The 68,801-nt window shown below is 38.2% G+C and overlaps 8 protein-coding genes and 1 long non-coding RNA gene across 14 annotated transcripts; 5 read left to right on the forward strand and 4 right to left on the reverse strand.

The window, feature by feature from the left end:
* Positions 1-2,205: 2,205 nt before the first annotated feature.
* LOC126600476 (WD repeat-containing protein LWD2-like) lies at positions 2,206-6,827 on the reverse strand. 3 transcript variants are annotated; one of them, XM_050267037.1, is made up of 4 exons: positions 6,661-6,806; positions 4,692-5,005; positions 3,419-4,050; positions 2,206-2,850 (listed from the first exon to the last, which is right to left on the reverse strand). In XM_050267037.1, the coding sequence occupies exons 3-4, from the start codon at positions 4,012-4,014 to the stop codon at positions 2,436-2,438; spliced, it is 1,011 nt and encodes a 336-aa protein (XP_050122994.1). In that variant the 5' UTR covers positions 4,015-4,050; positions 4,692-5,005; positions 6,661-6,806; the 3' UTR covers positions 2,206-2,435. The 3 variants fall into 3 exon arrangements, with proteins under 3 accessions (XP_050122994.1, XP_050122995.1, XP_050122992.1); XM_050267038.1 differs by having other exon boundaries at positions 4,692-4,892; positions 6,661-6,791; XM_050267035.1 differs by lacking the exon at positions 4,692-5,005 and having other exon boundaries at positions 6,661-6,827.
* A 7,602-nt stretch (positions 6,828-14,429) lies between these two features.
* LOC126599610 (probable UDP-N-acetylglucosamine--peptide N-acetylglucosaminyltransferase SPINDLY) lies at positions 14,430-24,201 on the forward strand. Its single transcript, XM_050265997.1, has 18 exons — positions 14,430-14,787; positions 15,260-15,714; positions 15,862-16,023; positions 16,118-16,293; positions 16,832-16,907; positions 17,914-18,042; positions 18,144-18,263; positions 18,361-18,429; positions 18,515-18,596; positions 18,761-18,855; positions 19,924-19,988; positions 20,313-20,511; positions 20,955-21,149; positions 21,566-21,660; positions 21,783-21,918; positions 22,080-22,297; positions 22,820-22,947; positions 23,333-24,201. Exons 2-18 carry the CDS (start codon positions 15,304-15,306, stop codon positions 23,728-23,730), a joined length of 2,754 nt encoding a protein of 917 aa, XP_050121954.1. The 5' UTR covers positions 14,430-14,787; positions 15,260-15,303; the 3' UTR covers positions 23,731-24,201.
* Positions 24,202-24,544: 343 nt separating this feature from the next.
* LOC126599612 (peptidyl-prolyl cis-trans isomerase CYP18-2-like) lies at positions 24,545-27,550 on the reverse strand. The gene is made up of 6 exons (XM_050265998.1): positions 27,396-27,550; positions 27,171-27,266; positions 26,951-27,012; positions 26,692-26,825; positions 26,094-26,178; positions 24,545-24,892 (listed from the first exon to the last, which is right to left on the reverse strand). The coding sequence occupies exons 1-6, from the start codon at positions 27,465-27,467 to the stop codon at positions 24,847-24,849; spliced, it is 495 nt and encodes a 164-aa protein (XP_050121955.1). The 5' UTR covers positions 27,468-27,550; the 3' UTR covers positions 24,545-24,846.
* Positions 27,551-28,738: 1,188 nt separating this feature from the next.
* LOC126598526 (mitochondrial fission protein ELM1-like) lies at positions 28,739-32,186 on the forward strand. Of its 4 annotated transcripts, none has more exons than XM_050264889.1 (10): positions 28,739-29,000; positions 29,176-29,278; positions 29,465-29,534; positions 29,749-29,845; positions 30,465-30,614; positions 30,712-30,838; positions 31,131-31,307; positions 31,391-31,484; positions 31,605-31,713; positions 31,824-32,186. In XM_050264889.1, exons 1-10 carry the CDS (start codon positions 28,857-28,859, stop codon positions 31,926-31,928), a joined length of 1,176 nt encoding a protein of 391 aa, XP_050120846.1. In that variant the 5' UTR covers positions 28,739-28,856; the 3' UTR covers positions 31,929-32,186. The 4 variants fall into 4 exon arrangements, with proteins under 4 accessions (XP_050120846.1, XP_050120848.1, XP_050120849.1 ...); XM_050264891.1 differs by having other exon boundaries at positions 31,170-31,307; XM_050264892.1 differs by having other exon boundaries at positions 31,173-31,307.
* Positions 32,187-32,768: 582 nt separating this feature from the next.
* Positions 32,769-34,156, forward strand: LOC126600372 (casparian strip membrane protein 1). The gene is made up of 3 exons (XM_050266960.1): positions 32,769-33,138; positions 33,441-33,564; positions 33,682-34,156. The coding sequence occupies exons 1-3, from the start codon at positions 32,864-32,866 to the stop codon at positions 33,898-33,900; spliced, it is 618 nt and encodes a 205-aa protein (XP_050122917.1). The 5' UTR covers positions 32,769-32,863; the 3' UTR covers positions 33,901-34,156.
* Positions 34,157-34,949: 793 nt separating this feature from the next.
* On the forward strand, positions 34,950-42,964 carry LOC126599914 (mRNA-decapping enzyme-like protein). The gene is made up of 8 exons (XM_050266384.1): positions 34,950-35,270; positions 35,401-35,441; positions 35,580-35,629; positions 36,497-36,641; positions 37,100-37,156; positions 37,538-37,658; positions 41,612-42,094; positions 42,451-42,964. Exons 1-8 carry the CDS (start codon positions 35,112-35,114, stop codon positions 42,505-42,507), a joined length of 1,113 nt encoding a protein of 370 aa, XP_050122341.1. The 5' UTR covers positions 34,950-35,111; the 3' UTR covers positions 42,508-42,964.
* Positions 42,965-43,819: 855 nt separating this feature from the next.
* LOC126599915 (small RNA-binding protein 11, chloroplastic-like) lies at positions 43,820-45,816 on the forward strand. Its single transcript, XM_050266386.1, has 4 exons — positions 43,820-44,045; positions 45,029-45,097; positions 45,193-45,299; positions 45,387-45,816. Exons 1-4 carry the CDS (start codon positions 43,925-43,927, stop codon positions 45,492-45,494), a joined length of 405 nt encoding a protein of 134 aa, XP_050122343.1. The 5' UTR covers positions 43,820-43,924; the 3' UTR covers positions 45,495-45,816.
* Positions 45,538-47,827, reverse strand: LOC126599916 (uncharacterized). The gene is made up of 2 exons (XR_007615302.1): positions 47,681-47,827; positions 45,538-45,675 (listed from the first exon to the last, which is right to left on the reverse strand). It is a non-coding gene; the product is annotated as an uncharacterized LOC126599916 (long non-coding RNA).
* Positions 47,828-50,097: 2,270 nt separating this feature from the next.
* Positions 50,098-51,362, reverse strand: LOC126598345 (probable F-box protein At2g36090). Its single transcript, XM_050264698.1, has one exon. The coding sequence runs from the start codon at positions 51,305-51,307 to the stop codon at positions 50,243-50,245; it is 1,065 nt and encodes a 354-aa protein (XP_050120655.1). The 5' UTR covers positions 51,308-51,362; the 3' UTR covers positions 50,098-50,242.
* Positions 51,363-68,801: the final 17,439 nt, after the last annotated feature.

Raw genomic sequence — 68,801 nt, forward strand, 5'->3', positions numbered from 1 at the left:
TCACTATTGTTTTTCGTCAATAGTACTTGTTTAACATTTTTATAAAAAAGCAGTGTGTTGTTTGGCAACATTTAAATAGCTACTTGGAGAATTTATCCCATTATTATCGCTATTCGTTGGAAAGCTAGTCTGTTTCGTTCAATCACTTAGAAACTTGGAAGTGGTCTTCGAGATCTCTCAATCGAGTAGTCTATTCTGATGCAGCTTTAACCAATTTGAGGGTGCGCTTTATGAGTTGGGCAACCATGCCTCCTCCCTCAAGGGTGATGGTCCTCTCTCTTGACGGACTACCATGTCCTCCAAGTTTGTAATTTTTAAGAGAGAGGTGTTTCCTCGTCTCTCCTCTCTTTTTTGGCATGCATATAGGGTATTTTGGTGGTGTGTGCCTCTTCTTTCTAGGTTCTTGATGCTCCTTGTGTGATTAGGCAACACTTTTCCTCCCCGTTGCGGTACTAGGAGTCGTAGCACGACTACGACTCCTCTTCCATCGTACTAGATATGTATGAAGTTCACCTCAAATCATAATGATATGCATTGTTCGTTTGAAAATCAAGAGAAAGGTTGGTTAATTCTTTCAAGGTTTCTGATTTAGTTTGCAAATTTTGTAACTTGACCGTGTTTGAGCACCAACCTCCAGCAGAAAACTAACACATCAAATGAAGAAACAAAAAGCAACGAATCCAAATATTTATTCCCTCTTCTAAATTTTCCAAGTTAGCACATGTAGTCATAGAGAGCGTATGTCCTCCAATATGAGAATATTTTTTTTCTACAATACTCATCTCTTAATGACATGGTTACGGTTGGGCATGGGCCTGGGCCGGGCCAGACCTAATTTTGAAAGGACCGGATTGGACCCGGTTTAAAATAAAAATGATCGGTTCAAGACGAGTACAACAGATTTTAATTTAGTAACCTGACCTAACTCGGCCCGTTTGAACACAGTAGCTGCACAGACTGAACACATGGGAAAACCATTGCGGGTGGGAAATCAAAAGCCTAAATACACGATTAAATGCAATTTAATACACAATTACACGATAAATGAATAAAAACTTCACTTCTCAACTGGGTTCAATTCAAAACAGAATTTAAATGCAGCTCACATGAAATTACATTGCTTGCAAAGCATTTAAATTATAAACAAAAATGCATAGAGATAAAAAAATAAAAAATAAAAAAAGGAAATGGCTGTACCGGCGCATGATTTGATAATGTGGATCTTGAGGAGCAAGACGAGGACGTTGGCCAGTTGGGTCATGTCGCCCGCTAATCTGAATATATTCATTTTTGCTGGATCCGAGTTACCCATTTGTCTTCGGATCTCTCTGGTTCAGCTTGTGAAATGAAATGGGTTTACTGCTTGCTTCTCTGCCAATCGGTGTCGAAAGGCACAGAGAGATACAGCAGCTGCGTTCAATCTTTTCCTCTGGGTTTTTTTGAGCTTCTGGTTTCAGTGACGAAATCTCAGTAGGTAGATCTGTTTACACGAGTTCATTTCAAGGTTGCTGGGCCGTCGTGGTGGTCGCCAGGGCCCAGAATCGCGACGGCGGTGATGTTGGGGTGGTGGAGGAGATGACTGACGGAGAGTAACGGAGTGTGGGTGGAACCGTGGAGGAGAGGATGGGCGGTGCCGTCATGTTGGTCGCGACGACGGAGGAGAAGACGATTGAGAGTTGGAGTCGAGGGAGTCAAGGGACGGACGGCGTGGAGTGACTGATTCTGGAATCTGGAGTGGACTCGGGAGGAAGGATGACTAGGGTAGAAACCCGGGAGGAAGGTGGACTCGTCCGTCCATTCCAATTACAAACAGGCCGGTCCGGGCCCCTTTTTCTATACATCTGGAATGCCCCGACCCGCGTTCTTATACCCGTTTGCCCACCCTTAGACATGGTTGCATCTTGCATGATGTGTGTTGCAGACAATATATATTTGGTAACTTTAACGAAAAGCACTCGGTACTGTTCATTTTAACGAAAAACCACATTTTTACACTAAAAAATCAATCCTGGTACTATTCACTTTACCCTTTATTTTGTCCTTATCATTAAAACTCAAAGTTTTCAAGCCCTTTTCATTAGTTTTCTTACAATTCGGGAACATACACTTTTGACACTCATTTTGTAGAGTCAACTTCCTGTGTGTTTCAACCATTCGAACCTTCTATATTTAAATACATTATTCATAAATCATTTTTGCAAAACATTAGACAAATTCAATACCATTAAGATTTATTTGTAGTGAAGAAATTTGACGAACAAATAAATACTGAATTTAATCCAACAATCATATAACTTTGGATTTTGGTGATTTTTGGTAGATACGATCTTCGGGGGTAAGATATCCCCATTCCCTTTTCTCTTAATTACAGAACTCTACATTTAGCATATGGAATTGCAAGTGATACCCTAAATATATTTCCATAAATATTCTAATTAAACCTTCAAGAGCTGCAACTTGTTCAAAAAGCCAATACCAATCCAGTTCATTTCTAGAGCAGACCAACGCACTTGATTAATCTGAGCTGTCGTTCCATACCACATCTCCGGCTCCGCATCGCCGCCGCCATTGGACTGAAATCCAGGTCTCACCACATCCCAAATTAGAGCCCTTGAATCATCACTCACCGAACATAATTGGTGTCCTTTCCCTGGAGACCATGAAATGGCATTCACACTGGCACCATGTTTTTTGAGCTCCATCAGAGGTAATGTGGGAAATCTGATGTCCAATATCACCACTTTGTTGCTGTCCATTCCAACTGTGGCAATGAATCTTGGGTCATGTTTGTTCCATTCTAGCCTCAACAAAGATCTTTCTTGAGTAGGGTTTTCATAAACTATGGTAGACCTGTTGAAGATGAGTTAAGAAAATATGCCTTGGGTCACAAGATACATGAAGCATAAGTATCTTGAGCTACCAAATGCTAAAGGGAAATGATCTCAAATGACACTATAAATCAGTCTATTACTGCAACAATATTAACCATATCTCTCGAAATTTTGTCGATACTATCAATGTTAACAAATAATTAGATTGTCTTGATATAACATAAATAAAGTACCAATGTCGATATTGTCGATTTACTATAATAATAATGCAATTTGAGAAGATTGCTATAGTGATATTGTTTTATTTTAAAACTTTTCTAATTATTAGTTTTTTAAAAGTTTGGCTACTCCGTATGCAATCGAAAGGAAAATATGTTGAACTTGCTCGAAGAAACGGAAGAAAATGATCTCTCTAAAGAACACAAGACTATAAAGAATAGACTTGTTATTAGCACTAAAAAAAAGTTCATCTACGCTCATCCATTCCTTATTATTTTACTACGGACAAGTGTGCATGATGATTTTTTTTTCTTGAAGTGCCAATAGCAACTCCCATAAAAAATTAAAAGGTGAAAATTAACCCTTACCTCTCTTTGTTTCTCAAATCAAACACCCTGACAGTGCCATCACCAGAAGCTGAAGCAAACACATTGAAGCCACCCCAAGAAATGTCATACACTTCTTTGTCATGAGCCACCAACTGAGTGTCCACAACTTCCCTCTCAATATCCCAAATTGTGCATGTAGTGTCCACACTCGACGTAGCCACTCGCCTAGTGTCAAACTCAGCCCAGTCAAAAGACGTTATGGCCGAATTAAACTCACTGCTCATGTTGCTATTCAGCAGAGACTTGAGCTCAATCCTATCATCATGGATCTCCCATAGCCTTAAGTAGTCACCGGACGTGGCGATTAGATCAGGATTCGCGGTGTCCTCAGAGGGGAAGAACATGAGGTTGGTTGGTGCGTAAGGGTGGTCGAAAATGAGGCGGCTATCGGTGGCGAAGTCGGATGTGTCACGGTTGAACTGGACTAGTTCAACCTTGTTGCTGTAGTCCTCAATGAAGCTGCCAATGGCTAGGCGTGAAGGTTTGTCATGGCGGACTGACCAGGCTAAGGAGGAGATTGGCCATTGACTTACGTAGGTGTGGACGCCTGCTTTTTTCTCTGCTGGACTTTGCATGTTTGGAGTTGGAATTTGATTTTTAATTCTCTATAGCTGCATGGGAGTTAAATCCAAATTTTAGAGTTAATTAAAGTACGACATTGAACAAGTATTAATTTAATTATTTGAAGCCCTGAATGCATGTTAAAGCTTTGAATTATTGTCACGCTTGTTGCCTAACAAAGCCAAGAAAGCTGCCAATAATATTGCCTGTGTCTAGTATATATTACTCCTAAATCATCTAGCTTTAACCTGGTATACTACAAGTCGATTTAATTAATTTAATGTAGCCCTGAGATTTAAAGATTTAACTTCAACACTTACATCTATTTTATGTAGCATTGAGATTTAAAAATTTCTTCAATTTAACGAAAAGGTTTTTACAGAATAATCAAAATAATTGATGGTGAACAATTTTAATAACCAATTTCATTAATTTTAAACTTTAGAGACCACAGTGATGAGTTATACTAATCTCACTAATCATTTTGACTAAAAAGTTAAAATAATATTTTAGTATATCCCCATTGTAACCATTTTTCTTTACGGAATTATATTCTCTTCAGATCTCCTCATTGGAGATCCGAGTGATCAATTAATACTAATTATTTATTAAAAATTTTGCGATCACAATTAAATACTTTTTATATTTTTCAAAAGTAAAGTAAACTCAATTTGTGTGAAAAAAAAAATACCCTTCCTTTCTCTTCGACCCAACAGACACTACCACACCATCACCCAATCTCCGGCAACGGCGACAAACACCCACCTCGCCACCGCACCGCCGCCACAACCCTCTGTTACTTTGCACCTTTCTTCGTTCGCTTCGTCCAGAATCTTGATGAAGCCATGACCCGTACGCAGACGTAACGAGATGCCGCCGTAGCTAATGCCATCTGTATCAACCCCGGGTCCATTGTTGCGTTTCAGAGCTCCAACACTTGCGGACAGAGAAATAGATTGGGCAAGAGAGAGGGAGAGTGGGACAAGGCTCTCAACATCTATCTTTCTGGTATCCGTTCAATATACATCGTAATAATTATTTTTTATTTTTTATTTTTTTTATTTAATTTTAAATATTTTATTTCTAATCACTGTATGATAAATAAATATTATTTATGGTTTCTAAAAATTATCATAAAGATAATATAACGAAAATCCATATTGACGAATAAAAAAAAAGTAAAAAGACAAGCAAGACCTCGTTTTGCGTAAAGAATCAAAGAAATTTAAAAAGTGCAAAAGTAAAACAAAAAGTTAACTATAATTAAGTCATGACACACGTGGCAAATTTCTGAGAGAGAGGTGTGCATTAAAAATGAGAGATTTTTCAATTTGACTAGAACACGATGTGATACATTATATGTTATTATATAAATGATGAGATACGTATTAAAAAATTAATAACTTAAAAAATATAATTTTTCACCATTTATATAAAAATACGTAATATACTACCAATGTCTCAATCACAAAAAAAAACTCTCTCATTAAAGAGGTCTATAAATAGCACAACAATATATTCTAAACAAATTTACGTTTGCTTGGTAACCAATCCAAAAGTAAGTCAACCACTATCTAGTCAAAAAAGTTGTCAAACTTAGGATTTAATTAAAAAAATTTTAACGAAAAATTTTCAATACTGTTCATTTTAATGAAAAATTATATTTTTACACTAAAAAGTTAATCTTGGTATTATTTACTTTACTTTTTATTTTGTCTTTATCATTAAAACTCAAAATTTTCAAATATTTTTCATTAAATTTCCTTTTAATTAAATCTTCGCAATTAAATTCTATTTTTCTATAACCATGAGTTTCTACTACTTATTAAAGTATGAAATGAAGTGGAAGTACATCCTTAACTAAAGAGTGTTTCCTTTGCAACGATATTTTTGTTAATTACCGTAACTCACTAACTACTCTACAGATTGCATCTAACTATATATATTATATATGCTCACTCGTGAATGGATATGAATATGTATATATATATATATATATATATATGTGAATTATTCATTAAATATGTAAATAAAAATACATGTGTAGAAAAAAAAGAAAACTAATGAAAATGACTTAAAAATTTTGAGTTTTAACGATAAGGACAAAATAAAGAGTAAAGTAAATAGTATCAAGATTGACTTTTTAGTGTAAAAATATGGTTTTTTGTTAAAGTAAACAGTACCAGGAGCTTTTTATTAAAGTTCCCTAAAAAATGAAAAAATGTTGCTAATTCTTAAGCTAGTATAATCAGCTAAGGGTTATTAAAAATTGAAAAAAAGAATAAGAAAAAGAAGGTGGTCTTTCTCTACCTAATCAACAGATCTTCTCTACCTAATCATATATAGTTGATTATAAAAATCTCTAAAATATAGTAAGCTAATTTGCTGGCCTCATCGAACCCTTCGTTTCTGGGTAGCTTCATGTACTCACTGCATGAACTAATGAACTTCTAACTACAACGGTTAACCACTATATTGCACAAAAACGGAGTTTTATAAGTACTCTTTGACTCCAAACTGAAATCCCCTACATATATACCATGCATCTCACTTGATGAATATGATGAGAATTCTTCCTCTTCATAAGATGGTAGAGAGAGAGAGAGAGAGAGAGAGATAGAGAGAGAGAGAGAGAGAGAGAGAGAAAGAGAGAGACTTACATTGCTCAATAGAAGTTTCAGTAGCAGTTTTGGGAAACTGCTTGTTGTCCAGAGCAAGACATGCACATATAAGAGGAAAGTTAACTAGATAGGGAGACGGGGGATTGAGCTGTATGGGGTGTTGCTATATGGAAGTTGAGAGATATTTATATATGGCAAATAGTTTCTTTTCTTTTAAGTCGTGGGAGATAGATAGATAGCATGCAGTAAACAAAACAAGAGAATGGAAGGTGAGGGCGTGAAGCTAACAGTCAATCGGCACGGCCACAAGCATAGAAGGTTCGTTTTCATTAACTCTTCCTAACCTTTTAATATAACATATATATTTTCATATACTACCCCCAACTACTTAATTGCAACATTTTCAAGCACGTGTTATTGTTTGGCTCCTTACATGACGATGTGACTTCATTTTATTGTATTAAACGTCATAATTCAACCTGTTTATTTTCTTCATCATCAACTAAAAATCAACACTAGACTACTTCATTTGATTTGAAGACCGTTTAGTCACTCATATGAATCAAACAAGTTGGCCGTTAATCATAAAAATACTACTTGTTATCATAATCATAGATTTGTTTGGCACATATGAATAACTAAGCTATCTCCAAATTAAATAAAAATTTCTAAAGATCATCATTAGATGAGAGAATGAGTTTGCATTATAACGTTTGTACGGTAAAAATGATCTCACCTCACCATGTAAGAAACAATAACTCCTTAGCCATGCACTCCAAATCTGTATTCGATTAATACATCCTCCTCCATTAACTTGTATTAAAAAAGGGAGACTTTGGATGCGGTCTTTAACTATGAATATTCTTTGATTGAAACCTTGTTGGTTTTTAATTTTTGATTGAGGTCCCTGAAATTAATGTGATAATTTATTTCTATGTATGTGACTATATTTTTTAAATTAAAAATTTAGAAATTTTAGAAATTTAGAAATTTAGAAATTAATGTGAAATTAATGTGCCTTCGCCCATGAGCGGTAGGTCTCGGGTTCGAGACTTGGGAGCAGCCTCTCCATAAATGGGGGTAAGGCTAGCCGACATTCACCTCTCCCAGACCCTGCGTACAGCGGGAGCCTTGTGTACTGGGTACGACCTTTTTAGTTGTTTATATAAATGAGATTTTAAATAAAAAATCATGATTTGTGGGATTAAAAATATTAAAATATAAATATAGTATAGTGTGTGTGTGTGTGTGTAAACATGGGTACATTCATCAAAATTAACCAAAAAAATTATTGTATCAAAATCACAAATATATACATAAACATGGGTACATTCTTCAAATCACAAATATATATATATTAGGCTTAATAACATTAGTAAATTTCTTCAATTAAACTTGACATGGATACATTTTAAAATCAAAGAAAAAATAATGTACCCATATAAGTTTAAAAATGGATTAGAAAAAAATTGAATAGATTTTATATAAAAAAATGGTACATTTTACATATAACAAATTGGTATATTTAAGAATAAGTACATTTTAAGATTAAAAAGTTTTACACGAATGGGTACATATAATTAGCATTGGGTACATTTAGCAAAATAAAAAGTACAAATAAAAAAACAATATATGGGTACAAATACAAATAAACTTTAAAAAATATGGGCACAAAAAGAAATTAATATATGGGTACAAATTAAAACTTAAAGGAAAATTGGTGCAAATTGAAAAAGCATTACAAATTAAAAACTAAAACTAAAAATATATGATAAAAAATTTAGTCATAAAAATAAATATATTAATTGTAACATTTTTAACATTAAATGAATATATTTAGAAATAAAAAAATATTTTATTATTGAAATAATTAATGATGTCATTAATACCCAGGAACCTTGATCAAAAATTGAAAAGAAATAAAATTTTAATCAATTGAGTAGCAAAAAGAATGATGAGAACCTAATTTCTTCATTAAAAAAATACTAGTGTTGCTTAAGCCCCATTGACTATTAATACAATAAATTTCATTTTTGTTATAGAACAACGATAGTCATATGCTATACAGTGCAAAATTGTTCGATAAAAAAATATTGTAGATACTTTTTAGGTTGCCCTAATTGTTTGTATATGCTTTAGCTGTTTCCAGAGCTACGCTGTTGGAAGCTAGTGCTTTTGTGTTTCTCTGGGGTCTTTCCTTTGGCATGGGTTCCTTAGAGCAGCTCCAGCGGGAGCTCCTGCTCGAGGGACAGGCTCTGGAACAGGGCTTGATTGCCCGAGGGAGGAAGTCCAGCGTTGGCTGGCGAGGGAGCCCGAGCACCCCCGAGCGCCAGGCCCGTCGATTCTCGCCGGCCCGAGAGCCTGAGGTGGGTCTGACGTTAGCTGACGTCAGACGCCTGTTTTAATGTTTTTTTTTCTGTCGAGCCTCGAACTCCTCCAACATCTTGCCGATCTCGTCCACTATCCCATCCTCTCCAGCTCCAGCGGTGGTCACGGTGGAGGAGGAGAAGGAGCTGACGGAAGATTCGGAGCATGCGATTTCGGCACCAAAATTGTGATCTGATGATGCATGCAAGAGAATGAGAGAGATTAAAGAGAGAGAGAGGTTTCAGAAATGAGGGGGGTTGCGTCGTAGAGAGAGAGAGAGAGAAAGGAGAGACAGAGGGCTAGGAAACATGAAGAGTGTTCTGGAAAAAAATGAGAGAATGGTTGTCGGTTGAGTTTGGAAAAATGAAATGGAAAAGGAATAGGAAAAAAGAAAAAGGAAAACAATTAAAAATGATTTTGTATTATTTTATAAATAAAAAAAATACTAATATTTTATTGCCAATTGCCCCGGCTATTCAGTGCAGGGGTGGAGATGCAAAAGACAATTGCCAGGGGAATGCACTATTTATTAAATGCGATTACTGTTCATTGGGTGGATTAAATAGTGAATAGCCTGGGGGGAGGGCTCCTACACTGGAGTTGCTCTTAGTGCCAGTCTGCCAGACACATAAAAAGGAGAAAGGACTAGTGGTTAGATTTTTTTAAGGTGCCAGAAATGCCAGATACACCATTGTTTATTGCAATTTGCAAAAGCTCCATGATCATTTGGCTCTAGATTATGGAATGATTACTAGACGCTAGCACCAGTTTCTGTTTTTTTTTTTTAATAAAAAAATTGTAAGTTTAAAAGTAATCTCGTTAACGACAGTTGTTGGTAAAATAAAAATAAAAAAACTTAAATAAGGCATTTTTGCTACATGAAATAATAATTATTATTTTTTTCATAATAATGGTGTCTATAATCTTACCAACAAATTACAACTTATATTAATTTTTAGCACTTCTAAGTATTGAAGCCTTCATGATAAAATTTTGGATAATATTTGCGTTCCTCCATAGACATTCCCACTTAGTTTGAATATCGTATATTATTATTTAAATTTCTTAATCAGAATTGTTCAATTTCTTAATCTTCATTTGAAATCATCTATGTAAAAACTCATTCGAATCGGATATCGTTTAATCATCCAAATATATAGAATAAATTGACGGTGTAAGTATCAAGTAACATATTTAAGATGAATCGTCAATTTATTTTATACATTTAAATGACTAAATGATATATGATTTGAATAATTTTTTATAGAAATGGTATTCAAATGAAGATTAAGAAGATGAATGGGTTTGATTATGAAATTTATACGACTAAGATACGTTATTTGTGAAAGGTAGGTAAGTGCATAATGCATTCCCCCACAAGGTAACGCAAGTATTATTCGAAATTATTTCACGAAAGTGTATACTATTAAGGAATCTAAGTCGTTGATTTTCCTACTCATAAGTCAACAGATGAAGTTAGTTAATTAGGCTTATTGTAATAGTACTGCTGGTTGGTCGGTGAGATATTTATCTCTCTTACACATATTCATGTAATATAAATAGTAAACTCACGTAACTCATTAATTATTGAACAATGATAAGATTCACAATTTTTTTAAACCAACACCTATTGAATTGTAAAAGTGATTTGAGTTAAAAACTATATCAGTATGATTAATAGGAGACCACTAACTCGTCACTTTAAAACATTAACATGATATCAAACCAGGTTGTATACATAAACTCTAATTATTGAGTCATAGTAAGTGGTATTAAGTATTCACAAATTATCTTATATTAAATAGTTCACTTCTAATTACATCGAAACGTTTTATTTGAGGACAGTAACACTGTAATTAACGGTGCACCACTGACCGTCTTTGTAAAATCATTACAAATAGAATTGTATATTCTCTAGGCAATATATACAAGTCCATTTTGCTCATCCAAAGCAGTCCAGAAAATTAGGAAGCAAGGTTATGACGACATAAAAAAATAAGGGTCCGTATGCCTCTCGGACCCCTTTTTTGTGCGGCTCTTTTGTTTTGGCTTGACCCCCGGTTCACCCAATTTGTAGTGTCTTGTTCCATGAATAATGTGAGCCTATTGGTTCTTCCATGAATCACAGATTTCAAATTCTCAATCCCATTTAGCTCAAGCTTGGAACATATGGAGACTCATATTTGTTTGTAAGTGCTTTTAAAATAACTGAAATCGTTTTTAGCGAAAATATTTTTTAGTTCAAAAATCACTTGAAATACATTTTGGAAGAATCACCAGTTATGTGCTTTTTACAGTCATTTTAAAAGTACTTGAAGTTTATTTGCATTTTTACTTGAAATTGGTTCCAAAAATATTTTCATCAAAAGTACTTTTAATCCTTTTAAAAGCACTTCAAACTAGTAGTCTAAGACCTAGTTTGGGAGTGAGGTGCTTAAAAAAAAAGCACCTATGAAAAAAAGCTGTGAGGGTTTTAGGTGTTTGGTAAACTGAAAAAAAATGGCTTATTTTGGAAGCTGCTGTGAGAATAAGCTGAAATCAAAGGAAAAAGTTGAAGTTGCTATTTGCAGCTTTGGAAAACTGGCTTTTTTTCAAAGCACATAGAGCTACAGTGCTCCTTTAATGAAAAGACCCACTATCAGACTGCTTTTCTTTCCAAAAACACTTTTACAAAAAAGTTTACCAAACGCTCTGCTGATTTATTTCACAACCGCTTATTCTCACAGCACAGCCGCTTATTCTCACAGCAGCTTTTTTTCAAAGCACAGCAATACCAAACCAGCCCTAAGTGACTATTTCATACTTTTTATAACTTAGGTATTAAAGAATGATAAAAGCAATCTCTTGTGTGCTACTGCACAAACACAATTCTTATTATTTAATCCCTCCAACTTCCAATTAAATGGCTTCCTTTGTCTTATCTCTCTTCTTTTTGGGGTGTGTCTCTATTATATCATTTTCCTACTTCCCAAATCAAATGGTTCTATACAACATGCCCACTAATGTGAAATCATTAGGGGTGAAGAGGACCTGGTGGGCCTCGAGTACCACATTCATGCATGTTTTCTTTTCCTCAGCACCCAACATTTAACATTAATATTGATGAATTTGACTGCTGACCACTGTTTGATATTGACACACATTGATATTGTATGACCCAGCAACATATGGGCAATCATCCCCCTTGATCCGAAACTCCTAAAAAACATATCCAATAATTAACCTTTTTTTATTGGGAAGTTAGTCCTTTCTGATCATTCTAGATGGAAAGAAAGTAACTTATTTTTGTAGTTAACAGCTAAATTTCGGGTCTTGATTCTTTTTTACCGGTTTGTGCGTGTTAGAGAGTAAAGCTACTTTTGTGGTTCGATAACCAGGCTTGAGATTAATTTGACTCGCCTAATTATTCATCATTCTCATTTATATAACAAAAAAAAAATTGACATTCTAGATGAATTTTTAAAAGTGAGATCAAACATATATTTAACGAATTAGGCACATGCTTATGTAAAATGACGAAGTTTTGAAAGAGTTGTCTTAGCGACAACTGATTGCACACGCTTAGCGTTTCTTAATGCTTAACGATAACGACTTGTCAATGCGACAATATTAATGCATTAAGCCTGATTAGCAAGGCAACGTTTTCTAATCAACTGATTTCGACCAGATGTAGATTGTAGGTGCATAATCACATGATTTCCACCAAAAGTAGTGTTTTTACTTGCACCTCCTCGGCTATCAATTCTATCATTCCAAAGGCAATTGATTACGGCAAAAATAGCGACTGAACCAATATAATTGCATGTGAAAATTTTAGAAGATTTGTTTCTTTCTTTCTTCCAATAAACCATTCAAACCTTTATTCGTGCATCACATTATCAGTCACGTTACTAATACAAGTATGACTCATTTATACACTCATATTGTGCTTTTGTTACAATTGTAATTCAGTGTCTCGCAGACAAATGTAATATGCATACGCTAGTGTTTCATTCTTTTTAGCAGATTTTGCTTCTTTTTAAGATAAAATAGAAGATGAGCATATACTTTGTGTGTGAACAATTTCATTTTCTTTTTTGTTTTTGATTAAGGAGTGTGATTAGTTTTTAAATTTTTAAAAAAGAGTATGAGACAATGATGATGGGATCTCTTAATAAGGATATATTTTTCTTAATATTACATAATTACCTTTGTGCCCTCTTTATGTAAATATTGTGTATCAAAAGTGAGGATAAAATAGGAAAAATAGGGATATGATTATCATTTTGTCAAAATATACAAAATTACTATTTTTCCCTCCTTATGTAAATATTATGTATCAAAAGTGAGGGTAAAATAGGAAAAATAGGGATATGATTGTCATTTTGTCAAAATGTATAAAATTACAATTTTGCCCTCCTCATGTCAATATTATGTATTCAAAAGTGAGGGATAAAATTGGAAAAATTGGGCAAAAAGGTTGACAAGGTGGGTTTTCTTAATAATATAGATATAGATATAGATAATATAGATGTGTGAGCGACACTCTGTGTCACGTTAAATTTCTTTCACACACACATAACAATTGTTTTCCTTGTTCGCTTAGATTTCCTTTTCTTCTTCTCTTTACAATAATATTTGGAGCAAATGGAGAAATTACCAATTATACCATACACCTAGAGTACATTGATCACAATGATAGATTATTGTAGCAAATGGAGAAATTACCAATTATACCATACACCTAGAGTACATTGATCACAAGGATAGTGCTATTCACACACTCATTTTTACCTCTCTCACACCTTTGTTAACTTTTGACCATTGATCTTTGTCAATTCATTAGATCCGACAGTCAGAAATTCAAAAAAGTGTGTGAGAAGTAAAAATAGATATATATAAAACACTAACCCTGATCACAATGGAGAAGAGTAGCCAAGCTTACTCAATCTAACAAGATTTTGAAGACTTCTCTTTTTCTTTACTTTTTTTTTTCAAACAAAACTATTCAGATCCTAATTTGTGCATTACATTACCAATCACGTTATTAATACAACAAAGTCTCGACGGTTTGACACATAAATACGATACTTATCAAGGTTATTTTGGTGAATTTTTCTTTTTTATTAAAGATAAATACGTGATTTACGATTTCTATGATGTAACATAACCTTCTTTTGTTTTCTTTATCCGTCCAAGTTTTCTTTTTTCTTTATAGATAAATATTCGTCAGAATTAATGTGCAAAATACTAATTATGCCCATAGAGCTTGTTCACATTAGCCACAATGGAAGAAGACAACCAAAAGCTCGCACTCCGTCCAGGGCTTTTTTGGGGCTAACCGACGATGACACTCCCCGTAATTCACACACCGAGTTGCCGAGTCATTTGCGTTTTGCGCAGCCTCAAGACTCACCTTTTAGCGCAGTGGTATAAAAGCAAATACCGACCAAAAACAGGGTTCAAGATAAAGACACACACAAACGTTAACGGGACACACACTCCTCTCTCCTCTCTCTCTCTCTCTCTCTCTCTCTCTCTACCCCTCGTCTCCTTCTTCTGGGTTTTCTGGGACACATTCAATTCGAGCTGTGTGTCCGAAGAGAGCCCGAGAGGCCGACGCAGGGTTTCTCTACTTTTTACCCTCGTAACACCATAAAACGGTAAAACCCCTCTCCCTCCTCCCCCCTCTCTGTCTAGCTAAAAGTGGTAATTTACCATGGAGCTCTGAGTGCTTTGGCCGGACGCCATAGCCGTGGCCTAATCTCAACCGTTGATCTCTCGCCTGTCGGCACAGCGGGAGCTCCTCCGCCTCCAACCGTACGCTTCAAAATTCCCAATTTCTCATCTTTTTATTTGTTTTTCCCACTCTTTTACTTCTTCTTTAATCCCCTGTTTTCAGTTTGTTATCGTGTTTTTGTTATCGAAAATCGCGTCTTGTTATCGGTATGTGATCCCGCTGTATTAGGGTTTGGTTGATTGCTTAATGATCGGTTGGTTTCAGTAGAGTGGCTTTACTGTGATCGCCCTAATGTAATTAGGGTTTGGAATTGTGATTAATGGAGGCGTTTAGGATAGTTAATTAGGTTTAGCAGGGACTTGTTTCGATAGTAATGCTGCTACACGGCTATCTAACTTAGTTGCGAAACTCGATTCTCGAGCCTCTGTCCAAGTCAGCATTGTACTGATTTTTCAATGTCTTGGATTTTGGATTGGCTTATGTTAAATTTTTATGTGTGCTGAATTTCAAGTTTGTTGTTAGAACCAAAATTTATGTCGAATTTGTTTGTAGGTTGGTTTTGCTCCATAAAAGAGGGAGCTTTTATCGATACGCAAATGGCATGGACGGAGAAAGATGTTGGTAATGTGAGAAATGGAGAGCCGGCTGGAGAGAATGGATTCTTGAATGATTCGCAGCCTTCGCCCAGTACCAGTGGTTCTATGGTTGCCGGAACTCCGGCAGGGAAGATGTTTGAAGTGAAAGATGCTCTTTCTTATGCCAACATTCTTCGTTCGAGGAACAAGTTTGCTGATGCTCTGAGTCTTTACGGGACTGTGTTGGAGAAAGATCCTGGAAATGTGGAAGCTCATATTGGAAAAGGAATATGCTTGCAGATGAAGAATATGGGAAGGCTCGCTTTTGACAGTTTCGCAGAAGCCATCAGGTTGGACCCACAGAATGCATGCGCTCACACGCATTGTGGAATTTTGTACAAAGAAGAGGGCCGTCTAAGGGAGGCTGCTGAGGTCTGATCCTGTTACTTAACTTTCTATTTCTATGGAAAATAAAAGATACAATATGTTTTCTACTACTTTTTTGTGCTTTGATGATTGATTAATCATGATTAAAATTTTGAAATTTTACCAGTTACTATTCACTTTTTCGTGGAACAGTCTTATCAAAAAGCTCTGAAAGCAGACCAATTCTACAAACCCGCTGCGGAATGCTTGGCCATTGTGTTAACTGATCTTGGAACCAGCTTAAAGCTTGCCGGAAATACTCAAGAGGGACTGCAGAAGTATTATGAAGCTTTGAAGACAGATCCGCACTATGCTGTAATTTAATATTCTCCTTTCCCTTTTGTAACCTTTATTATTCTTGTTTACTGTTCTTACAAATTTGTATACTTACCTCACTCTGGAAATGCAGCCTGCATATTATAACCTTGGCGTTGTCTACTCTGAAATGATGCAATTTGACATGGCCCTTACTTGCTACGAGAAGGCTGCATTGGAGAGGCCGATGTATGCTGAAGCATATTGCAACATGGGTGTCATTTACAAAAATCGTGGTGATTTGGAATCTGCTATTGCTTGCTACGAGAGGTAGTCTACTATTTGCATTCTACTTGTCAGTCTAAACTGGGGCTTAAGTATACGGTTTAGGATCTGGGATGCACGTTTTGGACATGCCTTTTGACACACGTTTTTGTGGGACCCACTCCATAATGTATTTAAACAATTCGAACCGTCTATATTTAAATACATCATTCATAGATCATCCTTGCAAAAAATTAGACAAATCCAAAACCATTAAGACATTCATTTGTAGTGAAGAAATTGGATGAATACTGTTCTACAAAGAAACAATACATTTTATCCACCGGTCATATGGTTTCGGTTTTGGGTGGTTTTTGGTAGACATGATCTTCGAGGGAAGACCTAAAAGATAGACTGTTCGGATCGTTGAAATACATTATGGAGTGGGCCCCACAAAAATGTATGTCAAAAGCGTGTCCCTGGTCCCTGGATCTTAACTCATAATATATATATATATTTATTTATTTATTTATTTATTTATATAGCTGTAAATTCGTTTGATGATCTATGCTGATGTTTTTCTTTGGTTGCTATGCTATACCAGGTGTCTTGCTGTTTCGCCAAACTTTGAGATTGCAAAGAATAATATGGCAATAGCATTAACAGATTTAGGAACAAAGGTGATGTTCGTTCTGTTTTCATTTTGGATTCTTCCCTTTTTGATATTTTGTCTAGTTGTAATCGACTATGTAACTCTTACGTGTTTTATTCTAGAACTTCCGTTTTGGTTTTGCTACCTAATTTTTTCTCTGTGTTCATCATTGTTTTGTCGGGTTTATTTGCTAATGATTGGTTTGGTTAAGAAGTGGACGATTTTTATTGTGCCAAGGTCCGACGAGAATTTGTGTCCTAGAGGGCGGTGTTGAATTTATTACACTTACCTTGTCACTAGTGTAGGTGCTCCCGACATTTTTGTGCTAAGATTACACCAAAAGAAATGTTCACCAAAATGAATTTAATCAATCCTCAATGATAAAACTGTTCGGTAAGACAAATAAGTTTGCCAATCCCAAGATATACTCACACATAGGTTGTAAACTTTTAACTATGCATATTGTTGTTTCAATGAGTACTAATTATGTGTATTTGACAATGATATAAGAGATATTAGATGTTGAAAATCATTGAAGCATTTGGTACACTGTATAGAAGTCCTAACATTTTGGTGTTTCTATTTAACGAAAATGTTGTTGAAAATGCAGAAATGCTTTATTTGTTGGTCATAAATTTCATTTACCCATGTTTGTGGTTGCTAAATTTCCACAACTAAAAAGGGTGTCTATACTCTGGCAATCTCATCATATATTTGCTTCCAACATTTTTGACCGACTCTTTTTTACTAAATTAACTTAATCAGTAACATCCATGACAAAATCTTTGTGGTCAAACCTGAGTATTGTATTTATTTGAGTGAGATAAACATGATATGGTAAGTATTAACTGCAATGAGCCCAAATGTTTTTCTTCTCTAGAATCTTTCATCATCTGTTCGGTCTATCTATTTTCGTTTTGTGTAGACGAAAAGACTTCTAGCTCATGTTCTTGCAATTTTTATATTTCTGTTTTCTCATTATGTATTTCCAGTTTTCTACATCTGATTTTGGATTCAGTAACATGTCTGTTTAGGTTAAATTGGAAGGAGACATTGATCAAGGCATATCCTATTACAAAAAGGCTTTGTATTATAACTGGCATTATGCCGATGCTATGTACAATCTTGGGGTTGCTTATGGTGAAATGCTTAAGTTTGACATGGTAAGTGTCTTTCTGTAAAGGAGAACTCTCATTTGGATGTATTTTCTTTTATGGTTTAGTCAGTTCTACATCTTGTGGGTATTGAATTTCTGTTTATGCAGGCAATTGTGTTCTATGAACTTGCTTTCCACTTCAATCCCCATTGTGCAGAAGCATGCAATAATTTAGGAGTAATATACAAAGATCGAGACAACCTTGATAAAGCAGTAGAGTGTTATCAGGCAATTTTTGATACTTGTACAAAAACATTCCTTTTTCTCCCTTCAAAAATACCGATTGAATGACATTACCATCATCCCGTTTATTCTCAAATTGCAGATGGCTTTGTCAATCAAACCAAACTTCTCACAATCGTTGAACAATCTTGGTGTTGTCTACACTGTCCAGGTTTAATTTCAAACCCTTTAATATGCCAGACTCTAGAATGGCTATACATCAAATAGTCGCTGACTGCCCTCTTTGCTATTGGCAGGGTAAAATGGATGCTGCTGCAAACATGATTGACAAAGCTATAGTTGCAAATCCCACATATGCAGAAGCATACAACAACTTAGGTTGCTCTCTTTCTCTCTCAATTTTTTCGTAACAAAATTTCTGCAGTTCACAACTTCACATTACTTATACTTGTCCCGTTGTGGTGGGTTATGTTTCATTTTGCTATAATTAATTTTGTTTGAATTTTGTTCTGTATTCATTTTTCTTTATCATTTATGTACAGGGGTTCTCTACCGCGATGCTGGAAATATTACTCTCGCCATTGGTGCATATGAGGAATGCCTCAAAATAGATCCCGATTCCCGAAATGCAGGCCAGGTATTAATACTCTTAGACTCTCATGGGATTTACTCACAAGAGTGCAAAGTTTTTTTGTTTTTTTGGGTTATACCTGGAACATTACTATCACTGAAAATTGTCAGAACTATAGTGGCATGCCCCCCCAGGTTACCTGTAGATGATGCAGGAATGAGGAACTACCATTAATTTATGATATGTTTCCATTGTTTTCTGAATGCAAATGTCTAAATATAACATGACAGTTCTTCTCCCTTGGAAACGTCTTCAATGCCCTTGGTTTATTAGCAGTAAGTAATTGTCTACCGTGTGTGCAATTATTATCACAGGTGTAAGGCAAATCAGTTTTTCAAAAACTTCGTCGATAACAAATCTCTCCCAATATGTACAAAAGTTATTTGGCATTGTCACACAGAATGGCTTGACTGATAGTCTCAAAATGCTATTCAAGGTGTTTAGGAAGCAAACATATATCCATGCTTTAGCTTAACCATGTCTCTATCGCTCTATCTCTCTCTCTTTCGGGCAGACACCGGGGAAACAAAGTTTAGTATGGCCTTTACTAGATTACTATATCATCTTTCATGTTGAGTTTTTAATCTTTCTAACGACTGGTGGTGCCGAAACTTAATAGCTTGGCTAAGATATTTCCCGTAGCTAAGTATGGTTTGTATTTGTTAGAGCTGCTAGTTGGCGATTTTTAAACCATAACTCTTGTTCATCACTTGATATTTGACATATAATGGTTATTAATTTATTACAACTTGCATGAGTACTGCGTGTAGCAAGTTGTACTTATCTTAAAATTTCATCTAACATGTTATATTTTCTTGCCAATTCCTTGAACGTTATGGTATACTGATTTTCCCAAGCTCCTACACCTTCATAGCTTCTTCCTTGGTTTCTTACAAGAACTTACCTCTCATCTATGAAATTCTGTAACATATGAAGATATCTTGGTTGTAGTTTTAGGAAGCAACTAAATGAGTATTTATTTATTTATTGTTGCTGCTTCTTGATCTATCCTACAGAAGAAACTCTTTGCAAGTATTGGTTTTAATCTCTATCTGCCTAACCATTTTCTTGCAGAATCGATTGCTTGCGATGAACTACATAAATGAAGGACATGATGATAAACTTTTTGTCGCTCACAGGTCTCAACTAATTCCTCTTTAACTTTGCATGATCACTTTTCTTTCTCTTTATTCAGTGAATGTAATAAACTTCATATAAAGAGAAAAAAAATTGATAAAAACATTGGTACATTTAGAGCTAGTTATATAGCCATTTTGTAATTTAACATTACCCTTATAATAAAGATACATTATAAATGTTTTGCCTAGTATTAGCGACAATTGCAGTTTTCTTATTGGTATATATTCTTTTTTATGTTCTGCTTGCCAATTTCACAGCAATGTTTAACCTCAAAATGGGAGTTGTAGATTTGTTGATGCTTAGTTGAATTTATTTGCATGCAGGGATTGGGGTAGGCGCTTTATGAGGTTATATCCACAGTACACTTCATGGGACAATCCAAAAGATCCAGAACGACCCCTCATCATTGGATATGTGTCTCCTGATTATTTTACTCATTCTGTTTCATATTTTATAGAAGCTCCGCTTGCCCATCATGAATACACAAAGTACAAGGTGGTTGTGTATTCTGCAGTAGTGAAGGTATTGATTTTCTTATTTTATTTTTACATTCATCCAATGTAGTTATCCATTTTACGTTTAAAGTTTATGTTTCCTGTAAACCATGTCTTACTTTTTTATCTGCAGCTTTTGCCAGAATTATACTCTCTTTGCTTTCAGTTCTGATTATAACACATTTTCTAAAACCATATGTTTAATGAGACATATGCACTTAGTTTAGTTTTCCTCGTCTCCTGTCTTCGTTTCTTCTCTGTCCCCTAACCAAACAGACCCACTATAAAATTGCTTAGTTAATTCTCAGTTGGTCATAAGTTCACATGTTCTCTCGAATTTATCTTTTTTTATATATTTAATTTCAATGCTGTTATAAAGTTAATAACTTGTCATTGTCTATAAGATCAGATACTACTTAAGTATTTTTATCCCACATACAATTTGGAATTGACTTTTATATAATGTCACAGGCAGATGCCAAGACTATTAGGTTTCGGGAGAAAGTCTTGAAAAAGGGTGGGATTTGGAGAGATATATATGGGATTGATGAAAAGAAGGTTGCAAGCATAATTAGAGAAGATAAGGTTGATATCTTGGTGGAACTTACTGGCCATACTGCAAACAATAAATTGGGAACGATGGCATGCAGGCCCTCACCTGTTCAGGTATGTTGAAAGGTGTTCTAATTTTCTCAGGCAGTTGGCTTTAAACATTCTTGTTTCTGTTTTCTGCGTATTTTTCTTTGTCGACGTTTGTCTTGTAGACTTATAGTATAATATACAAAATATTTTATAATATGTTGCAAATCTTTATTTTTTTTCCTTTTCGCCTCATCAAATCTGAAAGTTGAGGAATTTAAAAGAGAATGTTTATCCTGGAATAGGCAGTTGCAATTTTCCTGTTTATTGGGCAACTTTCAAAGCGTCGTGAGTTGCTTTATATATTGAAGCCTAATATATTTCCTTTCAGTCCGAAAATGTGGGCCTCCCATTAAATTTGTCCTTTCATTTTCATGTGCCTCACTCACTGTTTACGGGATTGTGTTTTCTAAGTAGCTAACCTTCTATTTCTGGATGTACAGGTGACCTGGATTGGCTACCCAAACACAACTGGTTTGCCGGCGATTGATTATAGAATCACAGATTCTCTGGCAGATCCACCTGATTCAAAGCAGACGTAAGTCTGGTCCTATTTAGTCCTATGATAATTACTCTTTTTCTTCTGGTTTTAAGGATGAGTATCTGATAGAGTAGGTTGTATCAGTACTTTTTAGTAACTTTGTCTATTTTTTTGGTCAGGCATGTTGAGGACTTAGTTCGATTACCCGATTGCTTCCTGTGTTATACACCTTCCCCTGAGGCTGGGCCTGTTATGCCCACTCCTGCTCTTTCCAATGGCTTTGTTACTTTTGGAAGCTTTAATAATCTGGCAAAGGTATTAGTTAGGTTTCTTTTGTTCTTGTAATCAAGCATATAGCTACAACCATAAGCAATCTGATCACGTATCATATTATAAAATTTTTGTTTCTTACCAAAAAAATAGGATTACATTTGTATTATGTTTTGTCTCACTCCTCTTTTCTTCGCCCATATTAGATCACTCCAAAAGTGCTACAAGTTTGGGCAAGAATTCTTTCTGCAATTCCGAATTCTCGCCTTGTGGTGAAGTGTAAGCCTTTTAGTTGTGATAGTGTGAGGGAGAGATTTCTTTCAACATTGGAGCAGCTGGGGTTGGAACCACTACGTGTTGATCTTCTGCCTCTAATTTTACTCAACTACGATCATATGCAAGCCTATTCTCTCATGGACATTAGGTAAATTTGAGATATTTTGTCTTACATTTGGAAGGACAGTAGTGTGACTAGTGTCAAAGTTTGTTTATATTTCTTGTCTATTTATCTCTCTTAGATGATCAAGGGGAGCAATTATCCAATGTGTGGGCTCATCTCCTCTGGATTCTTGAATTAAAAAGATTGTGTACCAAAACGAAAATGAGCATATGAAATAATATTTACTCAGGCAAACAAGAGACTTGATCTTTGACTAGTAAAGATCAGTTAATCTATTTTTTGTAGTCACTCTAAATAAGCTAAAGGAATGAACACAAAACAGTTAAGTTGACCTGAAAATAATTCGAGAACCATAATGTGAATAAACTTGCGATGCTTTGTAGAAATTAGAAACCATTTCAGAACATCTCATGTGCATGCAATAAAGTCTCACCGGATTCACTTATGTTGGACCTGCTGGCAGCACATTTTAGGAAGGGTTTCACTTGTTACTGAACTTGGATCTTGTTTGGAGGTTCTAACCGAAGTTATCTTCTCTATATGTAGTTTGGATACTTTTCCATATGCTGGAACAACCACAACATGTGAATCCTTATATATGGGAGTCCCGTGTGTTACTATGGCTGGTTCAGTACATGCGCACAACGTTGGTGTTAGTATTCTCAGCAAAGTAGGTAAGTGATTTTTTTCCTCCTTTGTTTTTTCAATGTCTATCTGGTGTACCATGCATGGTTGCTCCTAAGATACCTTTTGCTTTATTTCCCTTATTGTTGGTTGCATCTGTTGGTTTATATCTCATACATGGCTAAGGAGAGAGTATGTGTCACAAGCTCTAGGACACCTGAGATCAAATCTCACTGTTAAAGGCACACAGTTTTTAAACATTCTCCAAACTTGACTAGGTAAATAGATGCATCAGTTTAGAAATCAATTCCGTCAATATCAATCTTTTGATGGATGTGCACGTCATACTGTCATGTTTGCATGTCTCCTTGCCAATGAATTGATCATTGTTTTACTGTTGAAAGAGCCTAACTGATTAAAGTGGACTAAATACAGGGTTGGGAAATCTGATTGCTAAAAATGAGGATGAATATGTCCAGTTGGCAGTGCAGCTGGCCTCTGACGTAACAGCGCTTTCAAATTTGAGAATGGGTCTCCGGGACCTCATGGCCAGGTCGCCTGTCTGTGACGGACCAAAGTTTACCTCTGGGTTGGAGTCAGCATACAGGAGCATGTGGCACAGGTACTGCAAAGGTGATGTGCCATCACAACGGCAAATGGAAATGCTACAAGAGGAAGTAATTGCTGAAGACCCTGCTGCTGGAATCTCTGATCCCACAAGTATTACAACACCAAGAGAAGGGCCTCCTGGATCTATTAAGACTAATGGATTTGGTCCTGTTCCAACCCCTGCTCTTAACCCCTCCGCTTGTGAAGAAAATGGAGGAGTCTGATGGGCGCACATCTGAGGCATTTGTACGGAGGTTCGTTGATAGGAAACCATATTGCTTTTCTGGGTGATTTGATCTCCGTTGGCATACTTAGTCGTGGCGGCTTATAGTGGAATTGAGTCCGGTGGTAAATAACGTGGAAGCGCTGTGTTTACCCGCCTAGGATGACATTTTTGGGAAACAACTGCTGGCAGCATTCGGAGTCTATTATTTTCTGCGCTAGAATTACGGCTTTCTATGCGTGGTCCGTGAAACTATGAGCTGATATATCTTAGGTAGCTGTCTGCAATTTTCCCGACTAGAGAATTGTGGTTTGTAGATTGTAAGTGAATCGTTGTTCCTTCTTTTCTAGGCTTGCTTGTATGATTTTTAAACAGCATAGTTGGTCAGATTACTTGGTCATTTTCTGGTTTGGTTACAGTTGAATCCTGCAATTTTCTCTAAGTTCAATGATTTAATCAACCTGTTTACAGATGGATTTTGAGTGCAGAGTTTAGCGTGTCTCGACGCTATGATTCGCGCAAAGTTTGCTCTTCATGAATAAAATTTACCCGCTCTATCCGATACTATGACAATCTTGGTCTTTCTTCTTTCCCATTCATCCTTCTGTTTATGTTCTTTGATTCTCGCGTTCCTATTCCGTCCAAAGGCTAGAAAAAATGACTGCAAGGGTGAAAAGGAAGCGAGAAAATTACTTCTCCAAATCAATGCCGTTACCATAAGGCCAATGCTATTAATATTTCGAGCGTGGGATTGGAAAAAGTGATTCATTTTCATCAACGGGGGAATCAAAGATACGAAATTGGGACAAGTTCCGAAGCTGAGAAGAGAAATACCATTAGACGAAAAACTAGTTGGTAATGAGTACTTTGAACCATCAGCAAATTGCGTTAGGTGCCAAATAAAGGGTTCAGTGTAGAAAAGCACCACTCCCCCTTTTCACCGTTAGTATCCATGTAAGACTGAAATGCGCCGTCCGACCGTCATAGTTATCCGTTGATACAAAATATCCAATTAACTTGTTCCAGCTCTATGGCTTTATCTTTAACAACAGCTTTTCAATTCACTAACTCTGGTAGATCCAAGGCACGGCTTCATCAAGCTCTCGAACAAAGATGTCTAATCTTTGACAGATGTTCGTAGTATCCTCACATCATGCACCGGTCTGTATTAAGAACAAAAGCATTTCAGATAAGAGTTTAGATCAAATCATGCAAACTACGTCTTCCTCCTAAAGAAGTGTATTAAAAAGGCTCAACAATTACATCGCTGACGATCATATATGCAATTAATTGCAAAACTTACAGATCTAAGTAGGACAAGGCGCTATCATCGCTTACAAAACTTTAACATAAAACCTCTTAATATTTCGTATCAATGCAGACCTACAGGTCATCACATTCGGCAAGATATTTTAACTAATCACATATTTATCACTTCTCCGCAGCATCTCTTCCAAGTGAACAAAAGCAGACTCTTTATAATTGGTACTGTTAAAATATGAAAATATTCAATAACTACCCAGCATCATTTCCAAATTATTTGGAGAATCATGTCAATCGATTAAAACTGTTCGGCATATCTACCTACTATTGTCTATATCCAAAATCAAAACCAGATTTACACCTGCTCCTATGACTGAAAACTTAGTACAACAAATTTGAGTCCACAATTATTTATGCAAAAAAGAAAATAGTCAACGGCTTAACTTGCTCAGACATATAACTTCACAGCTCGACATCTCTTTTTCTCCCTTCAGTTCTTAAAAAAAGTTTAACTCATACCAAACGAGATTCCTCTCAACAGATTTCATGAGACATTGTAGCTTTAGCTTACTATGTCACCTTCTTTCACTCCAAGATAGACTGATACTTTGAATCCTTCAAAGGAGGTACTCCTACTACCTAGGTTGGAAACACATTCACTGGAAATTGGGTACCATTAATTCAGACAGGATCCATTAATTCGGTCAGGATCCATCTATGTCTCCTAATACATTTCATTTTTACTTAGTGTTCTAAAGTCAAGACAACTTTATAACAAGAAAATTCAACCGAAGACTTTTCAATGCTATCACATGATGCGGAAACATTTATAAAAAAAACATACAGAAACTCACATCAGAAGGTAATCTTAGAACGTCATCATGATAATTTGCTTATCCAAGACCAAAATAGTTACCAAGTTACATTCTAAAGTTTCAAACTCTGGAATCTTAAGTTTTTGGTTTGGTGCGGTGAACCACAACAGACTGAGAAACTAAGAGGATCCAGCAGTGTGACCAATCATTTGCAGAAAATCCACAAACAGTAGAAGGCCATTTATCTGTAGCAAATATCAAGAAATACAACTAACAGAAGGCATACCTATCCGTATTATCAGTCTGGACACTGCCAAGTTTTTTGATGACCTCCATTCCTTTGCAGATCCTTCCAAATATTGTGTGCTTTCCTGAATGAAGTAGAAATGCCGTGCAAGTAAAAATACTGATCGAAACAAACAAATGAATCCAAGTAAAGAGTATTTTCTGCTGAAAGGATGGTATACTATCATAAAGAGGTCACTTTATAGCTCAAACAGAATCCTAACGGTGATGGTTTTGATTATTAGAGTCACCTAAAGCCTATAGGTTCCCGTGCACAAAAACAGCCCAATACCTATAGCTATCTCTAGATTGCGTGTGCATGTCAAATCGTAAAATGCTCATAGCAAAATCACAAAGAAATAGTGTTATCAAAAGAACTGTTTTTCAGTCTCCAGACATTTCAATAGGTCACAGAGCGGTGAACTGATGTCTTGTGCAAATAACTTCTAAAGTCAACATATCAAAAGTAAACCAAACCACATCGTATGCAAGATAGGCAGACCATTGTAAGGAAAAAAAGTTTACTGCTAAGGATCACTTTTATGCAGATTAAGTAACTTGAAAACAGTCTTAACATTACTGGGTAAAAATTATCGTACCATCCAATGATGGGCACGGTGCCAGCGTGATAAAGAACTGGCTTCCATTTGTATTCGGACCAGCATTCGCCATCGATAAGATGCCAGCTCCAGTATGCTTCAACTCTTGTTTTATCTCATCCTCAAACTTTCCCCTGAAACCCATTACACAAAACAAGTTCTTCACTATGGTTCTCAAATCTAATTAAAATCAGGGGTTAAAAAAAAATAAAGCAAAATTCAATACATAAATGGGTAAATTCAGGGGAAATTTTTTTACCCATAAATGGATTCTCCACCCCTTCCTGTCCCAGTGGGATCACCACCTTGCACTATGAAATCCTACCCCAATTCCAATTTAACTGTCAGTAAATTATACATACATATATATATATATATACACATACATCTATATATATATATATATACATACATCTATATATATATATATATATCTAATATATATATATACACTACTAAAGAAGCAGAAAATATGAAACCTTGATGATTCTGTGGAATTTGACATTGTCATAATATCCTCTGCGAGCGAGCTCGATGAAGTTCCTGCAAGTCCTCGGCGCGTGCTTGTAGTAAAGCTACGATTATGACGATTTGAAAATACAAATAAAGTTAAAGATACAAACTTTATGGATTGAATTGTCTGTTTGGTTACTGAGAAAGAGAAAGAAAATTGAAGGGAAAGTTTGGGAAGAAAGAAAATTTACCTCGACGGTGAAGATGCCAGTGGTGGTTTCTAGAGTGACCTCCGGCGGCCCTCCTTCTTTGCTTGCCCACATCTTTCTGACCCGAAGATTTTCTGACTCAGAGCACAAGGTTTCAACTTTTTGAACAAAAGAGGGGTTTAACGCGAAAATGTGCAATGACAATTATAACCTTTTATGAATGACAAAGTGCTAGCAGCAACTTCCTACATTTCTACCTTACATTTTCATTTTAATTATGCTACGTGTATTTCACTAACACGTAAAATTAAAAGTTTAATTATTTTTGGTTGACAAACTAAAATTTTAATTATATTAACAAAGGAAGAAAAATAGTTATAAAAAAATAAAAAATAAACCAAAGGAAGAAAAATAGAGGGATTTTTATATGGTTAAAATTTTAGTTTTGAGTGTTAGTAGAGTACACGTGACATGATGAAAAGTGAGAATGTTGAAATGAGAAGATAAGTGAGTTTGTAAGAATATTGCTAGCATTTCTCTTTGTAAAATAGAAAAAGCAACACAACGGACACATGTCACGCTTTTTTAATTTTGTTATACAACGATATATAATTAGATATAAGTACAAAAACGAAGTCAATTACTTGTTTAATATTAGACATTTTTGCTTACCAGGTTGGATTCATTGACTTCTATTCCAAGTAAGCAAATTTTTTTTTTCGCGACGAAAAATCAGACTCGTTTTAAGGATGAGTTTTTATATGTTTCTCAAATACTTATTATACCCTTGAGTTCTTTAGATGGCTACAATGGTAGAGTAATTGATTTTGCAACAACTTGGGATATTGCTTTGAAATTTGGGTTATATTTTGGTTCTACCGGAACACTAACTTCCACGTTCACCAAAATTAAGCACAGAGTTTTGTATCAATGTTATGTTTGTTGTATGATAATATTTTCCACCCCTCATATGTTGATAAAACTCCATTTTTAGCCATTTAAATATGAAGCCTCTATATTCAATACCATCCTTAATCTTATTTATCGGTTCTAATAATCAAACGAAATACATAACATAACATGTTAATTTTGATTAGAAACCGCATGTGCATGTTCATTTATATTATAAACTTACACTGAATGTCCATCACCATATTATTATTTTACGCCGAACGTCCACTACTCTTCAACGTAGGTTCAGTAAAATTATAGACCAAATGGATGGGTTTACTAAATGGTTTATGCTAGGAAGACTAAATTACAAAATCGAAATCGAGAACAAGGAATCACAACTCCGACATGTCGTTTTCGTTGTACGACCTGTCGTTCGTTTCGAATTTGGCTTGGGATTTTACCGTTTCGGACGAGCAAGCAAAAGAGGAAGAGGAAAGAAGGAGCAGAGCAGCTCAGAGAAGAAAAGAATCACCACTCTACAGAAGAGGGAAAGAAAGTGAGTGACGAGAGAATCGAAGGGGAGGCCTTCGGGTTTTCTGGATTTCGGGCATGGCGGAGATGATCCAAGGTGGGGTCCACCGAGCAACCGGAATCAGAAGAGCCGTCGTGATCGGAAACGGGTTCGCCGGCGCGGAGAATCAGAGCATTGGTTTGGTTCGTGCGCTCGGCCTATGGGGTCGTCAGTCCCTTTACGTAAGTAATCAAAGTTTCAATCTTTTTGTGAAAATTTGAGAAAACTGTTGGTATTGGTATTGGTATTGGGTTTCTGTTCTTGTTTAAATTTAATCATTTGCTAATCTGGTTTTGAGTATATTGATTAAGCATTGTTTTGGTTGGTTTGATTGGTTTATTAATGGTGATTAAGCAGCGTGTTAGGCGGCCAAGAGGAGGGATTAACGAGTGGCTTCACTGGCTTCCACTTCCTCTCCATAAAAAAGTGGTGCCTTTGCATCTTTCTTCTGAAAAATTAGGTACTTGATTATTCTCCTTTATGCTGCACTTGCGATGTGAAAAAATTTCAGTAATTCTTTCTACTGTACTTTCTGTTACGTGGGGTCTGCGTGGATTTCATGCGGACCCCACATACTTGAATCCATTGAAGAGAAGGGCTGAACTGGGTGATGACTGCTTTTGTGCTGAAAATTGTGCTAGCTCAGGCCTCTCATCTGATATTCCGGAAGCTGATGCAAAGCAGATTGCAGAAATGGCCCGTCGAACATTCGACAAGTATGTGTGGCTACTTCTTTTCCGGGTTTTCGTAATTGAATCAAGAAATGTGAACTTTTTGTCAAGTTCTATTAGTTGGATAGGTAGCACATTGCTTGCCTCAGAAGCTCATATAACATGTATGATATTCTTTTGAATTTAGGTAATTTTCAGTTTTGCTCAGTAATTTCATTATTAGTAAAAGATCTATATGCATTCCTTATTTTCTGTCCAGAGATGGCCCGTTGCTGGTGGTTGCATCTGGTCGGGACACCATTCCTGTTTCAAGCGCCATAAAACAGTTAGCTCCCGAAAATGTTTTTCTTGTCCAGGTTAAGGTTCAATCCCCCCTAGAAAGAGATGCATACGATAATATGACTGGTAATTACTTAATGCTGATAAAAAAAAGTGAGGCATTACATCAGTTCAACCATTTGCTTTTATTTTCTTTCACAGACTAGTGAACCAGTGAACCAGTGAACCTTCGTGATGTTCTGGTATCTATATTGTCTAATCACCCTTCCCCTTGTTCCTTCCAAAAGGAAAATCGTCTTTTGTTTTGGATGTTGTTTATGTTTGTAACATGTTATACTTCTTATGAGAATTTGAAGATCAGTCTCTTATTTATTTGGATTTAAATTATTCTGGAGATACATGTGCTTTGGGGAAATGCAATGAACTATTTGCTTTAGATAGAATGGTACATTAGGGTGTGGCATAAATTTTACTAGCCACAGGGATGACATTTTTTTTTTCATTTTTATTCTATTTTTTTGGGGTATGTGATAGTTTCTTCAAATGTTCATCTTTAAGGTTAATGACTATTTTTCTTCTATTTAAATTTCTGTATGGCTCACTTTGTAACATGGTTGTAATGAAATGACGAACGTGATAATACAATTTCAAGTTTGCATCTGATTCTATTAGTTTCTCTTTGATGACATGTTCCAGATTCAACATCCAAGGTCGCATGTGGATAGGTTTGATTTGGTGATAGCTCCTCGTCATGATTATTACCCATTGACTCCCCATGCACAGAAGCAAATTCCTTGGTTTCTTCGGAGGTGGATCACTCCACGTGAACCACCAGGCAAAAATGTTGTGAGTATCTGTCATCTGGGTAGATTAATACTTGTACTATTGTACAAATGTCCTTCTGGTATAATTTAGTTGACAGGTTCTCTATTATGTGTTTCAGTTTCTCACTGTGGGAGCTCTTCATCAGGCTGATTTTGCTGCACTTAAGAGTGCTGCTTCTGTCTGGCATGCCGAATTGACACCACTTCCAAAACCTTTGCTTGTGGTTAATATCGGAGGCCCTTCAAGTAAGTTTTTGCATCGAAAAAACTGTTATGATTTAATATTGTCATCTTTATGAAGAAATGATTTTGATGGATTCCTGTCATTTTCATAATTGTTGATACATGAATAAATCCCAACATTGTAGACATCTAAGGTGCTGGTTTTGCTATGGTATTATCTTTTACATGGCAGAGTTGTTTGTTGAAATTACAAGTTGGTTCCCCTCTTTGTTTGCATTGTTCAAAGTTGTTTCTTCCTTCCTGCTTTGTATTGAGGAGATAATCATATAGTCCTGCATCCATATTCTTTTCAAAGGAAATTGTTCATATGATGCGGATCTTGCGAAACATTTAGCAGCTATGCTGCAGAATGTTCTTTGGAGCTGTGGAAGTGTGAGGATATCTTTCTCTAGGAGAACTCCCGAACAGGTGTCCAGAGTTTTGAGGAAGGAATTCAGTACTAATCCCAAAGTCTACATTTGGGATGGTGAAGGTACTTAGTTATTATATTCTTAGGATATTGTGCACCTATATATGCTTGAAAGTGAAATTTTATGTTATATGTGATACTGCTAGGTCGCAATCCACATATGGGCCATCTGGCCTGTGCCGATGCTTTTGTCATTACCGCTGATTCAGTTAGTATGTTGAGTGAGGCTTGTAGTACGGGGTATGTTCTCGACTCCTAAGTATGATGAATGATGAGGGCCAACTTTTCATATCAGTTGTTGTGTTAAATAGCTCCTCTAGTCAATTCATGCGTCCTAAAAGTTCGTCATGTTTACTTCAGCAAACCTGTTTATGTGATTGGTGCGGAACACTGTACATGGAAGTTTGCAGACTTCCAGAACTCTCTGCGGGAACGAGGAGCGGTTCGACCATTAACCGGTAAAGAAGATGTAAGTCACCAAACATCAATTTCCTTACTTTTTCAGTTAATAAATGAGAAAAGAAGAGATCGAAGCAGCTCTCTAATATGAGGTTTTTGAACTTCCTTCTATTTGGGTAGATGTCCCTGCGTTGGAGCTATACACCACTGGATGACACTGCCGAGGCTGCTTGGCGGGTGAACAAGGCACTCGCTGAGCGTGGATGGAGTATACAACTTACCTAAATGAGCTTTGCCAGATCTCAAACCCATTAAAGTGGAGTAGTTTAGTTTTCAGTTACAACGCATAGCAGCGTGTGATTGACTCGGGCTTATTTAAGTTTCTCTTTAGTAATCGAACCAGTTTTGCCCAATTCATTGTACACATTCTTATTATATTTGGCTGTATCGTTCCTCCATGGAGACACCCAAATTGTTAAGGGAAGGCACTTCCTTTTGTATTGCTTCATCTCCTTAATGTAAAATGAAAAAAATTGAAAGAAACATTGTGTGCACATGCATTAAATTTTCTATGGTTATTTTGACACTATTTATGTCGACATGACAACTTCTTGGTGACTTACTTTACATGTCCAACCACGTATCTCTTCCGCCGAAGTTTCTCTCGATTAGTCTAGCCATTAAAGTGATGCAAATAATGTGGTTTTACACACAACATTTACAAAAACCGTACATTAAATTGTTGGGTTATGGAGGGCTAGCTGTGGTTTAGTTGAGTGATTAAAGAGAATAAACCTGCTTAGTTATGGCAAGTTGCTTGCCCTTTTGACTTTAATTTATATTAATCTTAAATTAAATCCAATTTCGTGCATTAAGTTTCCCATCCACTCCTCCTTACCAAAATATTATTTAGAATTTACAAGTACGTCGCATATAATATTGAAGTGGTTGCTACTTGATCCATTTTCCAGATAAAACCTCTTCACTTGCTCTTCTATCAACAAAAAAAATAAATAAATGATAATTTGCAGGAACTCTCAGACTAATTTTAATTAATAAACTAATTAAACTTTTCTTATTTGGTGCACTATATAAAGCTTCTCATGTTTAACCATTTTCATCGCAAGCTTTTGAGTCTCTTCTCCTCAGCAATTCCCATTTCCAAAGCTTTAGTTTTCTGGTTTATCTCCTCTCTCGTTATCTCTCTCTTTCGGACGAAAATGAAGAGCGGAGGCGGCGGCGAGTCAACCACCATTGATATTGAGGCAAGAAGTGCTTCCAAAGGAAAAGGGCCTGTTATGGCAGTTCATCATGTGAAGAAAGAAAAGGGAGGAATGGAGAGAGGGATGGCCATAATTGACTTGGTTTTGAGGATTGGGGCAATAGTGGCTGCTCTTGCTGCTGCTGCCACCATGGGAACCAGTGATCAAAACCTTCCTTTCTTCACCCAGTTCTTCCAGTTTGAAGCTAGCTATGATGACATGCCTAGCTTTCAGTATGTACTCGTTCTTCTTCCTCCTTTTTCCTTTTAGTGATATTTTTCACCAAAGAAAATGTTTTACGATATTCTGGTATGTTATGTTGTGAGGTTGTCAATCTAGATTATCGAATAGATGAACTACTTTGTGTTGTGCTCAATTGATAATCTGGCATATTACGTTGTCAGACTGTCAATTTAAAACGGTAGCAACATGAAAATTTAACAACGTAACATTAATTCTGAATGTTTGAAAAAGACAATATTACCCTTGTGTGTATTGTACGGTACATTGATCTAATATCCATGCATGCAAGCAGGTTTTTCCTGATAGCAATGTCACTTGTAGCTGGCTACTTGGTGCTCTCACTTCCCTTCTCCGTCGTCTGCATCGTTCGCCCCCATGCAAGTGGACCAAGGCTCTTGCTCCTCATCCTTGACCTTGTAATTACATTCCTAAACTCTCTATTATTCACATGATTAGCTCATAATACAAAATCATATATGATTAATCTGTTTATAATTAATAACTTAATTAAACTTGTGATATCATCATGGCAGGTGGCACTGACTCTAGCCACTTCTGCTGCTGGGGCTGCAACATCCATAGTCTACTTAGCCCACAACGGCAACTCAAGCTCCAACTGGCTGGCCATCTGCAACCAGTTTGGTGATTTCTGCAGGAACGTGAGTGGGGCTGTGGTGGCTTCTTTCGTTACTGTTGTCACCTTCATGTTCTTGATTCTGCTGTCTGCGTTGGCTCTACGAAAGCATCACTGACAAGAAGATGATGGAAGAGATTAATTAAGCTCTTCAACAATTAATAGTAAACGTTTGTTTGTGATTCTATTTGGGTGTTTTTTTTTTCTGCAAAACTACTTGTTAATATTGTGTGAATTTGGTTGTAGTTTACTTTGTCCAATGGAGGATATCGTAATGGAAGTTATTGTTATTCTCTATGTGCATTATTAAGCCATCTCCTTACTCTATTTTTGGAATGACTAGATTCTGAAATAGTTGCCTTTTTTACATACTATTTTCTCTTAATTTTTCTTGTCATCCGTAACAGATGTGTGCACAGTGATATTTTTGAATTGTCAATAACAATTTTCTGAGGTTCTTCAGTATCTAAAACAACATGAAAATAAAACTCAAACATAACTTGATTTAATAGATTAGGTAAGTTGATGACTATATATACTTGACTCATACGTACCCATAAGTAACATGAACTACTACTTAACGATAGACTCGTTTAACCAATATTCTTGGGAAAAAATGTTTACAACTTCTTTTGTTAAGATCACTAGTTTTGGCTTGAAATAATGAGAACATGGTCATAAGTGGAGGTGACAAATCAATGGATTGGGTTGTTAATGGGTATTGTTAAAACTTGTTTAATTTGATATTATCACAATACATAGGTGAAATTGATAGTAATGACATTGGTGTAAGGTGAGATCATACTAAATAAGTCTTAATGGGTACCCATTAATAACCAATGGGTCAATTTGACACCTCTAGTCATAAGTTCCTAACTAAAGCATATATATCATGTGAAGCATTAGATTTATAACTCAAGTGATTAAGAGCGTTTATCTCTGCATCTGAGATTTTGTATTAGAATTTTCTCTCTCTCCATATTGTGTGAAAAAACCATAGCATGCGAAAATTGATTGACATGATAACGAACAAGAAATGACACGACACAAATACGAGAAACTACATTAGATTAAATTTTGGGACTAAAAATGGGCCTAAAAGCCCATACTGCAACCCGAGAAGGTGAGGCCATAATTGTAAATTCACAGGATTAAGCAAGCACAGCAAAATCTGTGCAACTCCGTTGCAGTGTTCTTCCATCACACGCTCACCTCTCTCTCTCTCTCTGCGCTCCCCTAGCTTCTGTAGATTTCCCGGGAAAATAAAACGGAAAATTCAAAGGAAAATCGCCGGCGCTAGGGTTTAAGTTTCTCGGGAGCCCATCAGAAATGTCTCAGACGGGGAAATTGATGCCAAATCTCGATCAGCAGAGCACCAAAGTGCTCAATCTCACGGTGCTGCAGAGAATGGATCCCTTCATCGAAGAGATTCTGATTACGGCCGCCCACGTCACCTTCTACGAATTCAACATCGAGAGCAATCAATGGGTTCGTTTTCCGAATCGTAATTTCCACTTCTCCGTTTGGTTGCCCAGAAAATTATAAGAAATTCAAGGGTTTTAGAATTAATCCAAATTAAGTGGACTTTTTTAATTAATTACGTTTTGGGTTTTTGCAGAGTCGCAAGGATGTTGAAGGGTCTCTCTTTGTTGTTAAAAGGTAAATTTTTTTACTTTTTGCTTTTTTTTTTGGCTATTGTTTTGTGTCTGTTGGTTTTTGTTTTCGAAATTTCGAGTGAATGCTGATATGGTTTCGCTTAGTTATACTGATAGTTGGATTGCCTGTTGTATTGTTAAGGAATACTCAACCGCGTTTCCAGTTCATCGTTATGAATCGGCGCAATACTGGTACAAATTCTTTATTGTCAATGTTGTTTTATGTTGAAGATATGCTCTTTTAATGTTGATAAGGACAGTTGGTTTCCATTTGATATTCACGGTATAGATTGTAGCGCATTTTACCACTAAAATAAATTCTTATTTTTTACTTAATGGTTTGCTACTGTTTGTATCAATCTACATTATCATCTATGTGCAGTGTTTAAACTTTAAATGCATGTCTGGACAGTCTGTAAGAAAATATAAACATATATCGTTTTGGTGTGCTTCCACAAAAATAAATGAAATATCTAAACTTACCGTTCAAACACGTCGCTAATCTATAAATAATTCTCAAGATTGGTTTGTTTCAATTGTTAAGAAGCTTGGAAGATTTGATCTCTGTAAAGTGACACGATATTCATGTTCATGCAAGGTTGAGAAATAGATCAATGTAAAGTATAAAGTTTCATAAAGTTGATCAAAAAGTGGAACTTGTTTTCTCAATGACACATAAAATGAGTACAACCATCATGATTTGAGAGCCAAAGTTCAGAGGGAATTGCTTACCTGTTACAAGAAATCTGGTTTTAGCGTTGTTTCAAATCTATCAACACAATGTAAAATTTGATTTTGTAAAAGTGTGTATTATATTATACTTTTGAATAAGGTCATTCTCTTTTGGATAGAATTCTTATTACCTTTCTGTTGAAGTAGGTTTTATTTGTGACAACTTTTTGGAAGTCGTACACACTGTCTTCCTAGAATATCTGATTTGATCATCTATAAAACAGAACTACTCTAATTATGTTGGTAAATTATGTTGTACATACATCTGTGCATATATCCCTTTAGGTATTTTTTATTTTATTAATTTTATGTTTTTATATTATACAGATAACCTAGTGGAGAATATCTTGGGAGATTTTGAGTATGAAGTTCAAGTTCCATATTTATTGTATAGAAATGCATCCCAAGAAGTTAACGGCATTTGGTTTTATAATGCACGCGAATGTGAGGAAGTTGCAAATCTCTTTACTAGGTACAATGTCTTTCTGATAATTCTTATTGCTTCCCATTTGCGCACAAATTGTTTGTTAGTTTCTAAGAAAGAGTTCTAGACATTTAATTGCATATCGCAGATTTGCAGGATGGTAATATAACATTACAGATTTTTTTAGGGGTATAGATTTTCTCTTACAAGAGTTTGACATTAGTAAAGTTTATGAGTTATACAAATGCATACATATATGTGTAACACAACACAAAAGGGCAATATATGATGTTAAATGTTGAGGTTATCAACAGCAGTGTGACCCGGATGGATGCATTAGATACATATGGATATGCATACAAACAGAGAGCATAGCATGGGATCTACAGAAGTAAAATGGTGACTTGGAAATACTGGATACCTTAGTTTCGTGTCTGTATTAAGTTATGTGGATGTAGATATGCCACATTTATGCATTTGGATTCTAATGCCTTTCCTTCTTACAGGATCCTGAATGCATACTCAAAGGTTCCACCCAAGTCCAAAGTAGCTTCAAGCAAAAGGTTTTACCCACTTTCTCCATTGTTGCTCCAATTGTGTTATATATTTTAATTTTACTTCCTGTATTCAGATTCAGAATTGACATTTGTTCTTCAATCTTAGTCATATAAAATTAACTTCAACCTGAATTGTTGTAATGTTAGATAACTTATATAATATAGTTCTGAAAAAAAGAAATAAGTGGTGGAAAGGGCCTCTTAAGTTTGGTACTATCCTTGGTATGCGTTCCTGATGTTTCTAATATTTCTATATTTCCATCTTCTCTTTTGTCAGTATAATTTTTTCTGCATATCATGAGTTGCGTCATTAACTTGGGTTTATTTATTGAGTAAATTGTGTCTTCAATGTTGCATCTAATTTTCTTTCTGCCTATTAAATTGTAGTGAGTTTGAGGAGCTTGAAGCAGTCCCATCCATGTTGGTCATGGAAGGGCCGTTGGAGCCATCATTGAATGCCCCTACTGCCACTGAGGCGCCTGAAGATTCTTCCTTTATAAGCTACCTGGTATGATTTCATGCATGGTGGCTTTTCGATCTGCTTACTTTTATGTCGTCTAGAACTTGTCCCCCATGGATGTGGGATTTGCGAGTACCAAGTGATCTAGGATAAATTACTTAGGTATGAACTACATAACATTAGATAAAGGGATTTGAAATGCACTACATGATCATTACAAAGACAAACAATGGATCTAGAAATGACTCCTTTCAAGTAGTCATTTGCAAATCCCCCACAGTGCATTGCATCCAGTCATTTGAAATCCCTCCCTCGAATCTTTGTTGGTGCATTGCTAACTAATTTAGCCTAATCCCTGGTGGTTCGTTATGTATCATCTGTAAGTATGTTATTTAATTCCATGGTTGAGATGCTTTTGAATTCATTCCTAGAGTACCTAAAATTCTTTTAAGCCATAGGCATACCTGACGAACTCACTGTTTGGGCTGTTTGAGTGAAGTTGCAGCCGAGTCCTAAGCGTTTTACCTCTCACTAAAGCATTTGGAGGTGCTAAAGTTGAGTGGACTTTATTTCAATCCTTTTCCTCAGAGATGTTAGTTGAGGAAATTTTGGGATAACAAACGCAGTTGTTTCTGTCTTTCTGATTCCTCTGAATAAGGAAAATATGATTCAGAAGCAATACCAATTATAGGAAGAGTGTGGGTGTGAGAGTAAATACTTGAAGGACATTGAAATTGCAAGGGATGTTTCTTAGTGAATGCCCATGTGAAATGAATAAAAGCTTATTTCTGATGAAATTGATAGAACTATCTTTACTGAAGTAGAGTTTATGGTTCATCCAGAAGATGAAAAAAAGAGCTTATATTGATGCTCTAATTATTACAAATGATATTGTTTCGGCTAAATTGGTCTAAAGAAACTATTTTATTTTTTTGGGATATGAGCATTCTGAAAAAGCTAGGACAGAAGGTTAGAGTTCAAGAGAGTAGAATGCATTTAGGAACGTGGAATATAGGAACCTTAACGGGAAAATCTATGGAAGTTGGAAGTTATGGTGAGGATAAGGATAAATATTATGTGCCTACAAGAAACTAAATGGGTTGGTCTGAAGGCAAAGGATCTAGAAAACTCAGGTTTTAAACTTTGGTATTCGGGCACAAATAGAACGAGAAACGGTTTTGGCATCATCGTGGACAAGACCTTGACACAAGATGTTGTCGATGTCAAGAGGGTAGAAGATAGAATATTGGCAATCAAGATTGTAATAGGACAAGAACTCATCAATGTGATTAGTGCGTACGCACCTCAAGTAGGGTTGGATACGAGTTTGAAGGAGAAATTTTGGGAAGACCTTGGAGACTTGGTGCAAGGAATTGCTCAGACGGAGAAGGTATTTATAGGAGGAGATTTAAATGGACACGTGGGCAAGGAGACAGGCAACTATGGAGGTTTTCATGGTGGCCATGGTTTTGGGGAGAGAAACGAGGATGGGGAAGCTATCTTGGATTTTACAATGGCATATGATCTCTTCTTAGCCAACACCTTCTTTAAGAAGAGAGAAGAACATGTGATCACCTACAAGAGTGGGTCGTCAAAAACACAAATAGATTTTCTTCTAATGAGGAAAGGGGATCGTATAACTTGTAAGGATTGTAAAGTTATACCGGGAGAGAGCTTGGCTAATCAACATTGCTTGTTGGTGATGGATGTACATATCAAAAGAGAGAGAAAAAAGAACAAGACTTGGAAGTGCCCAAGGACTAGATGGTGGAATCTAAAAGGAGAAAAACAAGCCATTTTCAAAGAGAGAGTAATCACCCAATGCGTGTGGGATAGGGAGGGGGAAGCTAGCCAAAGGTGGGATTCCATGGCTAGTTGTATCCGAAAAGTAGCAAAAGAGGTATTAGGAGAGTCCAAGAGTTTTGCTTCACACCAAAAGGAATCTTGGTGGTGGAATGAGGAGGTACAAACAAAGGTGAAGGCTAAGAAGGAATGTTGTAAAGCCTTACACAAGGATAGAACCGATGAAAATGGTGAAAGGTATAGAAGAGCGAAGCAAGAGGCGAAGAAAGTTGTGAGAGAAGCTAAGCTAGCGGCTTATGACGATATGTATAAGCGACTAGATACCAAAGAAGGAAAGTTGGATATCTATAAACTGGCTAAAGCAAGGGAAAAGAAGACAAGGGATCTAAACCAAGTGAGGTGCATCAAGGATGAGGATGGAAAGGTTCTTGCTACAGAGAACGCGATCAAAGACAGATGGAGATGTTATTTTCATAATCTTTTCAATGAAGGACATGAAAGGAGTACTTCTGTAGGGTAGTTAAGTAACTCAGAAGAGTGTAGAAACTACTCATTTTACCGTCGAATCAGGAAGGAAGAAGTGGTTGTAGCTTTGAAAAAGATGAAGCGTAGAAAAGCAGTGGGCCCAGATGATATACCGATCGAAGTGTGGAAGGTCTTGGGAGAGACGGGTATAGCATGGCTCACTGACCTTTTCAATAGGATTTTGAAAATGAAGAAGATGTCAAATGAGTGGCGAAAGAGCACTTTGGTGCCTATCTACAAGAATAAGGGCGACGTACAAAATTGCATGAACTATAAGGGTATTAAGCTAATGAGTCATACAATGAAGCTCTGGGAGAGAGTCATTGAGCATAGATTAAGGCAAGAGACACGGGTTTCGGACAACCAATTCGGGTTCATGCTAGGGCACTCAACCATGGAGGCAATCTATCTCTTACAAAGATTGATGGAAAGATATAGAGATGGGAAAAAGGATTTACACATGGTCTTTATAGATTTGGAAAAAGCGTATGATAGGGTCCCTAGAAACATTCTTTGGAGGATTTTAAAGAAGAAAGGAGTACGAGTAGCATATATCTAAGCTATAAAGGATATGTATGATGAAGTAAAGACTGCCGTAAGAACTCATGAAGGACAAACCGAAAGCTTCCCCATAACTGTAGGGTTACATCAAGGCTCATCCTTAAGTCTTTACCTTTTTGCATTGGTAATAGATGAGTTAACAGGACATATTCAAGATGATATTCCTTGGTGTATGCTTTTCGCAGACGATATAATGTTGATAGATAAAACTCAAGAAGGGGTAAATGCGAAACTTAACCTTTGGAGAGAGGTGTTGGAATCTAAAGGTCTTCGCCTAAACCGACCAAAGACAGAATATATGGAGTGCAAGTTCAGTGCAAATAGAGGCCAAAATGAGTTAGGAGTGAGGATCGAAGATCAGGAAATATCAAAGAGCGACTGCTTTCGCTACCTAGGATCTATCTTGCAAAAGAATGGAGAATTAGATGGAGACCTCAACCATAGAATACAAGCTGGATGGATGAAGTGAAGAGTGCATCCGACGTGTTGTGTGACCGCCGTATGCCACTGAAGTTCAAGGGAAAATTTTATAGGACGACAATAAGGTCGGCGATGCTGTATGGCACAGAATGTTGGGCGGTGAAGCATCAACACGTACATAAAATGGGTGTAACGGAGATGAGGATGCTTCGTTGGATGTGTGGGCACACGAGAAAAGATAAGATTAGGAATGAGGATATCCAAGGTAAAGTAGGAGTAGCCGAAATTTAAGGAAAGATGAGAGAAAATCGGTTACTGTGGTTTGGACATGTGCAAAGAAGGCCTACTGACGCTCCGGTTCGAAGATGTGGCTACGGGACAGAGGTTCAGGGCCGAAGGGGTAGAGGAAGACCTAGGAAAACTTTGGAAGAGATCCTAAGAAAAAACTTAGAATACTTGGATCTAACGGTGGACATGACACAGAACCGAGCGCAATGGCGTTCTAGGATTCATATAGCATGTCATTCTGAAAAACCTGAATGATGTATTTGCTTAGACTTAAAGGGGAATGATGTATCTTGATATAGCATGTCATTCTCTTCCGATGTGTTGTCTTTGCTCTGTATCTCCTTACTCATTATAGCTTGTTTTCACTAATGGCTAATCATATCGTCCCCTCATATTTACTGCAGGCAGCTATGAATATTGGAAATAATGCTTCAAATGCAACAAATTCAAGACTGCCCTATCAGTCTACTGGAACTGTTCCCAAGCCTTCTTATGCACCCAGTGCCGTTTCACCCCCTTCACCAACTCCACAAATACCAACCCATTCCCATTCAGTCCCATCTACACCAACCCCCCCACATGGCTCCTCTGATCAAACCACCAGCAACAATCGGGTTGCTAATCTTATAAAGCCCTCTTCTTTCTTCCCTCTCCCTGTTTCCTCACCTCCTTTGGTCATACCACCTACCTCTTCATCTGTGCCACCTGCTGCTGCACTTCATCCACCCCTGAATCTGCAACGCCCTTATGGCACCCCAATGCTTCAACCCTTTCCACCACCAACGCCCCCACCATCTTTAACTCCCAATTCTGCTCCTCCTGCGCCCAGTGATGGGCCTCTTATTAGCAGAGAAAAAGTTCGAGAAGCACTTGTAATGCTTGTTCAGGTATTTTCATGTTTTGTCTCTTTTTCGTACTCAGAATTACCTCCTGTATTCATTAAATAATTGCCCAACATACAGTGAGCACAGTTAACCTTTTCTTTTTGTCCAAAACACGGTTACTTCATAGAAAGCCTTTTATGAAATTATATTTTATATGAATTTGTGTATATACGTTGGGGGCATTAGTCTGCTGATTTATATATCGATATGTAGAAAGAAAAGAAGTCGGTGTATCAACTATAGATTCATCTTACCATGTTCTCTTGGTTGTTGACAATTGAACATTTGGCCTCCAATGTTTTAAGCATCCTTGACCTAAAGTTTTTCTCATGACTGACTCTGTATTGTTATTCTTTTAGGACGATCAATTCATCGACATGTTATACCAAGCATTGCTGAAAGTGCACCATACATGATAACTTTGGGAACCGATGGTGTCATCATCTGCATATTCGATCGAGTACAAAATCATGTAGAATAAGTTGTGTATATAGTTATTCTACTTCCGGTCCTCGGGAATAATGGCAGCGCAACAGCATAAGGCGTAACAACCGTGAAAACTTCTCCCCGCTCCGAGCTGGTCAATGTTCCCGAGGAATTTACTGACTTGGGAGGGTTGCTAGGGTGGCACTCACTCGGCCTGTTTGTTAATCCATATGTGTCGCCCCCCTGGACTCTTTGATGTTTGTAACACTTAGTTGAGTTCTTTTTAATTAATTATATTTCCAATGTTTAATTTGGATGAGTAATTTTGGTTTGTTAGGTGGTTTGGTTGCATTAGTAGTATTCAAACTTGTGTTAACGACCTCTAATTGTGGATCTACTTTATTAATCTATTATTGAAGGTTAGCAGGTAGAGCATACTTGGAACAACTTTATGTGTTTTTCGTCTTCTTTCATGCATCGGAAGCCGGGAGAAAAACTTGTATATACACGAAGTTTTTTGTAGTGTTGTAGTTTGGCACGGTTTCACGATGGGTTGACATGTGGGTCTCAACCGCTTTTTTCAAAGTAGTGGTGTATTGCTCTAGTGGTTAGCGTCTTTCTCTTTAACTTGTTGAGTTTTGTGTTCAAATCCTCGTACTTTTTATTTACAAGCAATATTCTATGCTACTTTATTTACAAGGGATATTTACACTAATTTACACTAAGGGGGGGAGGGGAAAGGGTTTGAATCCTGAGACACACTGAGTTGAAGAGTAAGACATGATGTACGGCTAGTTTGGAGTTGTGTTGTGAGAAAAAAATGTTGTTTCCATAAGCAAGGGAAGATGCTTTTGGTCTTTGCTGTTTTGGACCCATGATTTTGAGGAAAAGCACTTTTTTCATTTACCCAACAAAAATTTTAGCCTCAACTTTTTAAAAAATCTGCTTTTAAAATAGTTTTAGAAATGTTAAACCAGCCCGTAGTCATATGAGGTGAATGAGAATAATTCTCATTTCTTACAAATTCATTCTTATACTAAACATGCCCTCTAAATGGACTGCATTTTTTGCTCATTATTTGAAGTGGTGGTGATGCTCACTACCTCAGTAATTATCGTTAGATGAATTAGATTTGATCTATTTATTATACACAATCTCACAATTTAAACTTATTTAACGACAATCAAGGAGGGGAAAGAATCACACTACTTGAGGGGTGCTGCACAAAAATATCTCTGTTAGGACGTGAAAAGCAGATAATTAATAATTAGATAGGCCCCCAACCCTGTTAAACCCTGTAAAAAGCGGCCCATTAAGTAGTCACAAGATTCAGAAACCCCTACCGCCCCCCGCCCTCCTCTTCTTCGTCTCTCCAGTGGAACAAGTATCGGAGTCTGATCGTAAGCAATGGCGATGCTTAGAACATTGGTGCACTCAAACCCTAAATTATCGTATTCCTCCTCCCTTCTTCTTCCTCCCGCTCTTCTGATTTCCTGCAGGGGAATCGCTACTAAGCTCTTCGTTGGCGGTATATTACACACACTCTCTCTCTCTCTCTCTCTCTATCTGTTTTATCTCCATTTCTGTAAAGTATTCTGCTTTAAGACGAAATGAAGTTGTGTTCTCTGAATAGGAAGTTCAAATCACTTTACAAGCTGTGTCGAACTCGAACATAATCGGATATCATGTTTTTTTCATCCAATTTACCAAAATTAAGGAGAAAGATATAATCTTTGGTGGAATTAATTTGTTTGATAAGAAGTGGATTGGACTAAGTTTACAAAGTGTTTGTTAGACTTGTGCTTATCCAGTATGCCCCCCTCAAAAGAGATTATACATATTGGAACAGGACTCATTGAAATTTACAAATCCCATGTTCCAACCCGATTCGATGGTTATGATTTACCATTTGCTAACGGAAGACTTGGGACAAAACCGGTCATAATGGCGTTCTAGGATTCATCTGGCCGACCCCCCTTAGTGGGATAAGGCTTTGTTGTTGTTTGTTGCTGTTGTATTTTTCAGAAATTTCTCATCAGAATGATGTATTTAAGTAGCAATCATGAACTCTGTTTAGTGTATCCTTGCTCACTTTACCCTTGCTAAAATCCGGTTCTTGGTGGGATGAGAAGTTATGGGAACAATTCCATCGCTCCTCTGACTCTGTATATCTGCCATCTGCATAAGAAAATTTATGGTATTCTTGTATGATTTCACATGTGGAATAGCTTCTTTGAGAAGAGATTATGTAATATGTCTTGGGGTTTAATTATTTAAGTGGTAAAAGCAAGGTGTGGGTTTCTATAGTTCTGCTCTAGCTAGCAAAATGAACAATCTGTCACCCAAATTTTTACATTATGGCATATGAGTTCGTAGTTTTTGCATTGCCTGAAGTTGTTTAACTGCCATCGGTTTGATTTGTTTTCTCTTGTTTATTTCTCATGCAAATTTCTTTGTTTGTTGATGTTTGTCCTCTTGATTTGAAGAATTCTTTGTCTCCCCGCGTTGTAGGACTATCGTTTTACACCAATGAGAAGGGGTTATCTGAAGCGTTCTCTCAGTATGGACAAGTGATAGAAGGTGATTTGCATTCAAATGCAAGAATACCGAGGCAACTATCTCTAAACTGATTATATTCTGTCATCTTGTACTTAAACCTTATTTATTTTTGGCAGCCCAAATTGTATCGGACAGAGTATCAGAAAGATCGAAAGGATTTGGATTCGTGACCTTTGCTTCAGAAGATGAAGCCCACAAAGCCTTGGAGGAGATGAATGGCAAGGTAATTCCTTGTTTTCTGTTTTCCTTAATCCATTTGAATCTTGCCATATTAAATAACTCCAAAATGACATATTCAAAACACTCACAGCCACTGAATGGACGCGTTATTTTTGTGGACTATGCAAAGCCGAGAACCAATTATGGCAGTGGAATGCCGATTGCAAGAGGACCCCCTGATTCGATAAAAGACGGTTGATCTACTTATGCAAGGTCTTCTATTCGCTGGGGGGCACTTTCAGGAAGGATTAAATGCGGGGAAAATCAAATTCATGTGAGTTTGCTGTATTATCTTATCCTCAAAAACAACTCAGAAGCACAGCCAAGGCACGACAAAGCAAGTAAGATCGTATGGAATATTTCATCTGATTTCTTACAACCTCCAAATTCAGTGGATGGAAATTTGATAAACATACCAAATTCTTTCAAACGCTATATAGTTTGGTAAGGATATAGAATTCCTGGAAGGTTGGACTAGCAAGATGTATTGCTTTTGTTTATATAAGCATGTTTTTCAAGTATTTGTTTACCCTTCCCATTTCATGTATCGCTTTTGTTTTCCTTCCTTTCTCAATGCTCGTAACTCGTTTTGTCGAATCCAACCTTATGCTTGGCCTTTGCTTAGGATTTTATTTGAGGTAGACTGAGCAAGAGAAAGAAACTTATGTCTCATTGATGTATGTCACCTTTTATCTCTCTCTCGTCACATGATGGGCGAGGTAAGAGGGGGCGTGATAGAGATAGGAAGAGGGGTGGCATACAATCATTGGAAGTGCCTGTGACAATCAGCTCATGCGCGTCTGGGTAACTTTTGGCCATTAATGCAATGGGGCGTAGGTAGGGCCCACAGTTGCATCAATGATTGGGAGTCACCCACATGCGTATGAGCGATTGTCCCTAAAAGAAAACCCGCGCCTGTTTCCCGGAAGATATTTTCGGAAGGAGAAGGGCCCTCGGTAGACCATCAATGCTTTCTTTCTCTCACACACACACACGTGTTGCATTCGTTAAGATTTAAAAAGATAATGTTCTGATTCATGCGTTCCTTATGCCTTTTGGGATGTGAATTTGTAGAAGCATCAAGTCCATATGAAGTTTGTGACATAAACAATCAAATTGCAGCAGGAAGCCTAAAACTTTGGTACTACATTTTGGGAGAAACGTAAACAATAAGCCAAATTATAGACCCACAAAAACATATGAATCTGTACTCTTTCATATTTTGCGGTTTCTTGTAAGTTGCAAAAATCCATTTGAATCTTGCCATACCAGAGCAAGAGTATCTCATATCATCAGGGTCAAAAGCAAGAGTATCCCATATCATGCTTTTTCCCTGTCTTTGCCTTTACCCTTGTTCTTACCTACAAGACAAGGAGAAAGAGAGCAATCAGTCAGCACTTGGAATCAAGCTTCCAGTCAGGAACTGACTGCCTGGAACCCCTTACCTGATTACTTACCTGGCATTGCTCTCGAGTACTCATCTTAAACATCTTATGCTTCCAAAAAATATACCACATCTGCCTGAGGAACAGATATGGCAAGTGAGAAGGATACAAGGAAGCATGTTGAGACAAGCGCAACAGAACACATGCTGATTCATCTATTACTTCGTCAACAACAAAAGTATCCCATATCATCAAGGTCGAACGCACTCTTGATTTGATGGACTTGTTTTGACCCTCAAATTCTTGAGTCGGCCTTATACTCTGGAGGAAACCAGAAAACCCTCCACCCCAGTTCAAGAATAAGCCTGTGGAAAGTTACTTCTTCAAAAGCAAAAGTATCTCATATCATCTCTTCTCCATTTGCTTCTCCTTATCCTTGTTGCTATTTACGACACAAGGAGAAGGAGAACAATCAACCGAAAGCCGAAGTCAAACCTCCGATCTAGGTTGCTTGCTTGGAAGTCTGATTGCTTACCTTGTCTGTTACCTCTTTCGGTCAATCTCCTAGCTCGACGACTTGGGGGACTCCTACTATAGGGTTTTGTATCGCACTTGACCAAGCCCGAAACTACAAGTAAGCCTCAAGTGAAATTGATACATTACCTTGTGCATCTTCATCGGTTAAAGATACCACCCCTGGATGGAGGAAAAGTACTTCCAGAGAAGATGTCACATCTACGTATGAGATAGATAAGGCAAGTGAAAATGATACCACACTTCAGTACTTAGAAGTTTTGTGATTACTCAATAGCTTGGATCTTGCAAGTCCCCAACCGAGGAGCTTCCCTCACTCGGGAACTTAGGGGAGCACTGTTTGTACCATACTTGACCAATCTTGAAACTACTGAGCACTAGTCAATGTTATACCGTCAAGGAACCTCCGATATAGGTTGCTTGCTGTTTAAGATCGTATGGAATATTTCATCAGATTTCTTACAACCTCCAAATTCAGTGGATGGAAATTTGATAAACATACCAAATTCTTTCAAACGCTATATAGTTTGGTAAGGATATAGAATTCCTGGAAGGTTGGACTAGCAAGATGTATTGCTTTTGTTTATATAAGCATGCTTTTCAAGTATTTGTTTACCCTTCCCATTTCATGTATCGCTTTTGTTTTCCTTCCTTTCTCAATGCTCGTAACTCGTTTTGTCGAATCCAACCTTATGCTTGGCCTTTGCTTAGGATTTTATTTGAGGTAGACTGAGCAAGAGAAAGAAACTTATGTCTCATTGATGTATGTCACCTTTTATCTCTCTCTCGTCACATGATGGGCGAGGTAGGAGGGGGCGTGATAGAGATAGGAAGAGGGGTGGCATACAATCATTGGAAGTGCCTGTGACAATCAGCTCATGCGCGTCTGGGTAACTTTTGGCCATTAATGCAATGGGGCGTAGGTAGGGCCCACAGTTGCATCAATGATTGGGAGTCACCCACATGTGTATGAGCGACTGTCCCTAAAAGAAAACCTGCGCCTGTTTCCCGGAAGATATTTTCGGAAGGAGAAGGGCCCTCGGTAGACCATCAATGCTTTCTTTCTCACACACACACACACGTGTTGCATTCGTTGAGATTTAAAAAGATAATGTTCTGATTCATGCGTTCCTTATGCCTTTTGGGATGTGAATTTGTAGAAGCATCAAGTCCATATGAAGTTTGTGACATAAACAATCAAATTGCAGCAGGAAGCCTAAAACTTTGGTACTACATTTTGGGAGAAACGTAAACAATAAGCCAAATTATAGACCCACAAAAACATATGAATCTGTCCTCTTTCATATTTTGCGGTTTCTTGTAAGTTGCAAAAATCCAGAACCAACTGCTGTTGGCATGTTGCTGCTAAATGGCAAACGTTGTCGAAAGAGATGTGGACATCCCATCAGAATCTAGTCACCTAATAGATCAGATCAGGGGCACATCTCACTAATTTTAGAGGTTTGGCAAACAAGTAGTGTTTTTCTTATTTGTGTTGTACCCGTTATCTTAATGGGTTGTGTCGTGTCAAACTCCTTAACTTAATAGGTGACTTGATAACGACCCGACTTGTTAACAGCTTGTGTCGTTTCGTGTCGGGTTAACAAGCCATGCAAAAAATTGTCAAGTCTAACGTCTAGATATGGCAAAAGATATCTTATTAGGTTATTAATAGGTAATCCAAAAATGACCCGACTCGTTAACAGATTTTTACTGGTAACCCAATAACGGTCCAATTTATAAATAGATTAATTTGAAACCTGTTATTTTTGTGTGAGTTAACAGGTTACCCTGTGAAAAGAGCAATTGCAAAGTGGCTCCATACCCTCTCAAGAAAACAAAACACAGGAGACTTGAGAGAGACTTACCACCTTCCTTTTCCTCCCGCTCCATTGTTGTAAATGGCTTTCCTCGTGAGTTAACAACCCACTTTCCACCGGCTTTCTTGGCCATTGTCGACTCAAAAAAAAGGGCAAATCATGCCATCATCGTCCTTTACAATCCGACCATTTCCTCAATTTTTAATTGCCGGCTGAATTAGGTGAAGTAAGGACCCCTTTTACGCCCTTTCTTAATATGCTTTCCTTCATAACTCACATACTTCCATTCATGCCCTAATGACATTTTTTTTAACGTGCCCAGAACATGGAGGTGTACACCGTATGTTATTATACAAGAGGAGGAATTTTATTTTATTTTTTTAAAGTGTCCCTCCATTTGTGTAATGAAATATGGTCAGACACAATGAAAAATCTCTCCATGCCCTACACTCTACATTTAGTAACAAAAAATCGGGTTTTTTGGAAATATTAATTGACATTCATATTTTATGGAACATCAATGTCGACATAAATTTCTTTATGTTATTATGCAAGTGGAGAGAGATTTTTTTTTTTTCTTTCAAGTGTCTCTCTATTTGTGTAATTAGATGGCTTATATGTCCGTATTTGAAAAATATCTCCATGCCCTACACTCTTCATTTAGTAACAAAAAAATTGGGTATTTCGGAAATATTAATTGACACTCATATTTTGCGGAAGCATCGATGTCGATATAAATTTCGAAGGTTAAAAGGGTTGAAATACATTTAAGAAATACTAAGTTGATTAAGCATTCATCAATTAACCATACATTTTTGGTAGAGAGTAGCATATCCATGACAAATTTATTATAAATAAAACATTTTGTGCCACCAACATCATTTTCTTTCAATTTCTTATTTATAAGAATATATTGATATTGAGCCTATATTGTTATCCTTTGTACTCATTTGGACAAAATGTGCATTGTAATCGGCATGGCATCTGCAATTGCAATTGGGTGCATCCAATCACTCATTTTTTTGACACAAACTATAATGTGTTTATACTTGAAGAGAAAACGTTACTGAAAAAGTATTTTCCCGATTTGTATACAAATTTCTCGCTTACATTGGTGTCTCGTTTGAGATTAATTTTTTGGGTTTCCCTAGTCTACAGATTTTTTCCCTAACCCACTGGAAGAAAATAGCTGAGAAAATAAATAAAAATCATCTGCACAAAATAAATAGCCAAAAGACGAAAAAGCCCAATACCCCAAAAGCCACACACAAAGTGTCTAATGTCCCTTCAGTCCTCAACTTCCTCTCCTTCCTTTCCTTCTTCCTCTCCAAGTACTCTTCGTACCTCTTCCTTCCTTCCGCCACCCTCCTCCTCCCCTTTCTTCCCTTTCTGCCCTCCAACGCCCTCTCCAAAATTACCAAACCCTCCTTCCCGTTCAAGTGCATTCCATCCATGTCCTCCACCTGCAAGTTCACCTCCCTTATCTGCATCTCCCCTCCCTCCGACCCCCCGCACGTGACCAATATCCCGCACTGCACGTGCTCCGACGCCGTCGCTTTCTCCCCCGGCAGAATCAACGAGAACCGCGCGTGCACCTCGCCGCTTAGCCAGTGCCGCTGCACCGACACCGGCGCGTGGCTCGAGAGGTTCATCGCCCGCCGTCTGGTCGGGTCGATCATGATCCAGCTCAGCGTCAGCTCGTCCCCGAGGTCGCGACAGGTGTCGGCCTCCTGCCCCTCCGGGTACTTGATTTGGGTGGGGACCACGTCCTTGGGGTCCAGCAGGTCAATCCGGAACGGCGAGCACCGGAACCACCCGGTCACGGTCTCCGTCTCGATGACCTTGCTCAGGATGAGCTTGCCGCGGTGGTAGATATCGACGGCGGAGATTAACTCGCACGGACGGTCCTGATCGTGTTTTGGCGCGATACCGGAGGTTGCGGTTGCGGTTGCGGTGCTGGGCTCCAGATTGGCGAGGAGAGGGAAGGAGTCCGAGAAGAAGGAGAGCGGGCCGGCGGGGAAGGTGGAAATGACTTGGCGCACACGTGGCGCGGCGGTGGAGGGCCACGTGGAGTGGCAGATGTTGGCCCAGAGTGGCTGGTGGGAGGCTAGCGCTTGGAGTTCGGAGGAGGTGCAGGCGGCGGAGGCGAGCGTGGGGCCGTCGAGGCGGGTGAGGATGTGGGTTTGGATTATGTCCGGATGGACGGCGGATATTGAGGCGGAGGTGGCTTTGTCGCCGTCGGTGGACGGCGGTAGGTGGGAGGAGCAAGCCATTTGGGAGTACAGATTGCTTTTTCCAATTAGTTTAGGGGTTTGGGGTACACCGATGAGGACTGAAGAGAGAGGTTTGTATTTTGGGATTTATATAGCAACGTAACGAGGGGACAATGCTGAAGTCAAGAGCTCCTTAATTATTGACCTTGGGTTTGCAATTTAATTACGAGATTGCCATTTTCATTTTCATTTTCTCTGTGGGTTACAACACTTTCCCTTGACGTGTAAAATGACAAAGCTATATTCCTTCCAAATTAATGGCGTTATAAGGTTTAGATAAGGAGTTGAATTTCAATTGTGGAGTATTAACGAGTTTAATAATTATGAACGGATCAAAATAGATATGAGGCACACACAGACTAAGAAATTCGTTGTGAAGAGTGCAAAAATAGGAATGCATGTTACATTTATTTATTATTGCCTCACATATCTAAAAGAAAAAAAGCAAGAGTTTTTGTTCCGGTTCAAGTAAATTATAAACAATTTATATGAAATCAATAACATTCGTACTCTGATTCCGACCATGCTTAATAAACAATTTCGATGGGAAATCAAATGGTGATCCTCCCCAACTAGATTCCTTCCAACTAACAATCAAATACTACAAATACATGAAAATCCAATGGAGCATCTAATTTTAGGGTGAATGTGTCATGGTTGGAACATTAATGAATACAAAAGAATATGAATTGAGCTTACTCTCACAAATCACAAGTTGATATCTTCGATTATCCTTGTAAGTTAGCAAACCTCCCACAACCTCAAAAGGAATAGATTTTTCAACATACTCGAAATACAGAACGATACGTCATATTAATTATACAATTAAAGAAACACTTAAAAAAAAACAAACTTTTCACGACTTGTATAACATGTGGCATGTCGTCTCGTGTTCAAAACACACTGAAAAATCTCTCTTGAGAAGTAATGAGGATCCTCTCCAAATCCTTTTTGTGAAGATTCTCAAATCGTGTACATTCATTGTACATCGTGCGGTCAAAAATTATTTTAAATACTTTTATTTAAAATTAAATATAAATAATATCTAATAAAACTAACCGTACAATATATAATAAATGAACATAATTTAAAAATCTCTGAAATTCTTAAAAAAAAATATCAGGAAAGAATTCTCATTTATTGGGAAGGACCATCAAAGGGTGAAAGGTCCGTCCGAGCCAATAAGACCGACATGATAACATGCACTTAGCATATTTTAATCCAATAAATCATCACATACGCAACCCCACTAATCTTTTTAATTATAATACTAGTTTTTGGTACCTTTCTAAGAAGTTTCTTTCTTGTTATTTTAATCCGTCTTATTAGTCGATAGGTTCACCATGTAAGATTGATTTTTAATTCCTGACGTTGATTGATTTGTATATTCAATTATATTGAATAATACAATATAACAAAGGCCAAATTGAATTAACAATTTTCGTGCTTATAAGGTATTTGAAATATTATTTCTGTTAAAAAAAAATTAGAAATTAAACTTTATAATGAGTTTAGTTAAGATTCAAGCTGAAAATCAAAAGTTTTGTTAATAGGTTGCATCTGAAGATTCTGAACAAAGAATGGTAGTCTTAGATCACATGTGAAGTTCAAGTGCACCCTATTAACAAAACTTTTAATTTTCAGTTTAAATCCTAACGAATCTCATCATAAGGATTTAGTTCTTTATTTTTTACCACGAGGACAATCTCTTTCGATTGCCGTATAATTCCAAGTACCATTAATCAGATTTAACCTATAATAATTTGATAGTTGTAGGCAGGTTACATTGCCCTATCATCCTATCAAGTTTATCTAATTCAAATATACATTTTTGCTTTTAGCTAGGAAAAGTTTATGGACATCACTCTATCATTTTCTTCATCATTTTAAAATTATCTAAAATAAAATAAATTAACGATTGACATTTTCACAAAGTACTCTCCATTTGTTTACATATGTAGATTACTAAACAATAATTTGATTAATTTTTTGCACAAATTATCTTTGGATATGATTATAATTTTGATAAATAGTGTCGTTTATGACATTTGCACGTTTAAAATATGGGAACCACACTTGGGGGAACAAAGAGATGCACCCATAGGGTCCCATGGGGTGAACAAGAATATGTACCTAGTTTATTTGTTTGTAATAAAAAATAAGATGTTACCAACACTTCAAAATGATAATTTTATACTTTTTCATTTATATTTTCTTCCTTGTATTTTTACTAATGAAGAGTGAATAACATTTTTTTTAGTGTGTCAGTAACAACTTCTTATTTTTTATATGTAAACTTTCTTTTTTTTAGAGTAATTTCTTAATTTTTATAGTTAATTGACAATAGGTAAGAAACACGCTTTCGGAAAGTTGTCGAATAGTGGCAGTGCTCAGTTCAAACATGATTGTTCATCCGGCATTAAAATATATGAACAAGTCATTTTCCGCAGCTGTTTAGGGTTAGAGATTGTTTGATTAAGTGGACTTTTAGACCAAATTCTTAAGTTTAATTAGGTGGTTTCGTTGTTTTCAAATATTATCAGTCGTCATGGATTAGTTGGTAAATACATCGAGTGCCTACTAAATCAAATCCACATTATTCACTAGTAAAAAACTCTTAATATAAATGAAAAGACATACTGGCTGTGGAAACATCCGAGTTGATGACCACATAATACTGATATCGATATGGAAATATTCGCAAAATTAAGAGTGAATATTGAAAGGAGAGTGAAATATAAACTTGATAGCTTACCAAGGCGATAATAAGTAGTTGGTCTGAGAGGATGACCAACCACATTGGAACTGAGACACGACCCAGACTCCTACGGGAGGCAGCAATGTGGAATTTTCCGCAATGGGCAAAAGCTTGACGGATGTTTGACGAGAAAGAAGGTGCACATGAAGGTGTTAGGTTGGTGTGGCGTAGTGGAAGTAGAGCAAGAAGGGTGTCAGCTAGGCAATGGTCGTTCGTGATATTGTTCCCTTTGTTTGATCCGCAGTTCCAGCTATAGAGTCAGACAGAAAGATGTGGGCGTTCATTTAGGCTTCGATAAGTAAGCAGTTGTTAGACACCGCCTTTAGATATAAATAAGGATGGCTAAGAGAGTTTCTAGTTTCATTCTGACATTGACACGTGTCGTGTTGTGATTAGCTTCTGATGTTGACAATTATCGCTTCTGATGTTGACAATTATCGCTCTATAATTGGATTCTGATGTCGACACGTGTCGTGCTGTGATTGGCCTCCTGGTTGGAGGGAAACTCTTCTGGGTCTTTGACGGTATAACATTGACTGGTGCTCAGTAGTTTCGGGATTGGTCAAGTATGATACAAACAGTGCTCCCCTAAGTTCCCGAGTGAGGGAAGCTCCTTGGTTGGGGACTTGCAAGATCCAAGCTATTGAGTAATCACGAAACTTCTAAGTACTGAAGTGTGGTATCATTTTCACTTGCCTTATCTGTCTCATACGTAGATGTGACATCTTCTCTGGAAGTACTTTTCTTCCATCCAGGGGTGGTATCTTTAACCGATGAAGATGCACAAGGTAATGTATCAATTTCACTTGAGGCTTACTTGTAGTTTCGGGCTTGGTCAAGTGCGATACAAAACCCTATAGTAGGAGTCTCCTAAGTCGCCAAGCTAGGAGATTGACCGAAAGAGGTAACAGACAAGGTAAGCAATCAGACTTCAAAGCAAGCAACCTAGATCGGAGGTTCGACTTTGGCTTTCGGTTGATTGTTCTCCTTCTCCTTGTGTCGTAAACAACAACAAGGATAAGGAGAAGCAAATGGAGAAGAGATGATATGAGATACTTTTGCTTTTGAAGAAATAACTTTCCACATGCTTATTCTTGAACTGGGCTGGAGGGTTTTCTGGTTTCCTCCAGAGTATAAGGCCGACTCAAGAATTTGAGGGTCAAAACAAGTCCATCAAATTAAGAGTGCGTTCGACCTTGATGATATAGGATATTTTTGCTATTGACGAAGTAATAGATGAATCGGCATGTGTTATGTTGCGCTTGTCTCCACATGCTTCCTTGTATCCTTCTCACTTGCCCTATCTGTTCCTCAGGCAGATGTGGTATATTTTCTGGAAGCATAAGATGTTGAAGATGAGTACTCGAGAGCAATGCCAGGTAAGTAATCAGGTAAGGGGTTCCAGGCAGTCAATTCCTGACTGGAAGCTTGATTCCAAGTGCTGACTGATTGCTCTATTTCTCCTTGTCTTGCAGGTACGAACAAGGATAAATGAAAAGACAGGAAAAAAGCATGATATGGGATACTCTTGCTTTTGACCCTGATGATATGAGATACTCTTGTTCTGGTGTGGTTGGTTTGCATAGGTATTATTGGGGGGGGGAAGAAAACTGAGTATTTCGATAGGCTTTGTTGGGAGTGCCCTTTCAGATATGAGGAAGGGTTGAACATTTTTGCAGGTCTGCCTGTCTGTGGAGGATAGAGGTCGACATATATAGGAGTCTCCCTAACAACAAGTAATAATGCTATTCCTTTACCCTTCTTGGTCGTAGCAATGTAGTGGGAGCTGCAAGCTTCACGTGTTTTAACTTTGTCAGAGCACTTTGAAAAAGTGGTCTGTGGTATCTGGAAAGCTAATGTTGCGTGTGAAGATTGCAGACAAGCTTTATCCAAGGAAATCTGGCTCTCGAAGTTCGGAGAGCGGTGCCTCTTCGGTTTTCGAACAAGCAATCCTATCGGGGATCTGGCTCTCGAGATTCGGAGAGCGGTGCCTCTTCGATTTTTGAGATAGCAATCCTGTTAGGAGTCTGGCTCTTGAGATTCGGAGAGCGGTGCCTCTTCGACTTTTGAGAAAGTAATCCTGTTGGGAGTCTGGCTCTTGAGATTTGGAGGGCGGTGCCTCTTCGATTTTTGAGCAAGTAATAATGTTATTCCTTTACCCTTCTTGGTCATAGCAATGTAGTGGGAGTTGCAAGCTTCACATATTTTAACTTTGTCAGAGCGCTTTGAAAAAGTGGTCTGTGGTATCTGGAAAGCTGATGTTCCGTGTGAAGATTGCAGACAAGCTTTATCTAAGGAAATCTGGCTTTCGAAGTTCGGAGAGCGGTGCCTCTTCGGTTTTCGAACAAGCAATCATGTTGGGGATCTGGCTCTCGAGATTCAGAGAATGGTGCCTTTTCGATTTTTGAGAAAACAATCATGTTGGGAGTCTGACTTTTGAGATTCGGATAGCAGTGTCTTTTCAATTTTTGAGAAAGTAATCCTGTTGAGAGTCTGGCTCTCGAGATTCGGAGAGTGGTTCTTCTTCGATTTTTGAGCAAGCAATCTTGTTGGGAGTGTTTTCTCGAATGTGAGTAAAGGTTGGGCATTTTTTCCAATCTGCCTTGCCACGGAGCATGGAGGTTGACACACATTGGGACTTTCTAGTTATCAAGCAGTGGTTCTATTCCTTTACCCTTGTGGGTAATAGTAAGGTAGCTGGACCTTCAAAATTTATGTGTCTAAACTTTGTCAGAGATCTTTGGCAAAGTTATATGTGGTACCCAATGAGATGATGTTGCGTGTGGAAAGTGGTGCCTCTTCGAAATCCAGAGAGTGGTGCCTCTTCGGAATCCGGAGCGTGGTGCCTCTTCGATTTTTGAACCAACGACCCTGTTGCCATTTCTTTTATAAGGGCACCAATTGTGTGCAAGGAGCACATTCAGAGAGTTATTGCTTGTAGGAATTTTCCCCTTAGTTCAGAGATTTATTGCACCTCATTTCTCCTTCATCATTTCTGAGAATGTCTGGCCCATCCGATTGTCGTTTTGGCTTGAACTTTGGTGAAAAGGCAGCCATGCCTTCTCAAGATAACATATGGCGCCCATCCTTCTTATCCCCTACTGGTCCTCTTACCGTTGGGGACTCTGTGATGAAAAATGATATGACCGCTACGGTGGTGGTCAGGAACCTTCTCACTCCCAAAGATAATAGACTACCTTCCAAACGGTCTGATGAGTTGGCTGTTAAGGATTCTCTGGCTCTCAGTGTTCAGTGTGCAGGTTCTGTGTCTAATATGGCCCAACGCCTATTTGCTCAAACCCGCCAAATTGAATCATTGGCAGCTAAAGTGATAAATATCAAACAGAAGATCAGAAGGCTCAAGCATGAGAATAAACAGTTACACAGGCTCGCACATGACTATGCTACAAACATGAAGAGGAAGCTCGACCAGCTGTAGGAATATGATGGTCAGATTTTACTTGATTATCAGAGGTTTGTGGGTTTGTTCCAAAGGCATTTATTGCCTTCGTCTTCTGGGGCTGTACCGCGTAATGAAGCTCCAAATGATCAACCTTCGGTGCCTTATCCTTCTGGGGTTCTGCCTAGCACTGAGGCTTCGAATAATCACCATCTGGTGCCTCCTCTTTCTAGGGCTCTGCTGACTGCTGAGACTTCTCCTGAGCAACCTTTGTGAAGGCTCCCTCTTGTTTTGTTTATTTTGATTCATGTATATGTACATATTTGTAACTTATCGGAGATATCAATAAACAAGATTTGCTTCATTTCAACGTATTGTGTTAAATACAGTAAGGCCTTATTCACTAAGTTCTTTGAATTTTTCCTTTTGTTGAAGCTTTGTATGTTGAAGCTTTGTGAGTAAAGCATGTAGGTTGAGGTAGTGCTCTCTTAATTTCCCGAGTGAGGAAAACTTCTCGTTTGGAGACTTGAAAAATCCAAGTCACTGAGTGGTCATGAGATTTTCGAGTATCAAGGTGCAGTAGCATATGGTAGGAGTCCCCCAAGTCTCCGGCCGAGGGAGTTGACGAATGAGGCACTTCCTTTCTAAGTGATAGCCCAAAACTTCTTCTTCATATATATTTGTAGGTGAAGCTTTGGTGTTGAAGCTTTGAGGTTAAAGCTTTGTTGGGCACTATGAGTTGATTTTGCTTCACACTATCTTGATCAAGATAGTGTGAAGCTTTTGTAGGTAAAGCTTTTGTGTGAAGTTTTTGTAGGTGAAGCTTTTATGGGTCAAGCTTTTGTGGGTCAAGCTTTTGTAGCTGAAGCTTTTGTGGGTCAAGCTTTTGTAGGTGAAGCTTTTGTGGGTGAAGCTTTTGTGGGTGAAGTTTTTGTGGGTCAAGCTTTTATGGGTCAAGCTTTTGTGGGTGAAGCTTTTGTGTTGAAGCTTTTGTAGGTGAAGCTTTGGAGTTGAAGCTTTGTAGGTGAAGCTTTGGAGTTAAAGCTTTGTAGGTGAAGCTTTGAGGTTGAAGCTTTGTTGGACACCATGAATTGATTTTACTTCACACTATCTTGATCAAGATAGTGTGAAGCTTTTGTAGGTGAAGCTTTAGAGTTGAAGCTTTTGTTGGGTACCATGAATTGATTTTGCTTCATACTATCTTGATCAAGATAGTGTGAAACTTTTGAGAATTTGTAGTTGTCCTCCATTGATGAAGCTTTTGTTGAATTTCCCTTTTTTTTTTTGTTTTTTTTTTGTTTTTTGGGAAACTAGAAATTTGAAAATGTGGGAGAGACAACATATACAAATTTTGCTTCCACACTGTTGAGCAAGAGATTGTGATGCAAGCCACACCTTGTAGTAGTTGAAGGTTTGGATGAACCATATAAATTGAATTTGCTTCGAACAGTCTTGAATTTGCTTCAAAGGTTTGAGAATTGTAGTTGCACTCCATTAATGAAGCTTTTGTTGGCATCATAAATTGGTTTTGCTTCACACTGTCTTGATCAAGAGTGTGTAAAGCTTTTGAGAATTGTGGTTGAACTCCTTTGATGAAACTTTTGTTGGTACCATAAATTGGTTTTGCTTCACACTGTCTTGATCAAGAGTGTGAGAAGCTTTTGAGAATTGTGGTTACCCTTCATTGATGAAGCTCTTGTTGGCACCATAAATTGGTTTTGTTTCACACTGTCTTGATCAAGAGTGTGTGAAGCTTTTGAGAATTGTGGTTGCCCTCCATTGATGAAGCTCTTGTTGGCACCATAAATTGGTTTTGCTTCACACTGTCTTGATCAAGAGTGTGTGAAGTTTTTGAGAATTATGGTTGCTCTCATTTGATGAAGTTCTTGTTGGCACCATAAATTGGTTTTGCTTCACACTGTCTTGATCAAGAGTGTGTGAAACTTTTGAGAATTGTGGTTGCCTCTTCATTGATGAAGCTCTTGTTGGCACCATAATTGGTTTTGCTTCACACAGTCTTGATCAAGAGTGTGTGAAGCTTTTGAGAATTGTGGTTGCCCTCCATTGATGAAGCTCTTGTTGGTACCATAAATTGGTTTTGCTTTACACTGTCTTGATCAAGAGTGTGTGAAGCTTTTGAGAATTGTGGTTGCCCTCCTTTGATGAAGCTCTTGTTGGCACCATAAATTGGTTTTGCTTCACACTGTCTTGATCAAGAGTGTATGAAGCTTTTGAGAATTGTGGTTGCCCTCCATTAATGAAGCTTTTGTTGGCACCATAAATTGGTTTTGCTTCACACTGTCTTGATCAAGAGTGTGTGAAGCTTTCTACGAGTTGTAGTGTTTGCATTGTTACAGAAGGGAAATGTTTGAAGCAGATGCAAGAGAGCTGAATAGCTTGATCTTCGTATGTCATGCACTGAAGTTGTTGTTGACTTGCAATAAGACTTTGTTGGTGACTATAACTCTTGTTAGGCATAAGTGCTCCCCTAGTTGAGTTGTCAAGCCTGAGGGTTTTTGATTATTTGTGAATGCTAGGAGTTCACATGTACAAGTTGTACCACTCATCTTCTGGTAGGTGGAATGAATGGTGAGTTGCTTTCATCACTTGGTTGGTGGTACGAAGGTGAGTTCTTTCTTCCCTTGGTTGGTGGCATGAATGGCAATTTGCCAAATGATATTAGAGTATGGGTTGTACATTTCATCACCTGGTTGGTGGCATGAAGGAGAGTACAGATTATACATTTCATCACCTGGTTGGTGGCATGAAGATGAGTTCCTTTTTCACCTGGTTGGTGGCATGAGTGGCAAGTTGCCAAATGATATTAGAGTATGGGTTGTACATTTCATCACTTGGTTGGTGGCATGAAGGAGAGTACGAGTTGTACATTTCATCACCTGGTTGGTGGCATGAAGATGAGTTCCTTCTTCATATTTCATCACCTGATTGGTGAGAATAAGGGCAAGGTGTCTAGGCACATTGTAGCAAGTGTCGAATGACACAAAATATGTTGAACCATTTCAAAGCACAGTTGGCTTATGTATGAATGTGTTAGAATGTATGATTGAACGAATATACTGTGAAGCTGTTCGTTTATTTGTATAGTCTTGTTGACATATACTTAGACTTTGTTTCATGTTGGAAACATTCATGTTGAAGCTTTGAACCCGAGTGTTTCGTTGCTAGGAATGTAGGACGATTAGGATCAAGTTGTCTAAATCACCTCTTTATTGAATTCATGCCAAATAGTTTTCGTTACATAGGATGCTGAACAGCTGAAGCTTAACACTTGTACAATGTGAGTTTACTTGTAATAGTACTTCAAGTGATCAGCGTTCCATGGATGGCCAAGGGTCTTGCCATCGGAGCTTCTAAGCTTGTAGGAGCCAGGGCGACTGATGCCAACAACTTCAAACGGTCCATCCTAGTTTGGACTAAGTGTTCATTCACTCGGGATTCTGTCGCATAATAATCTTTTCTTCAATACCCAGTCTCCCACTTTGAAAAAACGAAGTTTGACCCTTGAGTCATAGTAGTTGGAGATGCACTACTTGTAGGCGACATTCCTCAAGTGAGCTTGGTTTTTATGTTCCTCGACTAGATCTAAGTTGAGGGTAAGTTGTTTGTCATTTTCGCTTTGCACGTAGTTCTGAACTCGGAACGTTGCTTACTTAAGCTCAACCGGGACAACTGTCTCTGTACCAAAGGCAAGCGAGAATAGGGTTTCTCCTGTTGATGTCCGATACGAAGTGCGGTATGACCAAAGAGTTTGGGGTACAAATTCTGGCCAACAACCTTTAGCCTTATCCAAGCTGGTTTTCAAAGTTCGCTTGATTATTTTGTTGATATCTTCAACTTGTCCATTAGACTGGGATGAGCTGGGAAGGCAAAACATAAGTTGATGTTGAACTTAGAGCAAAACATCTTGAACTTATTGTTGTCGAACTGTCGCCCGTTGTCAGTGACTATCGCATTGGGAATGCCGAATTTGCAAAGGATGTTCTTCCATACGAAGTCTTCTATTTTTACCTCAGTAATGGTTGCCAAGAGTTATACTTCGGCACACTTTGTGAAGTAGTCAACTGCAACGATTGCATAGCGAACCTTGCCCTTCCCTGCAGGTATTGGGCCGATCAAATCAAGTCCCCATTGGGCGAAGGGCCAAGGGCTGATCATAGGAGTGAGCGGCTCGGGAGGGGAATGAAGAATAGTTACGTAACGTTGACACTTATCACATGAGCGAGATATTCTGATGGCATCTTGGTGGAGTGTTGGCCAGTAATATCCTTGACGAAAACCCTTGTGTGCTAGGGATCGAAATCCAGCATGATCTCTGCAGACTCCTTCATGTATTTCCCGAATGACAGTTTCCACCTCTGCGGGCGTAAGGCATCTTAGGTACGGTAGGTTAAAACCCTGCTTGTAGAGTTGGTCATTAATGATCAAGTAACGGGTAACCTTGTATCGAATCTACTTAGCTTGGACTTTGTCATTTGGAAGGGTGCCATGAGCAAGGAATCTATAAATCGGGGTAATCCAACTATCTCCTTGTTGTAAGTTACACACTTCCGCATCCATGGTGCTTGGTGTTGCCAACAATTCGACCTGAATTTTTCTCTCAATCTTATCTTCCACCGCTGAGGCCAGGTGAGCCAAAACATCTGCATGACTGTTTGCCGCTTGAGGAATTTGGGTGATCTGGTAGTGGAAGTGCTTGAGCAACAATTGTGTTTGTGCCAGATATGCTGCCATGGAGTTATCCTTAGCGTCAAAGTTGTTGGTGACCTGGTTAACTACCAATTGGGAGTCACTGAAGATATCAATTTGTTTAACCCCAAAGTGTTTGGCCAAACGTAAGCTTGCTAGAAGGGCTTCATATTAGGCCTCATTGTTCGATGCCTTGAATTTGAAACGAAGAGCATACTCCATCGTCACTTTGTCAGGGGTCGTAAGGACTACTCCTGCTCCATAACCCTGTTGGTTGGACGAGCCATCAACATATAGACTCCATGCTGGGGCTGTTGGTTCTATTTTCTGAGATTCCGAGGATAATGAAGCCACTTCTTTAGGCGTAGAAACAATGTCAACAGGATATGTGAAGTCGGCGATGAAGTTTGCCACTGCTTGGCCCTTCTCAGCTGGCTTTGGTTGGTAAGAGATGTCAAACTCACCTAATGCTATCGCCCATTTGATCATTCACCCGGAAGTGTCAGGACTTTGGAGTATTTGTCGAAGATGATGATTGGTAAGCACGATGATAAAGTGTGCTTGGAAGTAAGGATGAAGTTTTCGAGCAGACATGACCAATGCTAGAGCCAATTTCTCAATGTTGGAGTATCGTGTCTCCGCATCTTGTAAGGCCTTGCTAGCGTAGTAGACGGTCCGTTTGACATTACCATCATTTCGAATGAGAACAGAACTTACTACTGAAGCTGATACAGACAAATAGATAATGAGAGTGTCACCAACCTCAGGTTTGGAAAGCAAAGGGGCTTTACTCATGTAGTCTTTGAGGTTCTTGAATGCCTCAGCACATTCATCAGTCCATGTAATGTACTTCTTACTTCCCTTAAGTGCTTTGAAGAAAGGAGCACATCTGTTGGTGGCCTTAGAGATGAACCTAGTTAAGGCTGCCACCTTGCCAGTAAGGCTCTGGATGTCTTTTGAATTTACCGGTTCCTTCATGTCGATGATTGCTTTGATCTTCTCGGGGTTAGCCTCAAGGCCTCGTTGGCTTATCATGAAGCCTAAGAATTTGCCAGAGTCTACGCCGAAGGCACATTTGTTGGGGTTCAACCTCATTCGATACCTCTTCAGAATGATCAAAGTTTCAGATAGGTTGGTGATGTGTTGGTCAACATGTTTGCTCTTGACTAGCATATTATCAACGTAAACTTTCATGCTCTTCCCAATCTGTTCGGCGAATATTGAATTGACTTGTCTCTGATAAGTCGCTCCTGCATTCTTTAGGCCGATGGGCATGACTTTATAGCAATATAGTTCCCTGTCAGTAGTGAATGTTGTGTGTTCTTGGTCCGGAGGGTTCATGAGGATTTGGTTGTATCCTGAGTAAGCATGCATGAAGCTCAAGAGTTCACACCCTGCCGTAGAGTCTATAAGTCTGTCTATGAGAGGAAGAGGAAAGTTATCATTCGGGCATCCTTTGTTTAGGTTGGTATAATTGACACACATTCTCCACAAGTCCTTTTGGAGCAGAAGACTTTCCTTGGTCGGATTCTTCTTAACAAGGACAACATTTGCTACACACGTTGGATAATTGACTTCGCAGATGAAGCCTATGCCTTTGAGTTTTTCAACTTCTGCCTTCATTGCTTCGTACCGTTCAGCGTCATAAGATTTTCGCTTCTGTCTCACTGGCTTGGTCTTAGGGTCAATACTTAAGCGATGACAGATTATATCGGAAGAGATGCCTGACATGTCCTCGTATGACCAGGCAAAGACCTCAGTGTTCTCTTGCAAAAAAGAGATCAATGCCAACCGAATGGGTGGCGACAAGGTGGTACCAATCTTCACCATGCGATCCGGATAATCTTTTGAGATAGAGACATTCTCCAACTCTTCAGCGGGTTGTGCTTGCTGGGTGAAAGAGTCATCTCGAGGATCGTCGGGTTGACTGTTGCCACCGTGAAGATCCAAGTTGGCTTCGTTTGGGCTGGTCTTTATGACTTGGTCATGTATAGAAAGAGTTTCCTTGGGCACAGGCAGGTGCTGTTGCTTGACCGAAGTGTTAACATGATCGTGCACTAAGTTGATCTCCTATGATGTAACCATTGCCATAGAGGGTTGGAAATTTCATCAACAACATATGTGTGGATACCATGGCCTTGAGATCATTGATACCTGTGCGTCCGAAGATGACATTGTATGTCGTTGGGCAATCAACCACCAGGAAATTAATGGTAATGGTAGCTGTGTAAGGGCCTGTACCAATGGTGAAAGGTAAGTGTATGCTCCTCAAAGGTTGCACGATATCACCGGAGAAGTTTATCAGAGGGGAAATCGAGCAGTTGAGCAAGTGTTCAGCTAAATTAAGTGCCCTGAAAGCTTCAGCAAACGTGATATTGATCGAAGCCCCCGTGTCTACCAGGATTCGTCGTACTTCAAAGTTAGCTATGTGAGTTTCCACGATCAGTGGGTCATTGTGAAGGTAGATGATACCTCTTTCTTCCTCAGGGTATATTGGATCCTAGTTAGGCTTTTGATACTTACCTCCCCTGATGTCTTCCACGTGAAACACTTGGTGGCCAGACCTTAAAGCTCGTTCACTATTTTTCATGGCCCTGTTGGAAGATTTAGATATGGGTATGCCACCACTTATGGAATATATCACATTTACCTAGCGTTGGTTACAATTACCTCTTTGAGGGTGAAGGAGGAATTGATCAATTTTTCCTTCACATGCCAAAGCTTCAATATGATCACGAAGGGTGATACACTTCTCGCCGTCATGGCCGTTATGCTCGTGGTAGCAGCAAAACATGCCAGTGTTCTTCGTGGGCTTGTAATTCGGGTGCCTCAGCTTTGGCTTTGGTATCAAGTGTGCTATGCTGGGGTAAATGGCCACGCATGTGGCGAGGTGTGTATGCCTCATACCTCGGGGTAGGGGCTGTTCTGACACGTGTTTGACCCATTGTGTTGACTGCCTGGGGTCGGGGATTATCATAGCGATACCCTTGGTTATTGCGGTAGTGTCCCTTACTCCTTTTACTAAAATGAGACTGGTGAGGATGGAAATTTTTCCTTTTGCTCTGAGATTAATATGTCTGTTGACTTGGCAAAGTATTAAGTAAGGTAGGGGGAGGCACCGCTGCTGTTTGGAAGGTCGAGGTCTTCTCATTTGGTTAGATCTAGCTTCCACTCCCTACTTGTTGATAAGGGGTGGTTGTGGGGGGTTTCCCTTGATATGTCTTTGTCTCGGCGGAGGCATGGTTGTAAGCTTGTGCCATCACCTCAGAGTAAGTCTTCCAAATGTTGGCATTGATCATGTACTTGAAGAAACAATCACGTAGGCTTGCCGTGAAGGCCTTGATGGCGGTCTTGTCATCTGCCTCAGCGCAGCGAGAATACTCATGGCTGAAACGACCAACATACTCTCGTAGTGACTCGTCCGGCTTCTGGCGAATAGTGTACAAGTCATCTGTAGAATGCAAGCGATCGGTCTGGAAGATGTGTTGAGAGACAAACAGTTTCCTCAGTTCCTCAAATGAGTCTACTGTCTCAGGTGGAAGACGGCAATACCAGTTTAGAGCTCCGCCAGAGAGGATGGAGGGGAAGAGAAGACATTGCTTTTCGTCGGTGTGTATCCGATATGCCATGGTGGACTCAAAGAGGTTAAGGTGTTCAATTGGGTCATCCCTTCCAGTATAGAGTTGTAAACCAAGCTTTTGTTTTGTCTTCGCTTGAAGGGGGGTGTCGAAGATCCTCCTTGTGAGAGGGCCAGGCCTGGGTTGGTTCCAGTCAGGTATCTCGGCCTGACGTTCGGCCTTCAACTTGTTTACTTCCTCAAGGAGCTGTAGGACAAAAGGGTCTTGAGTGGAGTCATGTACCATTGGGACTTTCTTTCGTAAGTCCCCATCGCTTCTTGGAAGTAGGAAAGTTTGAGCAAGGGCGTGTGATTTTTCCTTGGACTCGCCGTACTGACTTCTAGGGTGAGTTTGTCGGAATACCTCAGAGTCCCCTGTACCTTCATGTTCCTCTAGGACATGTCGCTCATTCCCTAGATTGGCAGCTGGCCTAGGTCGTGGGAGGGGACCGAGTCTTTTAGAAACCTTTGGGTCATTGATCTTCGAGCATATGTGGAGGGGATTCTCTCGACATTGCTTTAGGAAGTCTCGGCAGTCACGATAAACGACTTTCGATCCTTCCAACCCCTTTGCAATGAGGTGTCTTCCTTCACTCCTTCTGCTTCGGGTCGAAGCAGCTGGGTTGAGAGAAGTCTCATGTTGATCAATGTTTTGATGATTAGCTCGCTCCTCATCAGGGATACCCATGTCAAAGGAAGGTGACCCTCCGTGTTGGGGGGCACCCAAATGATGGTTGATGTTCACAAAGGCAACAAGCTCGCGTGTTTGAGTACGTATAGTTTCGTGGAGTGTCTAAAAAAGCTTCTCATACTGCTCCTGGAGGATCTCATTCTTCATTGTTATCTTGTTGTTTTGAGCTTCTAGCTCATCGACTTTAGCTTAAAGAATAACCCTCTTTCCTTTCTTCTTTCGTTGCTTCGCACTAGGTGCAAGAGGAGTGTCATTCTGTGTGCTGTGACTTCCTTCACTCCCCATGTTAGAGAGAGATTCCTGGTCAAAAGAGAGTGTACGAATGGTGGAAACCAGCTTGACAAAGCTGAAGAGAGTGGGAATAAGTGTCGTTCCTACAGACGGCGCCAAATGTTGATGCACAAAATCAGTGAGGACTTTGGTACAACAGAAAGTGTTAAGTTTGTGACCTTCACTAGATTGCTTCGGTCACTAGTGTGGATAAATATGTAAATGGATAGAGACAGGGAAGCAAACACAAGATGTACGTGGTTCACCCAGATTGGCTACGTCCACGGAGTAGATGAGTTCTCATTAATTGTGAAGGGTTTACACAAGTACATAGGTTCAAGCTCTCCTTTAGTGAGTACAAGTGAATGATTTAGTACAAATGACATTAGGAAATATTGTGAGAGAATGATCTCTATTTATAGAAGAGAGTTTCTAGTTTCATTCTGACATTGACACGTGTCGTGTTGTGATTGGCTTCTGATGTTGACATGTGTCGTTCTATGTTTGGATTCTGATGTCGACACGTGTCGCGTTATGATTGGCCTCCTGGTTGGAGGGAAACTCTTCTGGGTCCTTGACGGTATAACATTGATCGGTGCTCAATAATTTGGGATTGGTCAAGTATGGTACAAACAACCTATATTGTTGAGGACATTCTTTGTTTCTCACACTGTTATTTTGTTTTCAAGAACTTCTCGACTTTACTCAGGATATTTCGTTTAAGGATTGAATGTGAAGCTTAATTTTCTTAACAATGACACCTCATTTTCATTTGTTAAAAAGTAAAATTGCTTCTCTAAATCAAGTGGTATGATTTTTATTTTTATTTTTATGGTGTTATCCACACGCTCCTTTTTACTTTTCACACACCCTCTCTCAATTTCCGACATCTGAATCGAATGAATTAAAAATAATCAAAAAACAAAAATTAACTGAATAAGTGTGAAAATAAAAAATGATTTGTATATATCACCACTGTGACAACCCGTCCCAAATTTCACGATTTTATAAAATTTTAAAGGTCGTTATTCATTATTCTATTCATTTATTATGGTTATTTTTTTTTTCTTTCTAATTGAGGAGTTAGAAAATTGAGGGGAAAATAAAAAGAAGAAAAGAAAAGAGGAAGGCTGCTTGATGGCAACAAAGTGGAGAGGGAGAGAAATAGATGGGCACTGCCCAATCAGGAAAGGAGGAGAGTGAGAGTGACAAATGGGAGAGAAGAACCAGGAGGGAAAGGAGGGAGGTGTGGAGCACCCAACCCAGTCGACCCGTGCACCTAAAACAAAATCGATTTCGACCTGGTTCCAATTCCGGCTAAATCCCACCATTTTTCAAACAAAAGTCACCCATTCTTCACCTGGAAATTATCCCTTGACCTCCCCTCTTCCATTTCCACCCAAAATTAGAAGGAATTTGGTTGAAGTTTGGTGGAAAAATCACCATGGGTGCCGCGGGAAAGGTTACTTGAAATCCACCCATTTGTGAAACGTTTTCCTTCAATTATCACTACCAAAACACTCCCTTGAACCCAGAAACAAAGCCCAAGCAGTGGTGGAGGCGTCGAAGCAAGTTTGGAGGTCGAATCGAATCACACCCAATTTTAGGGTTTCGTACGATTTTAGCAAAATTGGGCCTTTCTAGGCCAAATTGGACTTTGCGACAGGTATAAAGATCTTCAATTCTGTAATTTTTGAGAATTTTTAAAAATAGTTGAATTTTCAGGCAAGTCGGGGCGACCGACCACCACCCGTGGTGGCGCGTGTGGAGGCACATGGCCTATGGGCCAATGATGTTTTGTTTAAGTACTATTAGATTCCCTGGGTTCATAATTGATATCCGTATGACGTAATTTCATTATTTGGGCTTAGTTTCATTTCGACACGTGAATAGGTCAAAATATGAATTGATGATCTGACCGTTGGATCTTCACCAAACTTTAATACATTATAGTGCATAATATTTGAGGATCATAGGAACTTACGGATCAGGAATCCGATGTATGGATCAGGAATCTGACGTACAGATCTTCCCAAATTGGATTTGTAAGTT

The sequence above is a fragment of the Malus sylvestris genome, chromosome 14, assembly GCF_916048215.2.
Source record: "Malus sylvestris chromosome 14, drMalSylv7.2, whole genome shotgun sequence".
NCBI classification, from domain to species: domain Eukaryota; kingdom Viridiplantae; phylum Streptophyta; class Magnoliopsida; order Rosales; family Rosaceae; genus Malus; species Malus sylvestris.

Bases quoted from the DNA above. Each gene is read 5' to 3' on its own strand.
- LOC126600476 (XM_050267035.1), bottom strand. From the start codon at position 4,014: ATGCAAAGTCCAGCAGAGAAAAAAGCAGGCGTCCACACCTACGTAAGT. The intron at 2,851-3,418 runs GTAAGGGTTAAT...CATCTTCAACAG, and splicing joins GATTTGAGAAACAAAGAGAG to GTCTACCATAGTTTATGAAA.
- LOC126599610 (XM_050265997.1), top strand. From the start codon at position 15,304: ATGGCATGGACGGAGAAAGATGTTGGTAATGTGAGAAATGGAGAGCCG. The intron at 18,264-18,360 runs GCAATTTTTGAT...CTCAAATTGCAG, and splicing joins AAGCAGTAGAGTGTTATCAG to ATGGCTTTGTCAATCAAACC. The intron at 20,512-20,954 runs GTATTGATTTTC...ATAATGTCACAG, and splicing joins TGTATTCTGCAGTAGTGAAG to GCAGATGCCAAGACTATTAG.
- LOC126599612 (XM_050265998.1), bottom strand. From the start codon at position 27,467: ATGTGGGCAAGCAAAGAAGGAGGGCCGCCGGAGGTCACTCTAGAAACC. The intron at 27,013-27,170 runs GTTTCATATTTT...GAATTGGGGTAG, and splicing joins AATTCCACAGAATCATCAAG to GATTTCATAGTGCAAGGTGG. The intron at 24,893-26,093 runs GTATGCCTTCTG...TTCTTAATACAG, and splicing joins CAGACTGATAATACGGATAG to ACCGGTGCATGATGTGAGGA.
- LOC126598526 (XM_050264889.1), top strand. From the start codon at position 28,857: ATGGCGGAGATGATCCAAGGTGGGGTCCACCGAGCAACCGGAATCAGA. The intron at 29,535-29,748 runs GTATGTGTGGCT...TTTTCTGTCCAG, and splicing joins GCCCGTCGAACATTCGACAA to AGATGGCCCGTTGCTGGTGG. The intron at 31,308-31,390 runs GTACTTAGTTAT...TGATACTGCTAG, and splicing joins CTACATTTGGGATGGTGAAG to GTCGCAATCCACATATGGGC.
- LOC126600372 (XM_050266960.1), top strand. From the start codon at position 32,864: ATGAAGAGCGGAGGCGGCGGCGAGTCAACCACCATTGATATTGAGGCA. The intron at 33,139-33,440 runs GTATGTACTCGT...GCATGCAAGCAG, and splicing joins GATGACATGCCTAGCTTTCA to GTTTTTCCTGATAGCAATGT. The intron at 33,565-33,681 runs GTAATTACATTC...TCATCATGGCAG, and splicing joins TGCTCCTCATCCTTGACCTT to GTGGCACTGACTCTAGCCAC.
- LOC126599914 (XM_050266384.1), top strand. From the start codon at position 35,112: ATGTCTCAGACGGGGAAATTGATGCCAAATCTCGATCAGCAGAGCACC. The intron at 35,271-35,400 runs GTTCGTTTTCCG...GGGTTTTTGCAG, and splicing joins ACATCGAGAGCAATCAATGG to AGTCGCAAGGATGTTGAAGG. The intron at 37,157-37,537 runs GTTTTACCCACT...ATTAAATTGTAG, and splicing joins AAAGTAGCTTCAAGCAAAAG to TGAGTTTGAGGAGCTTGAAG.
- LOC126599915 (XM_050266386.1), top strand. From the start codon at position 43,925: ATGGCGATGCTTAGAACATTGGTGCACTCAAACCCTAAATTATCGTAT. The intron at 44,046-45,028 runs GTATATTACACA...CCCGCGTTGTAG, and splicing joins TACTAAGCTCTTCGTTGGCG to GACTATCGTTTTACACCAAT. The intron at 45,098-45,192 runs GTGATTTGCATT...TATTTTTGGCAG, and splicing joins GTATGGACAAGTGATAGAAG to CCCAAATTGTATCGGACAGA.
- LOC126598345 (XM_050264698.1), bottom strand. From the start codon at position 51,307: ATGGCTTGCTCCTCCCACCTACCGCCGTCCACCGACGGCGACAAAGCC.